Below are 72089 nucleotides of genomic sequence, written 5' to 3'. Positions count from 1 at the left end.
TCTTTCAAAACTTAGTAAGTTAACACCAGTTGAACATTTGCAAGGAAACTTAATTCAAAAAGTCTAGAACATATAAGATGTGAGAAATGCTACACCATTTAATGTCTACTCAACTCGAGAAAGCCTTAAATCTCCAATTACTTCAGGTAGTTCTCCTAATGAATGGTGTTTTTGGTGTTTTTCAATCTTGTGAGTTTTGATAATGCCCTTTGGTCGGTGGCTAATTGTCTTTAGTGGGACACTCTTGTAGAGCAGTGGACTGTTTCATTGTGCTTGTATTTTAACTAGAGGTGTTGTGTGCTTAATTTCCAACTTCTATCTTTGTAATTTGAATTTATTTGTGATATGCCTAGTGCATGTAGTAAAGCTTGTTTGATTTGAAAAGCTTTGAGTCTCTCCTGAAGTCTTAAAAAGGTTTTGGGGTTGGCCTGTCAAATTTTGTTGAATATTATTCCATGTCAGGTCCATGTTTTGGTGTTGGAAATGCCTTTTTGGGGATGATCTTGAAAATGCTATAATTTTGTTGTTAGCTTTTTAGATGGAAATCTGAAAGATCATTTTAAATTTTCGTTTTCATGTAATCTAAGCCATTTATGAAACTTGTTCTCCTATGATTAGAAAATCCATTTTATGATATTAGATTGCAACTCAACCATAGATTCATGTGCCTAAAATGTGATAATGATTTGATGTTTGATTATCTAAGGAATCATAGGTGAAAAAGTGCATTTTTTACTATCATTAATATGTGATATGTGATTGTAAATTGTTGATGACTTGATTATAAATCATTAAATTGTTGATGACTTTCATTCTCTAGATTGATGTGGGATTTTTGTTTCTAATTTGATAGGGAAATAAAAAATGACATCAAACTTGACTCCATCCTCTGGTCAAGATTCAACTACCCATTCTCAATCAAGTAGAAGTAAGACCGATCCTGCATGGGAGCATGTTTCTGAAGAAAGATATGGAAATGGAAGGAGAGCTCTTATTTGTTTGTATAGTAAAAGTATTACAAAAGGTGGAGGTATTCATAGAATGAAACTACATCTTGCTGGAGTGAAAGGAGATATTGGTCCATGTAAATCGGTTCCACCTGATGTCAGATTTCGCATGGAAAATTCTTTGCAAGAGTTTGTGAATGCTAAGAAAGCAACCAAAGAAGCAGATGAATATAGAAATCCTTATGGTCCTAATGTGTCATAATTTGAAGGGGATATGGCAGAAGGTGAAGAAGAGGTTCAAGAAATGCAAAGTCCTATGGCAGCTAGTAGTGGAAAAAGGAAAAAATCAACAATGGATAAGTATTTTGCACCAAGAAATACTGAAGGAGCTCAACCTTCCATGAGGAGTGTGCTAGCTGGGAAAGAAGCTACTTGGAGAGCGGATATGGCGATTGGGAGATTCTTTTATGATGCATGAATTCCTACTAATGCTATGAATTCCTTCTACTTCAAGCCAATGTTGGATGCTATATCTGCAATTGGTCCTTGATATAAGGGTCCAAATTACTATCAGTTGTGGATTAATCTTTTAAAGGATGCCAAGAAGGAAGTTCAGTTACTTGTGGACTCTTATCGTGTAATTTGGGCAAAAATTAGGTGTACAATAATGGGTGATAGTTGGACAGATAATAGACAAAGAACACTCATCAACTTCCTTGTGTATTGTCCTGAAGGAATATTGTTTGTGAAATCTGTTGATGCTTCGGACATTGTCAAGGATGCAACTAATTTGTTTCAGTTATTTGATGAGGTGATTGAATGGGTGGGTCCACTCAATGTAGTTCATGTAGTGACTGATAATGCAGCAAATTATGTGGCCCCGGGGAGATTGATTTCTCAAAAGCATAAACACATTAATTGGTCACCTTGTGCAGCTCATTGTCTTAATTTGATCTTTAAGGATATTGGTAAGATAGACCATGTTGCTGAACTTGTAAGACGTGCATCAAAGGTGACAATTTTTGTGTATAATCATGTTGCTTTGTTAAGTTGGTTGAGAAAAATGGAAGGATGGACAGAGATTCTGCGACCTGGTGCAACTCGCTTTGCTACTACTTTCATTGCACTCAAGAGTCTTCATGATCATAAACATGACTTGCAAGCTTTGGTGACTAGTAAGTTCTTTGTGGACTCTAGATATTCAAAGGATTATAAAAGCCAAGTTGCAGTTTCCATCATCTTGGATAATAGATTTTGGAATGATTGTTTGATTGTTGTGAATCTTATGTCTCCACTAATGCGTTTATTGCGTATTGTTGATTATGATGAGAGGCCTTCGATGGGATATGTGTATGAAGGCATGTATAGGGTTCGTTTGGGCATCAAGAAATTGTTTAACTACAGTGAAAAACTATACAAGCCTTATACAGAGATCATAAAGCAACGTTGGGATCAACAACTAAAGAAAAACATTCATTCAGCAGCTTATTGGTTGAATCCATGTTTCCAATATGATCAGGAAAACTTTTGTAATAAGCCAAATGTTATTGGAGGTGTCATGGATGTTATTGATCAAAAAGTTCTGAAAGGCAAGCTTGAAACAATGAATGAAATGAGGTTATTTCGTGATCGATTGGGAAGTTTTGGAAGAGACCTTGCTTATTTTTCACGTGAAGTACTTCAACCTAGTAAAATATTATTTTCATTTATTAGTGTGTTTGTTCTTTTTTATTAGTTACCTACTTACTATTTAATATTTTAAACTTGCTAAAGTGTTTTATTTTTTTCTTATTTTTAATGTGAAATGGTAACTAGATGAATGGTGGAGGCTACATGGATACAGTGCACCACATTTACAAAAGTTGGTCATTCAAATATTGAGCCAAACCGCATCGTCTTCTGGATGTGAGAGGAATTGGAGTGTCTTTGAACGTATACATACCAAAAGAAGGAATAGATTGGAACATCAAAGGCTTAATGATCTTGTATACGTTCATTACAATTTGCGGCTAAAAAATCGGTATAAATGTTTTCTTAGTTGTTTTGAATTTAAATTCTTCTATTCACAATTATGAATAATTATATGCTTTTCTTTTTAGGTTTTATAACAAGAAAAGAATCTATGATCCCATTGACTATGCATGCATTGATGAGACCGATTTTTGGGTAGTTGATGGCGATCAGCCAGCAGAGCTAGATGTTGAAGAATTGGAAAATCTTCTATATGAAGAAGGGTCAATTCCAATAAATGAAGTGGAAGGTTCAAGTTCTCACATTGGTTAGTAAAATATTTAAACTTATAAAAGTTCAATAATTATATTTTTTTCTTCAAAAATGATTTCTTATTGATATATATTCAATATTTTTGTAGATGATGAGGATGGTGGTGACATGGCTAGAGAAGGGCTTGATGTGGAGAATTTTGGTTTTCCAAATGCTCATTTTCAATCTCCATATTCCAATTTCCAAAATGAATGAAGACATGAATTTTATATTTATTAGTATGCAAAAATCGTCATGAATATTCAAACATTGACATGTTATGTTTTTATTTTGAGTAATTATTTAAGTGTTGTGGACCTATGGTTGACATTTGTATTATTTGTTATGGACAATGTGTTAAGTTAACAACTCTTTGATAATTTGGTTATTATAGGATAGTAATGGTTTGATTATTTGATAAATATTGAGTTTATTGACATTATGAATATATAACATCTTATATTGTGTTATAAATATCATATATGATAATTGATGACTTCTACAGGTAAAAAATTTTGTGACAAAACTCAAGTTACTCAATAAACAAAGTAGATGCTGTCAAAATTTACATAGAATTTATTAATTTTTTAATTTTTTATATTATATAAAATAATAAAATATATATTTATGACGTCACCGGTTCGATAGCGGTTCGACCGGCGGTCTAACCAGTGAACCGTGAACCGGTAACTTTTCCAGTTCAATGACCGGTCCGGTTTTTAAAACATTGTATATAATACTCAATCATGGATATGGTGTTTTGAATTTTTTTTTATTTAGTCTATAATTAATAATCAGTCTTTTAATTTCAAATTAATTTTTAAAAATTAGAAAACTTATTAAATAATTTAAAACATTAATTATGTCAATTATTTTTAAAGCTAGTATATATATATATAATTAGGAAAAATGAGATTTGATCCATTAAAATGAAAATATATGGAAAAAATAATCCCAAATTTTTTATATTAGTATTATCTTCCTCTATTTAAAAATAATTTGAAATACATGTATTTTTTTAATGAGTCTTCCAATTATTCCCAAAAATGTCATTTTACTTTTCATGTCATTCAAATTTATTGACAACTAGACTCCTCATGTTTCCTTCCTTTTAGATATCTTCCTTTTAGATACCTTATTATTATTATTTTATTATTAAGGATTTCTTTTTTCTTTGGAAACAAACACCTCGTACAATTCTTATTTTAGTTTCCTAAAAGTTTGGGAAATATTGTGCAAAAAAAAAAAAAAAATCCTATGTAAATAGGATTAATATTTCTTTTATTTCCTAAAATTTTAAGAGGAAATATTGTAAAAAAAAATCATATTTAATCATAATTACTAATTCATAAAGTAATAAGGTCTTTTATTAAATAATAAATAATAAATAATAAAATTAATAATATATAATTATTTTAATTATGATTAATTTATTTAATATAAAATAATTATTTATTAATTTATTTATTTATTTTATACTATATATCAAAGTCCAACCATATTATACATTTTATATTTTAAAAAATCTTACAACAAATTTTATTCTCTATTATATCAAACAATTATTAATATTATATAATAAATATAAATTTATTATTGGTTTATTTATTATCAAGAATATGAATTTATTTTTTAACTTATTAATACTATAATAAACTCTTCTTCTTTTTCTTTTTTTCAAATTCTTACTTTATGATGTTTCTAGAAAAAAATCTTATATAATAAAATAAAATAATAATAATAATAATAATAATATCTAAAATGAAGGGTAACATCTACGTAGAGAAGTCTAGTTGTCAATTAATTTGAATGAAATGACAAATAAAGGGGAATTTTTTAGAATAATTGGATGACTCGTTAAAAAGTGCATGTATTTCAAATTATTTTTTAATAGATGAAGATAATATTAATTTTAAAAAATTGAGGTTTTTTTTCCATATATTTTCATATTAGTAAATCAAATCTCAATTTTCCCTATAAAGTTGTTTCTCAAGAACAACAACCAAATAGTAGTATTATTTTTAAAAAATAAAGTTGTTTTTAAATCACATGTCAAATAGGTTTTTATTATTTAGCAAAAAAAAACTCTTAACGATGTTTCTTTTAAATGAAAATTTTAATATATATATATATATATATATATTAAACTATGTATAGTATGATAGTTTTTTTAAAATTGAAAATAAAAAATTATTATAAACTATATATACAAGATATTATTGTTGATTTATTTCTTCTCCTTTTTTCATTCTCATTCTTGTTGTTATTTAACATTGAAATGGAAATAAATAATTGAAACACAAAAATGGAATCGCAAAATTCATGGTTTTTCAAGGATAAATAAGAATAAAAAGAAAATATTCATTCTCATTCATCATTTTCATGTACCAAACTATGGCCAAGAGTGATATTGATCTATCATAAGTTTTCACCTCCATCAATCATCCCATCTAAAATTTATGAGTAGCATTTGGTTTTAAAACTTTTTCTAGCTTTAAGAAAAAAAATAGTTTTTATTTTCTAAAAAAGATGTTTAATTAAGCATCGTCTCTTGAGGGGTAAGCCTCATTAGGTCTCCCCCATTTTTATTTTTTTATGTTATTTTCATATTAAAATAGTCTAGTAAAATATTTTCATATACCTATCATTAATCAAATACATTATTTTAATATAAAAATATATTCACTTAATCTATAATTCAATAAATAAATAAAATATTTAGTTGGTATTTTTAAGATAATATTTTATTCATATTAATTTTTTTTTTCATATTTATAATAATTGTATTATTTTTATATCTTGAATCCACGATGTCTTTTATATGATTTCTTAACCAAATTTGGAAAACTTCAAGATGGTTATTTCCCTTTTTCCACTTTTTGAATTAATTTTTCTAGAAAATAAAAATAGAAAAACAATTTTAAAACATGTTTTCAACCCATTTCTAGTAGTGGTTTCTCACCATCTTGAATATGGTGTTCAACGCCTATTAGATAGTTGACAGTTAGTTAACTAATAGTTGGTTATTACCAAACTATTATACATGCTACTATTCAGTTGTAACCACTCATCCAACATGTCATTTTGTTATAGAATTGGTTATTACTCTTGTATAAATAGCTCCTCTATTCATAGCTTAAACAATTAATGAGAGATCACTTGCAGACTTTTTTTCTTGATTCAGTTGTTGTTGTTATCATGGTACCAAAGTCGAAACTTCTAATTGTTCACACCTTTCCACCATGGCTAATTAAGCTTCAAGCCTTAATCAAGTATTTCTAATTGTTTTTAATCATACACTTTCTATCAAATTAGATTTCTCAAACCATCTTATATGGTGACAACAAGTTCTAGCAACTGTACGAGGTCATTATTTGTAGTGTTTTCTTGATTCCTCTCTTTCACCTCCATTGATGTATAATTTTCAAGGAGATGCAGATAAAGGAATATTGAATCAAGAGTTTCTTGCTTGGGAATAGTAGGATCAACTATTGGTGTCTTTACTTCTTGGATCAATGACTAAAAGTTTGCTCACTCAAATGGTTGGAGTTAACTCTATATCATAAATCTAATCAAAGGTTCAAGTCTTTTTTGTATCACAAACCAAAGCTAAGATCTCTTAGTTCAAAACTAAATTACAAAACACTAAGAAAAATGATTTGTCTATGAATGATTATTTGCTAAAAATCAAGCAATCGGGTTAATAAGTTATTTTGTTAAGCCTGTTGATCATATAAAGGCAATCTTCAATGTCTTCCACCATATTATGAGTTAGTTCTACTAGTTGTAACTTCAAGACCGAAGGCTCACTATGTAGAATAGATGGAAGCTTTACTATTAGCTTAAGAAACTTGAATTGAAAAGCAAATTAAGGAAGGTGATCAAGTTTTTTCTACTAATTTGGCACACAAGAAGCAAGTTCGACATTGTGGCTATCATTTAAATTCTTCAAACTCCTTTTGTCAAGGTTCTAAAAGAGGTAATTCTTTCAGTCTTTATCGAGAAAGAGGTTATTTTGGTCATGGATTAGGTTGTAGCTCTTTTGGTACCCATGGTCAAGGACAAACAAGTAGGAGAAATGTCAATAAACCACAATGTCAACTATATGGTAAGTTTGGTCATGTTGTCTTTTACTACTGGTATGGATTTGATGAGAATTTCACCCCACAAATAAATCAATCCCAACCTTCATCTGGTTCTAATCAAGCTCATATGACTCATATGCTCTCATATTCTACTGCTTCATTTGATCAAACTTGGTATCCATATTCTAGTGCTACAAACCGTCTTACACCAGATCTCAATAACTTAACTGAACATACAACTTGTATCGATATAGATTGCGTGCAATGGTGCAATGGGCAATGGTCAAGGTATTACCATTCAAAACATCGGCGAGTCCTTTTTTTCTAGTCCTTTTCATTCAAAACTCTTAGCTCTCAAATATTTGCTTCATGTTCCCATGATAAAAAAGAATTTACTAAGTGTTTCCAAATTTGCAAAAGACAATAATGTTTACTTTGAATTCTTTCCTAACTCTTGCTATGTTAAAGATCAGGTCACTCAAGTCATTCTCATGAAATGAACTCTTAAAAATGGCTTATATGCTTTTGATCTAGCTTTCATTGATCTCAACTCCTCACAAAATTCACATCCTACTTCATGTATTGTACCAAGTGCCAATTTAGCTTTTGTTTCTTTAAGTGTGGCATGATAGGCATGGACATCCAATCTACAAATTGTAAAATTTGTACTCAATAAGTGTAATGTAATTGATATTAATAAAATCAGTCATTCCTTTTACTCATCTTGTTGCTTAGGAAATATTCATAATTTCCTATTTCCTTTTTCTAATACTTCATACATTGCACCCTTGTAACTTATCCACACTGATTTCTAGGGTCTTGCTTCCACCACATTTTCAAATGGTGACTCGTATTACATTCACTTCATAAATGCATATTCTCATTATACTTGCCTTTATTTGCTTAAATGAAAATCTAATGCCTTTACCACTTTTCTTCAATTCAAAAAGATGGTTGAACCCCAAATTAACAATTAAATTAAGTTTGTACAATCTAATGGGGGTAAGGAATATAGAACTTTTATCGACTTTCTTCATTCCAATGACATTATTCATTTTATTTCTTGTTCTAGTGCTCACCAATAGAATGGTATAGCTAAAAGGAAACATCAAACCATTGTTGAACATGGTCTTTCCCTATTAACCACAACTTCTCTTCTTTTAAAATTTTGCGATGAAGCTCTTCACACCAGTGTTTTTCTGTCTAATCGACTTCCTACATTAGTTTTAAAGGGTAAAACACCTTTGGAAATCCTGTTTCATCAAGAACCAAATTACTTATCTTTCAAGGTCTTTGGTTATAGATGTTTTCCTAATATTAGATACTTAAACACTCATAAATAGGCTTACAAATCAATGACAACCTTTTCTAGGATGTATTTTACAAATGTCTTTTACCAAACGGAAAGATTCTAATATCTTGGGATGTAATCATTGATGAAGATACTTTCCCTTTTGCAAAGTCATCATATGTTTCAAACTCCTCTTCTCTACCTATGTCTCAGTTTTCACCTTCTACATTATCTCATTTACTTCGTGACCATTCTTCATTATTTCCTTTAAGTTTATCGCCCATAGAATCTACCTCATCCCCATAATCACATCAATTTGTTCCTTTTTCCCATGATCCTACTTATGTTAACAATAGTCTCCAATTGCCTTCAATGTCTTCCACTTCTTGAGTTTATACTTGATCCATATCTAGTATTTACAAACCTAAAGTCTACATTGCTTAGAAATAACCTTCAACAGTTGAAGAAGCTCTTCAACATGAGCATTGGAAAACAACTGAGGAGTACATGACTCTCTTAAGGAATGCAACTTGGTCCTTAAAATCACTTCTAACTAACAAAAAGGCCATCCCTTAAAAAATAAAAGGCACGGTTAGTAACTAAAGGTTTCCATCAACTTGCTGACTTTGATTTTTCATAAACCTTCAACCCTATTGTGAAGCCTACCACCATCAAAGTTGTTCTCACTCTAACTTTGTCTAAGGGATGGAATGTCAAACAATTGGACATCAATAATGTCTTTCTTAATGGTACCTTGCAAAAAGAGGTTTACATGGTTCAACCCCTATAATTTGAAGATCCTAAGTGCCTAGAAAAGGTGTAAACTACACAAGGCCCTATATGGTTTGAAGCATGCTCCTAGAGCCTAGTTTGATAAACTTTAGTCTACATTGGTTCTCTTTTGCTTTCAATCTTCTAAAGTTGATCAATCTCTCTTCATTATAATTATAGTAGCTCACTCTACCTTTGTTTTAATCTATGTAGACACTATATTAGTTACTAGTAGTGACTCTCAATTCATCATTGATCTTGTTACAAAGTTGCACAAAGAGTTTGCCTTTAAAGATCTTAGTCTAATCAATTACTTCTTAGGTCTTCAAGTCACTAACACTTCAAATGGGTTACATTTGTCACAAATGAAATATATTAGAGATATGTTGGCTCGAGCTAAAATGCAATTTGTGGAAGGATTTTCCTCTCCAATGAATAGTGGTCAAACTTTGACAACTTTTGGAAGTGATGTTGTAGTCGATCCTCAACTTTATAGAAGTATTGTTGGAGCCTTACAATATGTGACCATTACTAGACCCAAAATTAGCTTCTCTATTAATTGAGTATGCCAATATATGCACACAAAAAAAAAAAAAAAACCCTTAGAAAGCTCATTGGAAGGTGGTTAAAAGAATTCTTCATTACTTGGCTAGTTCAGTTGACCATGTGCTTCATTTAAAGGAAATAAATTTTTAAATCTAGTGAGGTTTAGTGATGCAGATTGGGTAGTTGATCATAATGATCGAAGATCAACAACATGTTATTGTGTATATCTAGGCTAAAATCTCATATCCCAGCATTCAAAGAAACAATCAATAGTCTTAATGTCCACCAATGAAGTTGATTATTGCGTAATCTTGCTAATCTCACTACAAAAATCACATGCCTTCAATCCTTGCTCACTGAACTTCAAATTCCTCTACGCAAAATGCCAATACAACATGCTTAAACAAAGCATATTAAGTTAGATTTATATTTTTCAAAAGAGAAAGTCATTTGAAAGCTCGTAGAAGTAAAACATGTGCCTTTCATGGATCAAGTTGCTGACATATTCACCAAGGCCATTCCAAGTTCCAAGTTTGTTGATCTCAAAACCAAACTCAAAGTAGAATCATTAGCTACCTTGAGTTTGAGGGGGGTTGTAAGATAGTTAACAGATAGTTAACTAATAGTTGGTTGGTTCTACTCAATTGTAACCACTCAACCAACATGTCATCTTGTTATAGAATTGGTTATTACCCTTATATAAATAGTTCCTTTGTTCATAGCCTAAACAATTAATGAGAGATCACTTACAGACTTCTTTTCTTAATTCAATTGTTGTTATTATCAATGCCAAAGGAAATTATTCCAATTACAATGCCTATGATTGTGAAGATATTTAATGTAATAACAATGAATTATTTATTGTGGTAATCCAAATAATGTTACTAAGTATAGATATTTATACCTATTCAACTTTCCTTTGTTAGCTTCTATAGTTGCTATTTTTTATTGATTAATGTAAGCCTATAAACATTTATACTTATTCATCAATGAAAGATTAATACTTGCTCAAACAATTCTATATATTTTATTTTCATATAGTATGAAAGCATAAATCTACAACCTAGAAACCATATTTTCTTCTTCCTCAAACAAAGGAAGAACTTCAACTCAATATTCAATTAGTCTTCTAGTCTAATTTTAGTCAAGTTAAGCAATATAAGGTTTCTCTTACGATGATATCATATTCTTCCCTTAGTTCACATCCAAGCATGCTTCATCATCCCCTAATTGATAATAAATTGACTAAAGAAATTGAGGACAACAAAGGAAACAATGATGTCAACATGTTATACATGCCATGGATCAACAACAAAGCCTTTTTCTCTTCATGACTTCCATGGATCAACAACAACGCCTTTTTTTTCTTCCTGACTTCTTAGAACCGTGAAAGTAAAAGTTTTGAGTATGATTTTTAATGTAAAAACAACATTAGGTTTACAATCACAAATTTAGAGTATATTTGACTGAGATTTTAATGAATGTTTTTAGGTTTTTTGATATTTGAAAATTAGAAATGTTAGAAACACTTTCGAAAATAATTGTCAAATACAAGTACATCTGGTAATGATTTTACAAAATATTTTTAACCTTCAAAACACTTGAATAATAAAAAATTTTAAGTATTAGAAATATTAAAAACACCTCTTAAAATCATTGTCAAACGGACTCATATAATTGTTAATGAAATTGTTTTGTTGATAATAATGATAAATTTATTTAATAAAAATATAATATATTAATCTTAAATATTTATATTGATTAAGTTGTTAATTAGTTTTTATTTGAGATTGACCCGAACCCGAACTCATTTACCAAGCCCAATTTTGAAACGGGTCCCTCCATTTCTCTCAAAAAAACCCTACTAAAACCCTCGTCTCTGTCTCTGTCTCTGTCTCTGTCTCTCTGTGTGCAAATTGTAGGGTTTTAATCTGTGTAGAAACGAGAGCAAGCTCTAAGGGTTTCATATTTCAAAAAACCCTAGCTTGGTTCCGATTCTATGCTGGTTACAAGATATCCTTGGTCAGTTCCTCCCTTCTCTCTCCCTGTCTCGCTAGTCCTCTGCTTTTTTTTTTCTTTCTAATTTCTAGTTTATGATTTTTGATTCGCGCTTTCTGTTTCTGTGCGATTATCGAAATATTATATCTGTAAAATTTGTCGTTTTATATGTATTTGTTAACACTCAGACTGCTTCCCCTGTTTCTGGAGCCACTCATGAACCCAATGTCTGTACTAAATCTACAATAATTTTATGGGGTTTCTGATATTTTGTTTTTTGTTGTGTAATTAAATTGGTTTTGATGCAAACGCTACAACATGGTCGGAGTAATTGATGTGATTTTCAATTGTTAATTTTTTTTTTGTGAATGATAGATTGAATTTATGCATTATTTGAGTTTTTTTTTTTTTTTTTGGTTCAAACTAAGGTATGGATTATTGGGCTTGATTTATTTATTTATTTATTTACTTATTTTTGTTGTCATTGTTTCTAGCCTGAGAAGTAATTTGTAGAAATTAATAAAACTGAAAGTATAATAAAATGTCAGATCAATTTTTTTCTACAAAATTTATCAAATAAAAGGGAAAGGAAATTTAGAAGATACGGCAACAAAGTATAATCCTTGGATACAAGAATGTTATTACACGCCCATTCAACACTGGAAACAAGCTTCCAATACCACACTAATAGCTATCCATGCTTTACTAAAAACAAGCATATGGATGCTAATTTCTCTATTTATTTCACTCCAAAAAGCAGCCGAAAACTGCCAACAAGCGTATGCGTATGGCGATAGTGTTCCTTTCAATGGGGATGCTGGTGTCCACCGCCATGACCCCCGTGACCTTGATGGTTGAAACCGCCACCACCGGCGCCACCATGAGCTCCTCCACCAAGTCCATGATGTCCCCCGCTATGATAGATGCCGTGCCCATGATGGCCGTGATGTCCTCCTCCCTGATGGCCGTGATGCCCTCCTCCATGATGGCCGTGGTGCCCTCCTCCGTGATGGCCATGATGTGCTCCACCTCCATGGCAGCCAAGAGCATGTGGAGGAGGAGCATGGTGAGGGCCTGGGTGAGGTATCATGGCGAGGACGCTCTGACCTCTATGAATATTTGCTTGGAGCGACTGTACCAGTGCATGGAGGTGGTGTCCCCCTTGTGACCACCTCGACCACCATGTGGATGGTGTCCTCCGCCAAGACCATGGTGTCCTCCGCCAAGACCATAAGGAGACGGATGATGATGAGTCATTTTCTGGACAAAACCTGAGTATGGAGAAGTCTTGATGTTGTGGTAGCAAGCTTAGAAAGATGAAGGTTAATGAAAGTAGGTGGATTCTATACCCATCACTTCTTTCTATATATACACATTGCGTTGAAGACTGTAGCTGCCACACGTCGTCCACTTGGAGTACGCGTTTCTCTCTGAGCCGACCTTCAAAACTCGTTTGCTTGCTTCCCACTTTACTTGCCTCCCCAAGTAAGATAATTAATATAATGTCACACAATAAACTAGTGGATATACACGCAATGAGATGCATAAGATATGCAAAATAAATAAAAACTATCTTTTCTTTATATTATAAAAGCGGGAATACGACTTTGTTGTAATTTTTGTTACTTTTTTATTTTTATTTTTTAAAAATATCTACGAAAGCACCATTACTTTTCTTCCATAGGATGGGATAATATGGTAATTATCACTAAAATGTGTGTTGAAAGATATAGTAAGGCGGCAACGTGTACTGTTGCCATTATGCCACCTATCATGACTGCGGCTAAAAAGCTCATCTTTCACAATTTCATTCAACCTCTTTTTTTCCTTTACTTCGTTATGTTCAATAGGTTATAATTTCAATGCAATAGAGATAGTTAAAACACTTTAAGATACTTTTTTTTTAAACATTTCTAGGTTAAAGATTTTCAAATAATTTTCTTTAAAGTGTTTTTAGGAGAATGACTATCAAGTATTTATCCAAAAAAAAATATTACTAGTGAAACACTACAATCCGTTTTTTAAATTTATTTTAAAAAGTATTTACTAAATTTTGTCAAATATTTAATTTTTTTTTCAAAACACTGCTAAACAAACTCATAGGATTTTTCTTTTAAGTGTTTTTAGTATAACCATTTGTGGACCCTGTATTTTTACGTGCGTTCTCACACAACGGCGAAACTCACTTTTTATTTATTTAAAAATGATTTTGTTTGTTAGAAAATTACTTTGAGTCGCCATTTATTTTTTGTTTTATTTTTAAAAGGTAAACAAAATAAGAAAGAAAACCTAAGCGTGACTCCTTATTTTGGAAAAGGTGATCTGTGAAAAATTTTGATCGGGTACGGGGTCAGGTTACTTATCGGGAAGGTACGGTAAAGACCGTAGCACCCCTCTAAGTCCCTAAAGTCGAGTCTCTACTAATGAAATGAAGTCGACGTGACAATCGATAATAAAATTAATGGATACTCAGAATGGTCATGCATATATGAGAATCAGTACATGCATAGAAAATGACCAGAGTTGATGTGGATGCGTACCTGGGCAATGATCCACAATGCACTATCAAGAAATGAGGTTAGTGCACAAATAATGGACATAAAATATATCTCACATGCCACTAAATCGAGTACGGAATTATCACGTGTCACAATTCAATCAAACAGATTTTCAAAGGAAACATCCAATGATGTAAGGTCCCCACCAAAGCCCAATTTATCTTTTATGGATTTGTCTCACAAGTTTTATTATTTCGGAATTGTGAAAATTCATTATTACTTATACGAAATTAAGATAATCAGAAGATTATTTGAAAACCAGAGTGGAATTAAAATTGTTTGAGAGAAACTAGATTTTTGAAATTTATTTGAAAATTGGAGTCTCGAAGATTTTTTGAAAATTGGAGATTCGCAAATTAAATTTAAGAATTGGGATTTCGAAAATTAAATTTGAAAGAAATTGGAACTTTGAAAATTATTTGAGAATTTGGAATTTTAAAAAATTAAATTATGAAAATTGGGACTTTGGAAATTAAATTTGAAAGAAATTAGAATCGAAAATTATTTGAGAAGTAGAAACTATGAAAATTAAATTACATAAATTAGGATCTTGCAAATCATTCGAAGGTAGAATTGTTAAGAATAAATAAATAAAATGATAATAATAGTCATAATAATAATAATAATAATAATAATAATAATAATAATAATAATGATAATGATAATGATGATAATAAATAAATATGAAAATTAGAATTTTGGAAATTAGAAATTAAGTTCGGAAATTAAAAAATTGGAGTTTCAGAAAGGGATTTTGAAAAATTATTTAAAGATGGAATTTTAAAAATAAACAAATAAATAAAATAATAATAATAAATAAATTATTAAATAAATAAATGTGAAAATTGGAATTTTGGAAATTAGACATTAAATTTGGAAATCATAATTTTAAAAAAATGTTTAAGGACGAAGTTTTAATAAATAAACGGAATAATAAGAATAACAAAAATAATAATTAAATAAATGAATGTGAATATTGGAAAATTTTAAATTGGAAATTAAATTCGAAAATTAGAATTTTGAAAAATTGTTTAACGATGGAATTTAAAAAAATAAAAAAATAAATAAGATAATAATAATAATAATAATAAAAAATAATAGTGATTAAATAAATAAATATGAAAATTGGAATTCCGGAAATTAGAAATTGAATTTGGAAATCGGGATTTTGAAGAATTACTTAAACATGGAATTTTAAAAAATAAATTTGAAAATAATCAAAGTCTGGAAAGTCAAGGTTATAAAAAAATTTTAAAAAAAAATTCTTTTTTTTTTTCATCAAAAGTTGAAGAAAACTAAGAAAATAATAAAGTAGAAAAAAAAAAACAAACAAAGACATGGTGGCATCATCATATGTACATGTACAATAGCTTTACAAACCCATTTTTATATTACAATAATGTCACACTATCCCATTTTCCAATGCACATTTCTCACAAATTCACTCCACAAACCCATGCATGTGCCTGCCATAACCACACCAAACCCATTTTTCAAAATTATAACACATATTTCACTTTTTCACCCACTTCAAACACCACCACCACCACAGACGCTCAAAAGCAGCAAAACCTGGATTACTATATAAAAAAAAAAAAAAAATTCTTCCCCCTCACTCCGCCTTCTGCTATAAACCCCATAACAAGAAAAAAAAAAAAAAAAAAACAGCCATGCATACTTTGAGCCTTTGCAGGGAGGACCTTAAAGAGCCCAAACTGTTCCGAAAAACATAGACTTGAACTTTGCATGATATTTGATACCCGAAGCAATGCATTTAAAACCTATGGTGGAGGAGATAGGAGCTTGATGGTCCATGGAAGGGTGATGAGTTTGAAGGTTAGGATATGGTGATTTGTAGGATGAGGACTCGTGGTGGAATGAAAACTGGAGGTATGGATATGGAAATGAGCGTGATGGATGAGAGTGGGTATGAAGGGTATTGGTCATGTATGCATGGTTCCATGCATGCGTCTAGCAGGGGGATAGGGAAGGGAGTATACCAGGGAATGTATGGAACCTGAGCGAGGGGGATGTCGAGGGAAAATGGGTTTGAAGGTAAGTTTAATGGAATGGACACTGGGAATATGACAAGAGAATGGGTTTAGTGGAAGCTTTAGGAGCAGTACTAAGGAGTCACATGCATGAACTGCATGCACGTGGGATGGATAGAGGATGGATGAGTGAAAACCAGAAACAGAGGATACAGTGCAGGAAAACAGAGCATGCGCAAAAGGAAGTGGGGCTATTAAGTCTGTAGCCGTTTTACGCGCCCTGCCACACGTCGTCCACTTGGAGTACGCGTTTTTCTCTGAGCCGACCTTCAAAACTCGTTTGCTTGCTTCCCACTTTACTTGCCTCCCAAGTAAGATAATTAATATAATATCACACAACGTTGACATTTTAAAAACATTTATGGGTTAAAAATTTTCAAATAATTTTCTTTAAAGTGTTTTTAGGAGAATGACAATCAAGTATTTATCCAAAAAAAAAAATATTATAAGTGAATTTTTAACCCTACAAGTGTTTTTTTTTTAATTTATTTTAAAAAATATTTACTAAATTTTATCAAATATTTAATTTTTTTTTTTCAAAAACTAAGCTAAACAAACTCATAGAAATTTTCTTTTAAGTGTTTTTAGTATAACCATTGTCTTTGAAAATGTTTTTAGAAAAATTACATATTAAAAGTAATTAATTAATTTTTATTAAATTAATTAATTAGAACTAATATAATATACCTATTAATTTTTTTAAATTATCTAATAAACAATCACAAATTATTATTTGTCATGGTGGTGAGTATGACCTAATTAAATAAGATCTATTTGATAAGATTTTTTCTAAAAATTTCAAGAAATAAAGAAAAATAAACTATTAATTCTATTGAAATACAATTCCTTAAGTATAATATTTCCTAAACTTTTAAAAGACTAAAATAATAATCTTATTTAGATGAGATTTTGAACCTCCATAATTAAAAAAAATAACTAAATGTTAAATGTTAAAAAATCTTTTTCATCTAATAAATATACACTGTACATCCAACTCAGGTAAACAAACGAGACCTTCTATGTTATTCTTTAATTTCATAAATTAGAATTTATGTATACAAATTTTATTATGCCACATGTATTTTTTTTCTTTTAAAATGAAAATAAAATTTAGACTATAAAAAGTTTATATATAAATCCAATATATTTAGTAAATATAAATATTTATAATACACAAAACAAAACCTTCTCTAATTTCTTAATACACAAAATACAATCATATCAGGGGCAAATATTTTTGGTTCACTGTTATAAAAAGAAAACAATAGGAAGATGGACCAATATTTTGGAAATTTTTTTTCTATCTACACTTCACGTCATATAAATATCTTGGAAAAAAAAGCCTTTATAAAAAAAAGAATAAATACAACCAAAAAAATATAAATAAAAAGGTAAGAAAGAAGATAAATATTAGAAGTTGTGGTAGAAAAGTGGTTTATTTATGTATTTTTAAATAATTTACATAATAATTTTTAAAAATAATAAATTATTTAATCTTTTATTAAATAAACAGTCTATTATTTGACTTGATTTTTGAAAATTGAAAAAAAACACTATTTTTTTTAATTATTTTCCTTGTTTTAAAATAAAAAAAAAACTACTTTTAAAAATCAAAACAAAAGTTGAATCTTCTTTTCAAAAAAAAAAAAATCATACAAAACTAAGATATATATATATATATATATATATATATATATATATATATATATATATACATATTATATAATATCCTAATTTTAATTTGAACTATAATTGTAATGTGAAAATGGGTAAATATATATTGTTATAAAATAATATATATATATTCAAACACAACCATAAAGTATATAAAAATAATTTTCTTACAATTTTTATCAAATCAATAAAAACATTATTTGTTAGCGTTCACGTGCCTTGCATATGGACCAAGCCTAGTATACTATAAAAACCAAAATGAAAATTTTGTTATAACTTTTTTACCTTCTTTATCCTCATTTTGTTTAAATATTTACCAAATTACCATTGATCTCCCACTACACCAAACCAACAAGGATGACATATATGTAATTTAATTGAAAACCAAGTACAACATTTTTCTCTACTACCTGAAAAAGAGATGTACCACATAACAACGTGTAAATCTCATTTACCCATTTTTCACTATACAAGGGTCATGCACAATACTACGTGTACAAACCCATGTCCAATTGCACTAGTATATAACCTTCTTATTTAAGTTTATTGAAATGTCATTTAAGAGTAATTTGGAGCAACATTTGAACCACTCCAACCATTACTAAGTGATCATTTCTTTTATATCTTCCATTTCTCCCTTCCATTTCTCCATATATGAGATTTGCTTCATCTGATTCTTTATTTGAATGGTTTGGATTGTAGAGTTTTTTTTTTTAAAACAAAGATTTAATTGTTTTTTCTTATTGTTGTATAATTTTTTTCTTATTTTTATTGAATATAGTCCATATTCTATGTAGTAGATTTTATGGAGAAAAAAAAAACATAAATATTTGCTTGGCAATACAAAAAAGATTAGAAATCATTTTTTTTTCTTCCTTTCTTCTTTCTTATTTATTTGGTGAAGAATATGATTTTTAGAAAAGACTTGGAGTCGCCACTTATTTTTATTTTCTTTTTAAGGGAAAACAAAATAAGAAAGAAAACTTTAAGACTCATTATTTGGAAAATACAGTACGTGAAAAAGCCAAAGTTGGGTCTAGAGGTCAAGTTACCTATTGGGAAGGTACAGTGGTGTGTCGTAGCACCCATTTAAATCTGTATACATACAGTCTTTACTAAACAAATTAAGATAATTATGACAATTAATTAATTAATTATGAATACCAAGAAAATAATCACGCAAATGAGTATGTATAAGTCATGGTGAAAATCAATCTATACAAAAATAGTGATGAAACTTAATTACAAGAATACACGAAATAAGTGACAAGAGGATTATGCAAATTGATTTATTGAACCAATTAAAAAATATATATTTTTTCAAGAAATTTCAAAGGAGTATATTAAAAACAATTTCAAATTAATTATTTCAATTTATTTATTTACAAAATAAAGTTTCAATTTATTTTCAATTAATGATTTGATTCAATTTCACTTGTATTCAATTTTCAAGTTATTTACACTTAATATTGGTAAAAGAATTTATTAAAAATAATAGATATATATATATATATATATATATATATATATATATATATATATATATATATATAAAACAACAACTATTCCTCAAGACTATGTTTGGTATACATGGATGAGAAGTTGGAATAGACATCTCATTCATTTTCTCACATATTCTTATATTTGGATAACTCAAGTGTTGATGAAAATGAAAAATAAAAAATGATTTCACAAGAAATGAAATCTTATTCATAAGTAAAATTTCATTTCACCTCTAGTACGAGGTATTTTCCCTAATACTAGTTATGTTTAAAAATATTTTTCAAAAAATCAAAAATCAAAAACTTTTTTAGATAAGTTGTTTTTAAAAATAATTTATTTTATTTTGTAAAAAATAGAATGTAAATTCAATTTATATAATATAAACTAAATTAATTCAAGTCTTATTAAACTTAAAATAATTTTGTAGTATGAAGAAATTAAAAATAAATAAATGGTTTTTAATAAAATATAAATAGTAATATTATAATAAAGTCATAAATTATAATTTTTTTTATAAACATTATAAAAGCATAATTGATTTATTTTGTTAAAATTAAATAATAATAATTTAAAATTATTAATGGTTAATGCTATTCTATTTTAAATGAATTTAAAAACAAATAAAGTTTAATTTATTAAGGTATAAATGAGCCAAAATTTTCATTACGTACATACATTTAATACTCAATCATGGATATGGTGTTTTGAATTTTTTTTATTTAGTCTATAATTAATAATCAATTTTTAAATTTCAAATTATTCTTAAAAATTAGAAAATTTATTAAAAAAATTAAAACATTAATTATGCCGATTGTTTTTTTATAGCCATTATATATATATATATATAAATACTCAATCATGGATATGGTGTTTTGCAATTTTTTTATTTAGTCTATAATTAATAATCAGTCTTTTAATTTCAAATTAATTTTTAAAAATTAGAAAACTTATTAAAGAATTTGAAACATTAATTATGTCAATTATTTTTAAAGCCAGTATATATAATATGAAAATATATGGAAAAAATAATCCCAAATTTTTTAAATTAGTATTATCTTCCTTCCTCTATTTAAAAAAAATGAAATACATATATTTTTTAATGAGTCATCCAATTATTCCCAAAAATGTCATTTTACTTTTCATGTCATTCAAATTAATTGACAACTAGACTCCTCGTATTTCCCTTCTTTTTAGATATCTTCCTTTCAGATACTTTATTATTTATTATTTATTATTATTATTTTATTTAGGATTTCTTTTTTCTTTGGAAACAAACACCTCGTACAATTCTTATTCTAGTTTCCTAAAAGTTTAGGAAATATTGTGCAAAAAAAAATCCTATTTAAATAGGATTAATATTTCTTTTATTTCCTAAAATTTTAAGAGGAAATATTGTCAAACAAATCCTATTTAATCATAATTACTAATTCATAAAGTAATAATGTCTTTTATTAAATAATAAATAATAAATAATAAATTTAATAATATATAATTATTTTAATTATGCTTAATTTATTTAATATAAAATAATTATTTATTAATTTATTTTTATACGATATATCAAAGTACAACCATATTATACAGTTTATATTTAAAAAACTCTTACAACAAATTTTATTCTCTATTATATCAAACAATTATTAATATTATATACTAAATACAAATTTATTATTGGTTTATTTATTATCAAGAATATGAATTTATTTTTAACTTATTAATACTAGAATAAACTCTTTTTTTTTTTTTCTTTCAAATTCTTACTTTATGATGTTTCTAGAAAAAGAAATCTTAAATAATAAAATAATAATAACAATAATAATATCTAAAATGAAGGGAAATATCTACATAGAGGAGTCTAGTTGTCAATTAATTTGAATGACATGACAAATAAAGGGGAATTTTTTATAATAATTGGATGACTCATTAAAAAGTGCATATATTTCAAATTATTTTTAAATAGATGAAGATAATACTAATTTAAAAAATTTGAGGTTTTTTTACATATATTTTCATATTAGTAAATCAAATCTCACTTTTCCCTATAAAATTTGCTTCTCAAGAACAACAACCAAACAATAGTATTATTTTTAAAAAATAAAGTTGTTTTTAAATCATATGTCAAATAGGTTTTTATTATTTAGCAAAAAAAAAACTCTTAAAGATGTTTCTTTTAAATGAACATTTTAAATATATATATATTAAACTATGTATAGTATGATAGTTTTTTTTTTAAATAAAAAATTATTATAAACTATATATACAAGATATTATTGTTGAGTTATTTCTTCTCTTTTTTTCATTCTCATTATTGTTGTTATTTAACATTGAAATGGAAATAAATAATTGAAACACAAAAATGGAATCACAAAATTCATGGTTTTTTAAGGATAAATAAGAATAAAAAGAAAATATTCATTATCATTCATCATTTTCATGTACCAAAATATGGCCAAGAGTGATCTAGATCTATCATAAGTTTTCACCTCCATCAATCATCCCATCTAAAATTTAGGAATAGTATTTGGCTTTAAAACTTTTTCTAGCTTTAAGAAAAAAAATAGTTTTTATTTTCTAAAAAAGATGTTTAATTAAGCATTGTCTCTTGAGGGGTAAGCCTCATTAGGTCTCCCCCATTTTTATTTTTTATGTTATTTTCATATTAAAATAGTCTAGTAAAATATTTTCATATATATCTATCATTAATCAAATAAATTATTTTAATATAAAAATATATTCACTTAATCTATAATTCAATAAATAAATAAAATATTTAGATGGTATTTTTAAGATAATATTTGATATAATATTTTATTCATATTAACTTTTTTTTCATATTTATAATAATTGTATTATTTTTAAATCGTGAATCATGATGTCTTTTATATGATTTCTTAACCAAATTTGGAAAACTTCAAGATGGTTATTTCACTTTTTCCACTTTTTGAATTAATTTTTCTAGAAAATAAAAATAGAAAAACAATTTTCAAACATGTTTTCAACCCATTTCTAGTAGTGGTTTCTCACCATTTTGAATATGGTGTCCAACGCCTATTAGATAGTTGACAGTTAGTTAACTAATAGTCGGTTATTACCAAATTGTTATACATGCTACTATTCAGTTGTAACCACTTATCCAACATCTCATCTTGTTATAGAATTGGTTATTACTCTTGTATAAATAGCTCCTCTGTTCATAGCTTAAACAATTAATGAGAGATCACTTACAGACTGCTTTTCTTGACTCAGTTGTTGTTGTTATCATGGTACCAAAACCGGAACTTCTAATTGTTCACACCTTTTCGCCATGGCTAATTAAGTTTCAAGCCCTAACCAAGTATTTCCAATTGTTTTTAATCATACACTTTCTATCAAATTAGATTTCTCAAACCATGTTTTATGATGACAACAAGTTCTAGCAACTGTACGAGGTCATTATTTGTAGTGCTTTCTTGATTCCTCTCTTTCACCTCCATTGATGTATAATTTTCAAGGAGATGCAAATAAAGGAATATTGAATCCAGAGTTTCTTGCTTGGGAATAGTAGGATCGACTATTGGTGTCCTTGCTTTTTGGATCAATGACTAAAAGCTTGCTCACTCAAATGGTTGGAATTGACTTTATATCAGAAATCTGATCAAAGGTTCAAGTCTTTTTTGCATCACAAACCAAAGCTAAGATCTCTTAGTTCAAAACTAAATTACAAAATACTAGGAAAAATGATTTGTCTATGAATGATTATTTGCTAAAAATCAAGCAACTGGGTTAATATGTTATTTTGTTAAGCCTGTTGATCATATAGAGGCAATCTTCGATGGTCTTCCACCATATTATGAGTTAGTTCTACTAGTTGTAACGTCAAGACATGAGGCTCAATCTATAGAACAGATGGAAGTTTTACTATTAGCTCAAGAAATTTGAATTGAAAAGCGAATTAAGGAAGGTGATCAAGCTTTTTCTACTAATTTGGCACACAAGAAGCAAGTTCGACATTGTGGCTATCATTTAAATTCTTCAAACTCCTTTTGTCAAGGTTCTAAAAGAGGTAATTCTTTCAGTCTTTATCGATGAAGAGGTTATTTTGGTCATGGCTTAGGTTGTAGCTCTTTTGGTACCCATGGTCAAGGACAAACAAGTAGGAGAAATGTCAATAAACCACAATGTCAACTATATGGTAAGTTTGGTCATATTGTCTTTTACTATTGGTATGGATTTGATGAGAATTTCACCCCACAAATAAATCAATCTCAACCTTCATTTGGTTCTAATCAAGCTCATATGACTCATATGCTCTCATATTCTACTTCTTCATTTGATCAAAGTTGGTATCCAGATTCTAGTGCTACAAACCGTCTTACACCAGATCTCAATATCTTAACTGAACATACCACTTGTATCGATATAGATTGCGTGCAATGGGCAATGGTCAAGGTATTACCATTCAAAACATCGATGAGTCCTTTTTTTCTAGTCCTTTTCATTCAAAACTCTTAGCTCTCAAATCTTTGCTTCATGTTCCCATGATAAAAAAAAATTTACTAAATGTTTCCAAATTTGAAAAAGACAATAATGTCTATTTTGAATTCTTTCCTAACTCTTGCTTTGTTAAAGATCAGGTCACTCAAGTCATTCTCATGAAAGGAACTCTTAAAAATGACTTATATGCTTTTGATCTAGCTTTCATTGATCTCAACTCCTCACAAAATTCACATCTTACTTCATGTATTGTACCAAGTGCCAATTTAGCTTTTGTTTCTTTATGTGTGGCATGATAGGCTTGGACATCCAATCTACAAATTGTAAAATTTGTACTCAATAAGTGTAATGTAATTTATATTAATAAAATCAGTCCTTCCTTTTACTCATCTTGTTGCTTAGGAAAGATTCATAATTTCCTATTTCCTTTTTCTAATACTTCATACACTGCACCCTTATAGCTTATCCACACTGATTTCTAGGGTCTTGCTTCCTCCACATTTTCAAATGGCGACTCGTATTACATTCACTTTATAAATGCATATTCTCATTATACTTGTCTTTATTTGCTTAAATGAAAATCTAATGCCTTTACCACTTTTCTTCAATTCAAAAGGATGGTTGAACCCCAACTTAACAATTAAATTAAGTTTGTACAATCTAACGGGGGTAAGGAATATAGAACTTTTATCGACTTTCTTCAATCCAATGGCATTATTCATTGTATTTCTTGTTCTAGTGCTCACCAATAGAATGGTTTAGCTAAAAGGAAACATCAAACCATTGTTGAACATGGTCTTTCCTTATTAACCACAACTTCTCTTCCTTTAAAATTTTGGGATGAAGCTCTTCACACCAATGTTTTTCTATCTAATCGACTTCCTACATCAGTTTTAAAGGGTAAAACACCTTTGGAAATCTTGTTTCATCAAGAACCAAATTACTTATCTTTCAAGGTCTTTGGTCGTAGATGTTTTCCTAATATTAGATACTTAAACACTCATAAATAGGCTTACAAATCAATGACAACCTTTTCTAGGATGTCTTTTACAAAAGTCTTTTACCAAACAGAAAGATTCTAATATCTTGGGATGTAATCTTTGATGAAGATACTTTCCCTTTTGCAAAGTCATCATATGTTTCAAACTCCTCTTCTCTACCTATGTCTCAGTTTTCACTTTCTACATTATCTCATTTACTTCATGACCATTCTTCATTATTTCCTTTAAGTTTATCACCTATAGAATCTACCCCATCCCCATAATCACATCAATTTATTCCTTTTTCCCATGATCCTACGTATGTTAATAATAGTCTCCAATTGCCTTCAATGTCTTCCACTTCTTGAGTTTATACTTGATCCATATCTAGTATTTACAAACCTAAAGTCTACATTGCTTAGAAAGAACCTTCAACAGTTGAAGAAACTCTTCAACATGAGCATTGGAAAGCAGCTGAGGAGTACATGACTCTCTTAAGGAATGCAACTTGGTCCTTAAAATCACTTCTAGCTAACAAAAAGGCTATTCCTTCAAAAATACAAAGCATAGTTAGTAACTAAAGGTTTCCATCAACTTGCTGACTTTGATTTTTCATAAACCTTCAACCCTGTTGTGAAGCCTACCACCATCAAAGTTGTTCTCACTCTAACTTTGTCTAAGGGATGGAATGTCAAACAATTGGACATCAATAATGTCTTTCTTAATGGTAACTTGCAAAAAGAGGTTTACATGGTTCAACCCCTATGATTTGAAGATCCTAAGTGCCTAGAAAATGTGTAAACTACACAAGGCCCTATATGGTTTGAAGCAGGCTCCTAGAGCCTAGTTTGATAAACTTTAGTCTACATTGGTTTTCTTTGGCTTTCAATCTTCTAAAGTTGATCAATCTCCCTTCATTAGAATTATAGTAGCTCACTCTACCTTTGTTTTAATCTATGTAGACACTATATTAGTCACTAGTAGTGACTCTCAATTCATCATTGATCTTGTTACAAAGTTGCACAAAGAGTTTGCCTTTAATTACTTCTTAGGTCTTCAAGTCACTCACACTTCAAATGGGTTACATTTGTCACAAATGAAATATATTAGAGATATGTTGGCTCGAGCTAAAATGCAATTTGTTGAAGGATTTTCCTCTCCAATGAATAGTGGTCAAACTTTGACAACTTTTGGAAGTAATGTTGTAGTCGATCGTCAACTTTATAGAAGTATTGTTGGAGCCTTACAATATGTGACCATTGCTAGACCCAAAATTAGCTTCTCTATTAATTGAGTATGCCAATATATGCAAAAAAAAAAAAAAAAAACCCTGAGAAAGCTCATTGGAAGGTGGTTAAAAGAATTCTTCATTACTTGGCTAGTTCAGTTGACCATGTGCTTCATTTAAAGGAAATAAATTTTTAAATCTAGTGAGGTTTAGTGATGCAGATTGGGCAATTGATCATAATGATCGAAGATCAACAACATGTTATTGTGTATATCTAGGCTAAAATCTCATATCCCGATATTCAAAGAAACAATCAATAGTCTCAATGTCCACCAATGAAGTTGATTATTGCGTAATCTTGCTAATCTTAGTACAAAAATCACTTACCTTCAATCCTTGCTCACTGAACTTCAAATTCCTCTACGCAAAATGCCAATACTATGGTGTGACAATTTGAGTACTATGATGTTGTTTGCAAATCCAATACAACATGCTTAAACAAAACATATTAAGTTAGATTTATATTTTGTTAGAAGAGAAAGTCATTTGAAAGCTCATCGAAGTAAAACATGTGCCTTTCATGGATCAAGTTGCTGACATATTCACCAAGGCCATTCCAAGTTCCAAGTTTGTTGATCCCAAAACCAAACTCAAAGTAGAATCATTAGCTACCTTGAGTTTGAGGGGGGTTGTAAGATAGTTAACTAATAGTTGGTCGTTTCTAAATTATTATACAAGTTGCTACTCAATTGTAACCACTCAACCAACATGTCATCTTGTTATAGAATTGGCTATTACCCTTATATAAATAGTTCCTCTATTCATAGCCTAAACAATTAATGAGAAATCACTTATAGACTTCTTTTCTTAATTCAATTGTTGTTATTATCAATGCCAAAGGAAATTATTCCAATAACAATGAATTATTTCTTGTAGTAATCGAAATAATGTTACTAAGTATAGATATTTATACCTGTTCAACTTTCCTTTGTTAGCTTCTATAGTTGCTATTTTTTATTGATTAATGTAAGCCTATAGACATTTATACTTATTCATCAATGAAAGATTAATACTTCCTCAAACAATTCTATATATTTTATTTTCATATAGTATGAAAGCATAAATCTGCAACCTAGAAACCATATTTTCTTCTTCCTCAAATAAAGGAAGAACTTCAACTCAATATTCAATTAGTCTTCTAGTCTAATTTTAGTCAAGTTAAGCAGTATAAGGTTTCTCTTATGATGATATCATATTCTTCCCTTAGTTCACATGTGGGCATGCTTCATCATCCCCTAATTGATAATAAATTGACTAAAGAAATTGAGGACAACAAAGGAAACAATGATGTCAACATATTATACATGCCATGGATCAACAACAAAGCCTTTTTCTCTTCATGACTTCCATGGATCAACAACAACGCCTTTTTTTTCTTCCTGACTTCTTAGAACCATGAAAGTAAAAGTTTTGAGTATGATTTTTAACAACATTAGGTTTACAATCACAATAAATAAATAAAAAGGAAGACATCTGAAAGCACATGCTTGTGTCTATAAAAAAAAAATTAAAATTACAAATTACAAATTATTTAAAAAATAAAAAAGGAAAAAAAGTCATTGGCCCTCGGTGGTGTTTGAAAGATTTCAAATTGGTTCATCTTAATCTTATTGTCATCAAGAAGCTTTGAAAAGTTAACAAGGTTGATTGCTTTTGCAATCAATGAATGGATTTTTGTTATATTTGTTTTTAAGTGTTAATCAAAATCCTTTAAGCTAGTGTTTGTTTTTTTAACTTAATTTTAAATAGAACTTAAAACTAAATAATGTTTAATAGTGTTAAGTATTAGGTTATTTATTTTTAATAATATTTTATTTATATTAAACATTAAAAAGTAAAGAAAAATCAACATGTTATTTTTTTCATCTAAAAAAAGTCAAATATTTTTATTTTTTCTATTCAACAAAAAATTTATAATAAGTCATGAAAAAAAAAATAAACAAATTAAAATCTGGAAGTAAATTACTTTCAACAAAAAGTTAAAACAATTTTAAAAAAAGAATATATTTTCACAAGATTTTTCAAAAAAAAAAAAAAAACGAACTTAGGGAATGATGGAGGCATAAAATTTGATTTGAATAATATCATAGATTAGTCAAAACTAACATATGATTGAAGGAAGATTAGTAAAAAATTTGTAATTTAATTATATGATGGAAACAAATTTAGAGTATATTTGACTGAGATTTTAATAAATGTTTTTAGGTTTTTTTATATTTGAAAATTAGAAATGTTAGAAACACTTTCGAAAATAACTGTCAAACACAGGTACATCTGGTAGTGATTTTACAAAACGTTTCTACTCTTCCAAACAGTTGAATAATAAAAATTTTAAGTGTTAGAAATATTAAAAATACTTTTTAAAATCACTGTCAAACGGGTTCATATAATTGTTAATGAAATTGTTTTGTTCATAATAATGATAAATTTATTTAATAAAAATATAATATATTAATCTTAAAATTTTATATTGATTAAGTTGTTAATTAGTTTTTATTTGAGACTGACCCGAACCCGAACTCATTTACCAAGCCCAATTTTGAAACGGGTCCCTCCATTTCTCTCAAAAAAAACCCTACTAAAACCCTCGTCTCTGTCTCTGTCTCTGTCTCTCTCTGTGCAAATTGTAGGGTTTTAATCTGTGTAGAAACGAGAGCATGCTCTAAGGGTTTTAATTTTTCAAAAAACCCTAGCTTGGTTCCGATTCTATGCTGGTTACAAGATTTCCTTGGTCAGTTCCTCCCTTCTCTTTCCCTGTCTCGCTATTCCTCTGCTTTTTTTTTTTCTTCTTCTTTTTTCTTTTTTTCTTTCTAATTTCTAGTTTATGATTTTTGATTCGCGCTTTCTGTTTCTGTGCGATTATCGAAATATTATATCTGTAAAATTTGTCGTTTTATATGTATTTGTTAACACTCAAGACTGCTTCCTCTGTTTCTGGAGCCACTCATGAACCCAATGTCTGTACTAAATCTACAATAATTTTGGGGTTTCTGATATTTTGTTTTTCTTGTGTAATTAAATTGGTTTTGATGCAAACACTGCAGCATGGTCTGAGTAATTGAAGTGATTTTCAATTGTTAATTTTTTTTTTTGAATGATAGATTGAATTTATGCATTATTTGAGTTTTTTTTTTGTTCAACCTAAGATATGGATCATTGGGCTTGATTTGTTTATTTACTTATTTTTGTTGTGAATGGGGGAGATGAGTAATGGTTTTTGTTTTTTTTTTTTTATAATTAACATCCATGTCATTGTTTCTAGCCTGAGAAGTAATTTGTAGAAATCCTTGCAGAGGTATAGCATTCTTCTAGGAAATTTTGACATAGAGATGTTAGCAGAGATAGATTTGAATTGGCTAATTGGGCTTTTTAATAAAGAAAAGTTGATCTCTGCTGGATGCGGTTGAATGTGGGTGGACTACCTTATGGGACCATTACTGTGTTTGGTTCATGGCCTCTGTCTTCTTGTCACTTGTATTAAGTATTGAAATGGTTTGGCTAAATGTTGTATGTCATGATGTAAACTCATGGATCTGATATGCCATTCTGGATCCTCTCAATCCTCACGACAATTATGTTGTTTTAATCCATGTTTAAAATTGAAAGAGAAAGAAAAAGGAATGAGAAGAACAATTTGATGGGTCATATTTATTAGATTTAATCACCGTATGCATCTAATTCTAATTGAAAACAAAAGCTTTCAAGAATGTGTGAGTAGGAAGAAAGAACATGAAACTATATCATTGAAGTAGTCTTTGCCTTCTTAAAATAAGACTTAGAAGTAGTCTTAAACAAATAAAAAATAGTACTTATAATGGTGAATTCGAATTAATGCTTTGATGATTTCAGAGGAAATTTAGAAGATAAGGCAACAAAGTATAATCCTTGGAATACAAGAATGTTATTACACGCCCATTCAACACTGGAAACAAGCTTCCAATACCACACTAATAGCTATCCATGCTTTACTAAAAACATGGATAGCTATGGTGGTGTCCACCGCCATGACCCCCGTGACCTTGATGGCTGAAACCGCCACCACCGGCGCCACCATGAGCTCCTCCACCAAGTCCATGATGTCCCCCGCTATGACAGATGCCGTGCCCATGATGGCCGTGATGTCCTCCTCCCTGATGGCCGTGATGCCCTCCTCCATGATGGCCGTGGTGCCCTCCTCCGTGATGGCCATGATGTGCTCCACCTCCATGGCAGCCAAGAGCATGTGGAGGAGGAGCATGGTGAGGGCTTGGGTGAGGTATCATGGCGAGGACGCTCTGACCTCTATGAATATTTGATTGGAGCGACTGTACCAGTGCATGGAGGTGGTGTCCCCCTTCGTGACCACCTCGACCACCATGTGGATGGTGTCCTCCGCCAAGACCATGCTGTCCATGGTGTCCATGATAGCCATGAGCATAAGGAGACGGCTGATGATGAATCATTCTCTGGACAAAACCTGAGTATGGAGAAGTCTTGATGTTGTGGTAGCAAGCTTAGGAAGATGAAGATTAACGAAAGTTGGTGGATTCTATACCCATCACTTCTTTCTATATATACACATTGCGTTTACACAGCGTTGAAGACTGTAGCCGTTTTACGCGCCCTGCCACACGTCGTCCACTCGGAGTACGCGTTTCTCTCCGAGCCGACCTTCAAAACTCGCATCATTGCAATTGGAACTTTCTTGGGCTCCTTCTATCGTGATTTGAACACCAATAAACTAGTGGATATACACGCAATGAGATGCATAAGATATGCAAAATAAATAAAAACTATCTTTTCTTTATATTATAAAAGCGGGAATACGACTTTGTTGTAATTTTTGTTATTTTTTATTTTTATTTTTTAAAAATATCTACGAAAGTACCATTACTTTTCTTCCATATGATGGGATAATATGGTAATTATCAATAAAATGTGGGTTAAAAGATGTAGTAAGGCGGCAACGTGTATTGTTGCCATTATGCCACCTATCATGACTGCGGCTAAAAAGCTCATCTTCCACAATTTCATTCAACCTCTCTTTTTCCTTTACTTCGTTATGTTCAATTGGTTATAATTTCAATGCAATAGAGATAGTTAAAACACTTTAAGATACTTTTTTTTTTTAAACATTTCTGGGTTAAAAAATTTCAAATAATTTTCTTTAAAGTGTTTTTAGGAGAATGACTATCAAGTATTTATCCAAAAAAGTATATATATATATATTAAAAAGTGAATTTTTAACACTACAAGCGGTTTTTAAAATTTATTTTAAAAAGTATTTACTAAATTTTGTCAAATATTTAATTTTTTTTTTCAAAAACACTACTAAACAAACTCATAGGATTTTTCTTTTAAGTGTTTTTAGTATAACCATTTGTGGGTCCCGTATTTTTACATGTGTTCCCACTCAATGGCGAAACTCACTTTTTATTTATTTAAAAATGATTTTGTTTGTTAGAAAATAAATTGGAGTCGCCACTTATTTTTTGTTTTATTTTTAAAGGGTAAACAAAATAAGAAAGAAAACCCTAAGCGTGACTCCTTAGTTTGAAAAAGGTAGTCTATGAAAAACCGGATCGGGCACGAGGTCAAGTTACTTATCGAGAAGGTACGGTAAAGACCGTAGCACCCTTCAAGTCCCTAAAGTCAAGTCTCTACTAATGAAATGAAGCTGACGTGACAATCGATAAGAAAATCAATGGATACTCAGAACGGTCATGCTCATATGGGAATCAGTACATGCATAGAAAATGACCAGAGTAGATGTGGATGTGTACCTGAGCAATGATCCATAATGCACTATCAAGAAATGAGGTTAGTGCACAAATAAGGACATAAAATATATCTCACATGCTACTAAATCGAATACGGAGTCATCACGTGTCACAATTCAATCAAACAGATTTTCAAAGGAAACATCCAATGATGTAGGGTCCCCATCAAAGCCCAATTTATCTTTTATGGATTGGTCTCACAAGTTTTATTATTTCGGAATTATGAAAATTCATTATTACTTATATGAAATTAAGAGAACTAAAATATTATTTGAAAACCAGAGTGGAATTAAAATTGTCTGAGAAAAAACTTGATTTTTGAAATTTATTTGAAAATTGGAGTCTCGAATATTATTTGAAAATTGGAGATTCGCAAATTACAATTAAGAATTGGGATTTCAAAAATTAAATTTGAAATAAATTGGAACTTTGAAAATTATTTGAGAATTTGGAATTTAAAAAAAATTAAATTATGAAAATTGGGACTTTGGAAATTAAATTTGAAAGAAATTAGAATTGAAAATTATTTGAGAAGTAGAAACTATGAAAATTAAATTATATAAATTGGAATCTTGGAAATCATTCAAAGGTGGAATTGTTAAGAATAAATAAATAAAATGATAATAATAATAATAATGATAATGACGATGATGATAATAAATAAATAAATATGAAAATTAAAATTTTGGAAATTAGAAATTAAGTTCGGAAATTAGAAAATTGGAGTTTCAGAAATTAATAACTTAGTTCGGAAATTGGGATTTTGAAAAATTATTTAAATATGGAATTTAAAAAATAAAAAATAAATAAAATAATAATGATTAAATAAATAAATGTGAAAATTGGAATTCCGAAAATTAGAAATTAAATTTAGAAATCGGGATTTTGAAGAATTACTTAAACATGGATTTTGAAGAATTACTTAAACATGGAATTTAAAAAAATTAAGTATTTATCCAAAAAAAAAAAATAGTACTAGTGAATTTTTAACACTACAAGCGGTTTTTGTCAAATATTTAATTTTTTTTTTTTCAAAAACACTGCTAAACAAACTCATAGGATTTTTCTTTAAATGTTTTTAGTATAACCATTTGTGGATCCCGCATTTTTACGTGCGTTCCCACTCAACGACGAAACTCCCTTTTTATTTATTTAAAAATGATTTTGTTTGTTAGAAAATGACTTGGAGTCACCACTTATTTTTTTTATTATTATTTTTTAAAGGGTAAACAAAATAAAAAAGAAAACTCTAAGCGTGACTCCTTATTTTGGAAAAGGTGGTCTGTGAAAAATCGAATCGGACACAAGGGTCAGGTTACTTATCGGGAAGGTACGGTAAAGACCGTAGCACCCCTCTAAGTCCCTAAAATTGGGTCTCTACTAATGAAATGAAACTAACGTGGCAATCAATAAGAAAATCAATAGATTCTCAGAACGGTCATACACATATGAGAATCAGTGCATATATAGAAAATGACCAGAGTGGATGCGGATGCGGATGCGTACCTGGGTAATGATCCATAATGCACTATCAAGAAATGAGGTTAGTGCACAAATAATGGACATAAAATATATCTCACATGCCACTAAATCGAGTACGGAGTCATCACGTGTCACAATTCAATCAAACGGATTTTTAAATGAAACATCCAATGATGTAGGGTGCCCACCCAAGACAATTTATCTTTTATGGATTGGTCTCACAAGCTTTATTATTTCGGAATTGTGAAAATTCATTATTACTTATATGAAATTAAGAGAACCAGAAGGTTATTTGAAAACCAAAGTGGAATTAAAATTGTCTGAGAGAAAACTAGATTTTTGAAATTTATTTGAAAATTGGAGTCTCGAAGATTATTTGAAAATTGGAGATTCGCAAATTAAATTTAAGAATTGGGATTTCAAAAATTAAATTTGAAAGAAATTGGAACTTTGAAAATTATTTGAGAATTTGGAATTTTAAAAAATTAAATTATGAAAATTGGGACTTTGGAAATTAAATTTGAAAGAAATTAGAATCGAAAATTATTTGAGAAGTAGAAACTATGAAAATTAAATTATATAAATTAAAATCTTGGAAATCATTAAAAGGTGGAATTGTTAAGAATAATAATAATAATAATAATAATAATAATAATAATAATAATAATAATAATAATAATAATAATGATAATGATAATGACGATGATGATAATAAATAAATAAATATGAAAATTATAATTTTGGAAATTAGAAATTAAGTTCGGAAATTAGAAAATTGGAGTTTCAGAAATTAATAACTAAGTTCGGAAATCGGGATTTTGAAAAATTATTTAAAGATGATATTTTAAAAATAAAATAATAATAATAATAATAATAATAATAACGAAAATAATAATGATTAAATAAATAAATGTGAAAATTAGAATTTTGGAAATTGGAAATTAAATTTGGAAATCATAATTTAAAAAAAAATGTTTAAGCACGAAGTTTTAATAAATAAATAAACGGAATAATAAGAATAACAAAAATAATAATAAAATAAATGAACATGAATATTGGAAATTTTTAAATTGGAAATTAAATTCAGAAATCAGAATTTTAAAAAATTGTTTAAGAATGAAATTTAAAAAAAAAAAAATAAGATAATAATAATAATAATAATAATAATAACAAAAATAATAGTGATTAAATAAATAAATATGGAAATTAGAATTCCGGAAATTAGAAATTGAATTTGGAAATTGGGATTTTGAAGAATTACTTAAATATGGAATTTTAAAAAAAAAAATTGAAAATAATCAAAGTTTGGAAAGTCAAGGTTATAAAAATTTTAAAAAAAAATCTTTTTTTTTTTTTTTTTTTTGCATCAAAAGTTGAAGAAAACTAAGAAAATAGTAAAGAAAAAAAAAACAAAGACACGGTGGCATCATCACGTATACAATAGCTTTACAAACCCATTTTAACCCATTTTTATATTACAATAATGCCACACTATCCCATTTTCCAATGCACATTTCTCACAAATTCACACTACAAACCCATGCATCTACCTGCCATAACCACACCAAACCCATTTTTCAATATTATAACACATATTTCACTTTTTCACCCACTTCAAACACCACCACGACCACGAACGCTCAAAGCAACAAAACCTAGATTACTATATAAAAATAAAATTGGGAATGCTCAAAGCATATGATTCTCCCATATATATATATATATATATATATATATATATATATATATATATATATATATATATATATATATATATATATATTTCCAAATCATGCTTTAAATTGGGAATGCTCTAAAGATGAGCAATCTTTTATTTGGAAAACTATTCTCAAATGGAAAATGGGGAGATTCATTTTCATGAGAAATCATATCATGCTTATTGATTATTTTTTAAACTTTTGATAACATGTGATTCCCCTTTTTAAACTTTATTGAAACTTTTTGTTGATGACAAAAAGGGGGAGAAGAAATGGTAGGTTGCTAACTTGGGAAGAAGTGGCAATCATTTTAGCAATCCTATTCATATTGATGCTATGTGTTTTATTAGTTATATCTGTATGCATCATATTTAATAATAATGTCTTGCCAAATTGCTAAATTGCTCTTTATGCTATTTATGTTTGATTATATCTTTTTTAGCATCCTTAATATACTCCTTGAAGTTTCTAAACTTGAATATTTTCTAAATTCAAAGGAGCGTATATTGAGGGGGAGCTTTTTTAGCAAGCTTGGTTTTTGTCATCATCAAAAAGGGGGAGATTGTGAAACCAAGGTTTGGTTAATCTTGATTTTGATGATAACAAAATAAGGTTTAGAACTAATGATCATATTTCAAGTATGATTAGGCAAGACGATTTCTAAAGTGGCAATCACAAAGACAAATCAAGTCAATGAGAAATCATGAAGAAGAAGACCACCTCAAAGAGAAGAGTTTTTCAAGACCAAAGTTTCATAAGATCTTTTTGTAAGGTTATTGGTGCACTAGGACTTTCATGCATTTCATTTTTTATTTATGCACCAAAATCATCCAAGAGTAATATTGTTCTAAATATCTTAAGAATTGGATGATTTCATGTTTTCAATTAAAACCTTGTGTTAAATGATTTTCAAACTTGTGTTAAAAGGTTTTAAGTTGAAAAATGTTGGGTGTTGAGCCAAAAAAATGGCTCAACCGGTTCATCCGATCGACCGGTTGTGCTCGTCCGGTTGAGGGAGGCCAAAAAGTTTCTCTCTCTCCCAGTGGCCTTCTCTTCCCAGTCAAGGTTGAACCTCAACCGGTTGAGGTCCAGTCAAGGTCCGGTTAAGGTTCGATTGAGGCCCAACGGTCGCCTGCCAAGCATTTAATGCTAACGGCTAGTTAACCGGTCGACCCCTAACTCGACCGGTCGAACCCTAAACGGCTAGTTTGGCTTTTCTCTTCTATAAAAAGGCTACAAACTTCATTGTTTAAAGACCTTAACCTTCCCAAATCTTTCTTGATTATATTTAAGCCTTGGAAGAGTATTTTTTAGTGCACCATTATTTCAAAACTTGCATATCTTTAGTGCACCATCCAATCCTAGCTTTTCTTGTATCATTTGAACTTAAAGTTCTTGTGTTAGGATTTTTGAGATATCATTTTATTTGTAAACCTTTGAAATGAAGTTTCTCAAGTGTGGGGTATCACTTAAGGGGTTGTTCAAGAGAGGGATATCTCTTGAGAAGTGTAAAGGGTGCTTGGAGCCAAAAATCCAAGAGGGTGAATTGGAACCATAATCCAATTATATTGCTTGAAGGCTTGGTTTGGAAGCCTTGGATTAGTGGAACCTCAAGCTCAGGATTGAAACTAGAGGAGAGTGGATGTAGGCCAGGTTGCGTCGTACCACTATAAACTCTTGTGTTTGTTTTCTCTCTTCCCTACTTTTTAATTTATATGCAATTGTCTTTATATTGTTTATTATATACTTGCATATAATTGTCTCTTCATTCACATAGTTTAAATATGAGAAAATAGACCATCACCCTATTCACTCCCCCCCCCCCCCCCCCCTCTAAGGTGATTACCATAGGTTGGATTAGTCTCATATTCCTAACAAGTACATACATAGAAAATGACCAGAGTGGATGTGGATACGTACCTGGGCAATGATCCATAATGCACTATCAAGAAATGAGGTTAGTGCACAAATAATGGACATAAAATATATCTCACATGCCACTAAATCGAGTACGGAGTCATCACGTGTCACAATTCAATCAAACGGATTTTCAAAGGAAACATCCAATGATGTAGGGTCCCCATCAAAGCCCAATTTATCTTTTATGGATTGGTCTCACAAGTTTTATTATTTCGGAATTGTGAAAATTCATTATTACTTATATGAAATTAAGAGAACCAGAAGATTATTTGAAAACCAAAGTGGAATTAAAATTGTCTGAGAGAAAACTAGATTTTTGAAATTTATTTGAAAATTGGAGTCTCAAAGATTATTTGAAAATTGGAGATTCGCAAATTAAATTTAAGAATTGGGATTTCGGAAATTAAATTTGAAAGAAATTGGAACTTTGAAAATTATTTGAGAATTTGGAATTTTAAAAAATTAAATTATGAAAATTGAGACTTTGGAAATTAAATTTGAAAGAAATTATAATCGGAAATTATTTGAGAAGTAGAAATTATGAAAGTTAAATTATATAAATTGGGATCTTGGAAATCATTCAAGGTGGAATTGTTAAGAATAAATAAATAAAATGATGATGATGATAATAATAATAATAATAATAATAATAATAATAATAATAATAATAATGACGATGATGATAATAAATAAATAAATATGGAAATTAGAATTTTGGAAATTAGAAATTAAGTTCGGAAATGAGAAAATTGGAGTTTCAGAAATTAATAACTAAGTTTGGAAATCGGGATTTTGAAAAATTATTTAAAGATGGAATTTTAAAAATAAACAAATAAATAAAATAATAAAAATAACGAAAATAATAATGATTAAATAAATAAATGTGAAAATTGGAATTTTGGAAATTAGAAATTAAATTTGGAAATCATAATTTAAAAAAAATGTTCAAGGACGGAAGTTTTAATAAATAAATAAATAAATAAACGGAATAATAAGAATAACAAAAATAATAATTAAATAAATGAACGTGAATATTGGAAAATTTTAAATTGGAAATTAAATTCGAAAATCAGAATTTTGAAAAATTGTTTAAGGATGGAATTTTTTAAAAATAAATAAATAAATAAGATAATAATAATAATAATAATAATAATAATAATAATAATAATAATAATAATAATAATAATAATAATAATAGTGATTAAATAAATAAATATGGAAATTGGAATTCCGGAAATTAGAATTGAATTTGGAAATCGGAATTTTGAAGAATTACTTAAACATGGAATTTAAAAAAAAAATTAAATTTGAAAATAATCAAAGTTTGGAAAGTCAAGGTTATAAAAAAAAAAATCTTTTTTTTTTTTCATCAAAAGTTGAAGAAAACTAAGAAAATAATAAAGTTAAAAAAAAAAAAAAAAACAAAGACATGGTGGCATCATCCCGTGTACATGTACAATAGCTTTACAAACTCATTTTTATATTACAATAATGCCACACTATCCCATTTTCCAATGCACATTTCTCACAAATTCACACCACAAACCCATGCATGTGCCTACCATAGCCACACCAAACCCATTTTTCAATATTATAACACATATTTCACTTTTTCACCTACTTCAAACACCACCACCACCACGGACGCTCAGAAGCAGCAAAACTTGGATTACTATATAAAAATAAAATAAAATAAAAAATCTTCCCTCTCACTCCGCCTTCTACTTTAAACCCCATAACAAGACAAAAAAAAAAACATTCATACATACTTTGAGCCTTTGTAGGGAGGACCTTAAAGAGCCCGAACTGTTCCCGAAAACATAGACTTGAACTTTGCATGATACTTGATACCCGAAGCAATACATTTAAAACCTATGGTGGAGGAGATAGGAGCTTGATGGTTCGTGGAAGGGTGATGAGTTTGAAGGTTAGGATATGATGATTTGCAGGATGAGGACTTGTGGTGGAATGAAAACTGGAGGTATGGATATGGAAATGGGTGTGATGGATGAGAGTGGGTATGAAGGGTATTGGTCATGTATGCATGGTTCCATGCATGCGTCTAGGAGAGGGATAGGAAATGGAGTATACCAGGGAATGTATGGAAACCTGAGCAAGGGGGATGTTGAGGGAAAATGGGTTTGAAGGTAAGGTTAATGGAATGGACATTGGGAATATGACAAGAGAATGGGTTTAGTGGAAGCTTTAGGAGGAGTACTAAGGAGTCACATGCATGAACTGCATGCACGTGGGATGGATAAGGGATGGATGAGTGAAAACCAGAAACAGAGGATACAATGCAGAAAAACAGAGCATGCACAAAAGGAAGTGAGACTATTAAGTCTAGCTCTCTTCCGTGAAGAACAACGAGATTTGGAAGCTGGTGGGAAGTTTTGAATGGTTTTAACACATGAACAATGGCATGACCATCAAGCATCTCATTACAAATGAAATAGGGGCCAAGCAAACATAAATGAATAATAGGCTCAACACATCCAGACATCAATATAAACAAAATAAGCATTCCAATATCAACAAGGTGCATGACATGACCGTGAAAAATGGAGAGCTTAAAGTGTGAGTTAGTTAAACCTGAACGATCTCCTTTGAGCAAATGTCACTAGGTCTTCAGCGAGCTACAAACTCTTTCCTCTTAAAAAATATCCCCCCAAAAACCTTTTTATTTTTATTTTTATAATAAGTCATGAAAAAATTTAAAAAAAATAAACAAATTAAAATCTGAAAGTAAATTACTTTCAACAAAAAGTTAAAACAATTTTAAAAAAGAATATATTTTCGCAAGATTTTTCAAAAAAAAAAAAAAAAAAAAAAGCAAACGTAGGGAATGATGGAAGCATAAAATTTGATTTGAATAATATCATAGATTAATCAAAACTAACATATGATTGAAGGAAGATTAGTAAAAAACTTGTAATTTAATCATATGATGGAAACAAATTTAGAGTATATTTAACAGAGATTTTAATAAATGTTTTTAGCCTTTTTGATATTTGAAAATTAGAAATGTTAGAAAGCACATTTGGCAGTGATTTTACAAAACGTTTCTAACAGTCCAAACACTTGAAAAATAAAAAATTTTAAGTGTTAGAAATATTAAAAATGCTTCTAAAAATCATTGTCAAACGGGCTCATAAAATTGTTAATGAAATTGTTTTGTTCATAATAATGATAAATTTATTTAATAAAAATATAATATATTAATCTTAAATTTTTATATTGATTAAGTTGTTAATTAGTTTTTATTTTAGACTGACCCGAACCCGAACTCATTTACCAAGCCCAATTTTGAAACGGGTCCCTCCATTTCTCTCAAAAAAACCCTACTAAAACCCTCGTCTCTGTCTCTGTCTCTGTCTCTGTCTCTGTCTCTCTCTGTGCAAATTGTAGGGTTTTAATCTGTGTAGAAACGAGAGCACGCTCTAAGGGTTTTCATATTTCAAAAAACCCTAGCTTGGTTCCGATTCTATGCTGGTTACAAGATTTCCTTGGTCAGTTCCTCCCTTCTCTCTCCCTGTCTCGCTATTCCTCTGCTTTTTTTTTTTTTCCTTCTTTTTTCTTTTTTTCTTTCTAATTTCTAGTTTATGATTTTTGATTCGTGCTATCTGTTTTTGTGCGATTATCGAAATATTATATCTGTAAAATTTGTCGTTTTATATGTATTTATTAACACACAGACTGCTTCCCCTGTTTCTGAAGCCACTCATGAACCCAATGTCTCTGCTAAATCTACAATAATTTTATGGGGTTTCTGATATTTTGTTTTTTCTTGTGTAATTAAATTGGTTTTGATGCAAACGCTACAGCATGGTCGGAGTAATTGATGTGATTTTCAACTGTTAATTTTTTTTGTGAATGATAGATTGAATTTATGCATTATTTGAGTTTTTTTTTTTTTGGTTCAAACTAAGGTATGGATTATTGGGCTTGATTTATTTATTTACTTATTTTTGTTGTGAATGGGGGAGATGAGTAATGGTTTTTTTTTTTATAATTAACATCCATGTCAGTGTTTCTAGCCTGAGAAGTAATTTGTAGAAATTCTTGCAGAGGTATAGCATTCTTCTAGGAAAGTTTGACATAGAGATGTTAGCAGAGATAGATTTGAATTGGCTAATTGGGCTTTTTAATGAAAAGTTGATCTGCTGGATGCGGTTGAATGTGGGTGGACTACCTTATGGGACCATTACTGTGTTTGGTTCATGGCCTCTGTCTTCTTGTCACTTGTATTAAGTATTGAAATGGTTTGGCTAAATGTTGTATGTCATGATGTAATCTCATGGATCTGATATGCCATTCTGGATCCTCTCAATCCTCACGACAATTATGTTGTTTTAATCCATGTTTAAAATTGAAAGAGAAAGAAAAAGGAATGAGAAGAACAATTTGATGGGTCATATTTATTAGATTTAAATAGTTAGTTAGCATGATTTAATCACCGTATGCATCTAATTCTAATTGAAAACAAAAGCTTTCAAGAATGTGAGTAGGAAGAAAGAACATGAAACTACATTATTGAAGTAGTCTTTGCCTACTAAAAAGAAGACTTAGAAGTAGTCTTAAATAAATAAAAAATAGTACTTATAATGGTGAATTCAAATGAATGCTTTGATGATTTCAGAGGAACGTTATCTTTTATTTTTTAAATATCTTCTGACATTAATATATTTTTTTTGTTTTTCTAAATAATAAAAAACCCAATTATTCTTTTCTGTTACAACAGCCAACTTGGAACTGTTTTCTTCATGACAGGATCCCAGTTGGATGAAGCAAGACTGAGTAGGTGACCTTTATGAATTTCATCTTTACCCAAAATTCTTCTTTTTTTGGTTAGCACATCAGATTTTGTCATCTCATCTTCATAAGGTTGTTGTGGCTTAGGAAGAATTTGTATGGAATCAAATTAAGATTAGATCAGTCAGGACGTAATGTAAAGTTTGTATGATGTTATGACTTGGTGTCCAGGCCTTGTTGAGCAACGGGTTATGGATGCAAGATATTCCATTTATGCATTGTTCATGGAACTTCCAAATTTTATTACTCATGAAGAGAATTTCTCCTTGTGTGAAGTTCTAGATATTTATATTCAATTCTGTTCAGTTTTAATTGTTTATCAAGATTCTCTCCCAGTTTTTCTTTTTCTTTTTTTAATTTTTTACTGATATATGTTTTCCCTGGACAGTGACAAATTTGCATCTTGCTCCTTCATTGTCCATTTTTCATACCAGATAAGCAGGAGCCACCATAATATAGGTTTAATTATGACATGATGTGTGAAGCGTGTCACGGCCGGTGCCATGCCTCGTGCCACGGCCCATGCTATGATGCATGATGCATGCCACTGCCGGACACGTGCCTCTGGGGGGCAGAGGTCCCTATTGAGGGTCAGCAACCAGGTAACAGACAAAGAAAGAAACTTATGTACATGGAATTTTTCAGAACTGAGAAACTATCACAGCCAGAATTTTTTAGAGCCAAGAAATAAAGAGCTTACTTCCAATAGTCAATTTTGTAGTCATTCCTATAGGAAAGTTCCAGTCTGTTTCGATCATTCTCCCAATTTGTTATCTGGTGAGACTTATTCTGTTCTTCAATCAAGTGGTTTTCAGCACTGGTTCAAGAACTGGCAAGAACAGAGAAGGCATAAACTGACTGCAAGCACTTTTGGTGGGGCTGTTGGTTTTTGGCCTCGCCGAAGAGTCCAGCTCTGGTTAGAAAAGTTGGGGGCAACTAAGCCATTCAGAGGCAACCTAGCTACTTGTTGGAGTAACATTAAAGAAGAGGAAGCACTTGAAAGGTACAAGCTGATAACAGGAAATACTGTCCTGTTTCCTGAATTTCAGATCTATGGTAAGAAAGATCCAGAGGACAATTGGCTTGCAGCTTCACCAGATGGGATAGTTGACAGTCTTGTCTATGGATTACATTCCAGAGGAGTGCTGGAGATAAAGTGCCCTTTTTTTAATGGAGATAAGAGCATAGCTTCACCTTGGTCTCGAGTTCCCCTTTATTATATTCCCCAAGCTCAAGGTTTAATGGAGATAATGGATAGGGATTGGATGGATTTCTATGTTTGGACCCTTAAAGGAAGCAGTTTATTCCGGTTATACCGGGATGCAGAATATTGGGATGTTCTCAAAATAGCTTTATCCGACTTCTGGTTTAAGCATGTGCTGCCAGCCAGAGAGTTGTGCAGTAAACATGCGATCAATAATCCTCTCACTGAATTGCGATCACTCAAGCCAGAACCGAGACATGAATTATGTAGATACATTGTTTATGAAAGTAAACGCATTGTTGATGACTCCAAATTATTGATGCGAGAAATTCATGGGAAATTGCAAAATTGATGCATAAATGATATTTCATTGGGTTTGGTTTTGATTAAAAGGGGATATCCAGAATTCAGATTGGAGGAGACTGTAGAGGAGAAATCCAGTGGACCAATTTTGGGCTTTTAATTGGTGCAGTCTGAAGCTTGGAATTGGTCCCGAGTAATTGAGTATCATTGTTGTGTAAGTAAAAATAAATCATTGGAACTGTTGTTTGACTGAGTTATAAAGATGATATATCGCCAGAAACAAAATCCTGATGCTGCTGGAAAGAGTGGAGAAATACTCTCCATATGGGTTAAAAGAGGATGAATTGACTTCACTCTCTATAGTTTCTCCGATTTATGCAACAGCTTCTCCTTCCCAATAGAAGTGATAACACACAAGGAAGCCTTAAATCTATGATCTTCATCATTGGCAAGACTCCAGGAGCTGAGTTTTTGATAAATGTCTGGAGTACTACAGTGGATTTAAGTGGGAAATTTTAACTGTAAGCCTCTCTTTCTTTTGCCTTTTTTGTAGTAGCTTGTCTCAAGAGTAATCATATATCGCCATTATGAGATATTGACCAAAATGATGCATAGTTGGCTTAGAACCCACTGTTGACGAATTTTGCTGATGAGCATGAAAATTAGTTGCAACTCTTCACTCTAGCTTTTGAACATGTATGATGTATAGACAAAAAGAGAGTATTAAAAATTTTATGGATGCCAAATATAATGAAAAGTTCATGTAATGGATTATGTGCTAGTCGTACATGGTGAGTGAAGATTTGTTTAATAGAAACTATAAAATTAAGATCAGAAATGACAGTGGATATGAAGAATGAAAGAAAATTTGGAAGCTTGTGACAAGCAAGTGACCAACTACCAAGATTGTAGGATTAAGAGTTTGTTCTTCTGATCCTTCATTTCCATGGCAGCAAAATAGATCTTTCAACTACTATTTCAAACCTATATAGTTGTACCCCTCCAAAACTTCGGTTTCCATCTGACGTCTCAACAAGCAAGCAGAGGATAGGGTGGTTTGGAAGAATTATTAAGATGACATGAGTATCTGTTTAAGGCAATCAAGTCCATGATATATATCTCTCTTATACTGTTACACACTCATACACACTCAACTTCAATTCCTATTTTGTTTCTTGGAAATGAGGATCTCAGCTGAACTAAGCTAAGCCAAATGATCATTTTGTTGGATCCTAGACAATGCTAGATTAGAACAGCATCTAGAGAAACCAAGTTTCTTGCTTTCCTTTTTCCCTTTTTACATTAAGTATCTGCAAATAAGAAACATTGAGGGTTGTGACTGTTTGGAAATATTCCATTGTTGGAGCAAAATATAGATTCAATCTTGAGAGAAACATACAGATTCAATCTTGGTACATGCTAGCAATATCTTGAATCCAAGATGTACTAGTGCATTCCTACTTGAGATATCTATGTTTTTACCAACCTGTTAATCTTCAACTAAAGTTTATGTCCTCAGACTGCCAGTTTATTTTTGAATTTGTATCTTAGGTTCAAACATGGAAAATGGTTTTGGAGGTGTACAATGAAGACTTGACACAACAATTATGGAGGATCAACTGCTATATGGCCCATTTAGAAGATTCTATGTGCCACAGCTGAATGATTCTGAATATCTGATTTGATGCTTTTGTTGGATATTTCACAGCAATTGTCATGTTAGAGGTTTCTTAGGTTTCTGATTATCCTACTTATTTATAATGTAGATTGCTTGGGTTGGAGTTTTAGATCCTCTAGTCCCAAGGACTCAGGTCTTCTACTTGATAGCTTGGGTGGTGTATGATACAATGACATGTTTAAAAAAAAATTGAGTACTTATCCAATATTTCCTGATGTCTATCCTCTCATTGTTTTGAAAAGCAACATTGAGTCTAAATGTTGTGGAATTGGGTTTAACAACTAAGTTTATAAGTTATGGTCCAAATTATTTAGGTCAATTTGTTGTATGACTAGATTCTGGACATGGGAAGTTTCTAAATGCACCCATCTGTTTTCCAAGAGTGTGAAATGAAATATGAGATACTTGTAGGATAGATTGAGTGGTGTGTTTTTATCAAACAGGGGTTATCTCACAATTCATCTTCATATGTTTTAAGGATCATTTGGAATGAAACTTTTAAATGTTATAGAAGACAAACGGTTCAGTGTTTCATTTCCAATGTTGCAAAAGAAAGAATGAATTCATCTTTATCAATCTCGATTAATTTTAGATGCGCAATCATCCTACATATAATTCATAAATCATTTTATTATGCTTGATTTAACAAGAATGTGTTTTGATTAGTAGATTTTGAGCCTCACTTGAGTTGGTGATTTTGTTTGGATTATTATAACGTTATTATGTAACAAATTATGCACAGCTATTTTCTACTTGGAATGAATTTTTTTATGGTTGTTTGATTCCTTCAAGTTCCCATTTGTGCACTTTTAGATTTTCACTTCTGTTGTGTTTCTGAAACTCTTGTTAATTCTGCTGACTCAGGGATGTGGGAACACACTTGGAACAATCTGTGGATGCCCTTATTATCAAATGTACTGTCATATCATTTATTTTCAGTTGAGCTAAGTTTGAACCTTTGGGATGCTTGTGCAATGTGATGCAGTATGAGCTCAAATTTCTCCATCAAGCCTTGACCTTGCAGTTACTCAAACACTGGACTCAGATGAAACTGGAAGGACATGTTGTATGTTCAAAGTCTACCTAGAAACTCTTGTTAATTCTTCCGACTCCAGGGAAGTGGGATCGCACTTGGAACAATCTGTGGATGCCCTTATTATCAAATGTACTGTCATTTTGTTTATTTTCAGTTGAGGTAAGTTGGAACCTTTGGGATGCCTGTGCAATGTGATGCCATATGAGCTCAAATTTCTCCATCAAGCCCTGACCTTGCGGTTACTTGAATGCTGGACTCAGATGAAACTGGGAGGACAGGTTGTATGTACAAAGTCTACCTAGAGTCACATCCATTGGGCTGATAATTTCTTATTTATCTTCACCAGATCAGTTGATTCAGAGGGGGTGGAGTCATGACAAGTTAGTGTTGCTTGGCAAAGTGATGAAGAGACAGAAAATCAGCTACTATTACATTGTGAGGTAGGCTGTGGGATTTGTTGGTTTCTGATTCTTGCTTTGGAGTTGTTGGGTGAGGCCTAGCTCAGCAAGTGAACTACTCTCATAGCATAGTCTGGTATTTACAAAGAGGTGGAGTGGACCTTTGAGGGGGCAAACCCTTTGGGGCCTTTTTTTGTTCCAAATTTGTTTTTTTTTTTTTTTTGAGAAAAATCAAATTCAATTTTTGTTTTTGTTTTTGTAATTATTTTCACTTTATTTCAGTATGAAAATATTTTTCAGATTTTATGAATTTCCAAACCATAAGGAACATGCTCCACTCAAGTTCAAAAAAATCCCATTCGGATTGAACCATTCATCTTCTTCCACGTGGATACCACTTCCTTTTCCACCATACCTTAATGCTAAAATATATATATATATATATATATATATATATATAAATAAAATAAAGATAAATAAAATAATAATAACAAATTGAAAGATGCCCAGTGGGCACACAAGAAATCTGTGCTCCTACTCGTCTTCAGAACAGAGAATGTGTAGGAACTGAGAACGAAGGGAACTTTGTGTTTGGCAAGAGAGAAACTGAGGAAAGTGAGAGAAAGAAAGTAGTGAGCTGTGTAATTAGAAGATGGTTTATACTGGTCGAATTTTGGCGGTTTCGTACTCTCCAACGACGTCGTTTCATCGCAATTATCGGTACTCAAACTCCAGATTTCATCAAGGAAAGCTCAAATCGGATCTGAAATGGCGAGCCATGGTGTCTGGGCCGGAGGCTTCTGCTTTTGCACCTTCGGTTGATTCCGAATCTGCTGATAAAAACGACACTGGGTATTTCCAACTTGAATTTTTTTTCCTCTCCATCTCTTTCTATATATATGTTCTGTCCTCTATTGGAAGAAAAAGAAGAATTGGGAAGTGAAAGAGGAGATAATTTGGTTCCAAGAACATTGGCTTTGGCAGAAGAACAATTCAGGACTTGTTTGGCGGTGTTCCTTTGAGAAGATGAAAACCACTGAATATGTTTATTTTTAGATTGCTTTCAATTGTTTAAGTGCTTGAATTTTTTAGGATGTGAAAAACTATGAAAACAAACCATTTATCAAATAAGTTTTCTATGTTATTTCAATTGGATTATAAATCGAAAGGAATCACAAATACAGTATAAAAACGTCAAACAACTTTCAGAAATGGAAATTACTCTGTGGATGCTGAACCTAGCTTGAACAGGCTAGCTAAGCTCGTGTTAAGCTCGATTTTTTACCTGGGCTCTACTTATGTTCAACCAAGTTGAGCTTCAATAGCCCAGCACGCAATTCTACTGGGCTTGTTTGCACAATACTTCGTGGGGAAAATGACAGAAGTTTCTCAAGAAAAAGCAACACGAACCACATAAACTCTATTTCCCCAAGCCAAAGTATTTTGCTTAAAAGAGCATGTCTTTATCTTATAAAAAAAAAAGCATGTTTGGTCCATTATATGACATAAAAATGGAAATAACATGAATGACCAGTTTTATGTGAATTAAAATTAGGCAAATTAAATTACCGCTCACAACCTGCACTTTGGGCTAACTAACCCTCACAGCTTTAAAACACGTCTGCACTTAGTAAAAGAATCATTCCTTATAATTGCCAAAAACTTTTACTAGGTGATTTGAGACATCACAATCACTCTCCCATATAACCATGATTGGCTTGTCATGTCTCATAGGTTTACAAGGTGCCAAATTTCATACATTTTCGCATAAATATTGTCTGCTTTAGGTCCACTAGCCCTCACAACTTTAAAATGTGTCTACAAATACTGGATGAGTCATCCCTTATAATAGTGTGAAAGAAAGCTCTTGACATTTATAAGGACAACTCTTCTAGTATGCATGTAGTTAGATGTGTTTTAACGGCGTGAAGGCTAATGGGTTCAAAGTAGACAATATTTATACGAGTAATAACAATTTCGGCCAATGGGTTCCAAGTAAGCAATATCTATTTGAATTATGAGTCCTATAATCCTATTTTGTTTGGTTCATTTTTTTTTTCACACAGTTATGCTCTTAGTTTAATTTATCAAATGGTTGCCTTCAATTATCATATGAGCATGTCATGTAGAATTATAGGTCAAAAGTGAGCAAATTATGCCCTTCAAATTAGGGAGACTTTTTCTTGGATAAAAGATTTTCTCTTATGGGTCTTTCTGGAGGTACAAGTATTTGAATCGTTTTTTCTAGATGATGAAGTTTTGTTAGATATAATTTGGCAGTTTTCATCCTGCAACAATGCACTGTTTCCTTGGCATATAACTTCATTGCATTGCAACTCCTTTTCTTGGCCCTGCCTAATCACATTATCTACTGAAACTATCCATATAATTTTTTGTTTTTTTGTTTTTTAATTTTTTTTTAGATTAAAAAATGAATATATCAAACAAAATAACAAAAAAGAGATGTGCAAGCCATAGAAGAACAATATATCCTTCTAGGAAAAGGTGTAATTTCCAATCTTGCTTTTACAGTCTTCTCACTCACTTAGATTTGTGTAATTATCTTTTCTGCAATTCACTGTGAAAAATAAAACATTTTGTTCATTCATTGCCCATTAATATGCTGGATAATTGGGTTGTCTGCAGTGGATGAGCTTAAATGTAGTTCAGCTGTGACAGACAAAATGTTTTATATATGATTGATTTGTCCATTTGTTATGCTTTGAGTGCAGCTTTTGTATTATTGAAGGACCTGAAACAGTTCAGGATTTTGCCAAAATGGAACTGCAAGAAATTCAGGATAATATTCGAAGTCGGAGAAACAAAATTTTCTTGCATATGGAGGAGGTGAGTTTTCGAGGTATGATATTCCCTCAAAAAGGCTTGCATGTGAAAAAAATTTTGCATTAAAAACGCACAAAAAAAAAAATAAAAAACAAACAAACAAACAAAAAGAGATTTCTTTCATTATGTTGTCATCAAAAGCATACGTGTGGCATTATAGGCTGAAGGGGGTGTTAGCTAAGGTGATCTCCAAGGCCCAAAACGCTTTTGTGGATGGCAGACAAATATTGGATGCAATGCTCATTGCAAATGAAGTAATAGACTTGATCTTGAAAAGCAATGAAGGGGTGATTCTTTGTAAGTTGGACATTGAGAAAGCCTATAATCATGTGGAGTGGTCGTTTTTGCTTACGGTTATGGAGAAAATGGGGTTTGGGGAGAAATGGTTAAAGTGGATCAAGTGGTGTTTATCCACAACCAGTTTTTCTGTTTTGGTCAACGGAACACCTTCGGGTTTTTTCAAAGCTCTAGGGGTCTAAGGCAAGGAGACCCACTCTCACCTTACCTTTTTGTGATAGCAATGGAGGCCCTCAGCTGTCTCTTGAAGAGAGCAGTCTGTGGTGGTCTTTTATTGGCTTATCAAGTTTGAGGGAGAGATAGGGAAGGGGTTGAGGTCTCTCACCTGCTGTTTGTTGTTGACACTCTGATTTTTTGTGAGGCATAGGAGGAGCAAATGACCTTTTTGTGCTGGTTTTTGATGTGGCTTGAGGCAATCTTTGGTTTGAAGGTTAATTTGAATAAAAATGAGCTGATCCCGGTGGGAAGGGTAGAGAACGTGGATGATTTGGCTTGTAAGCTGGGCTGTAAGGTGGTTGTTTGCTGTATACTTACTTGGGGATGCCATTGGGTGCTTCTTTTAACTCCGTGGCAGCTTGGGATGGCATTGAGGAAAGATTCCGCAAAAGGTTGGCCATGTGGAAGCGGCAATCTATCTCTAAGGATGGGAGAATTACATTGATTCGTAGTTCCTTATCTAGCCTGCCTATTTATTTTATGTCCATCCTCCATCTACCAAGAATGGTTAGAATGAGATTGGAGAAGATTTAGAGGGACTTTTTGTGGGGAGGTGTGGATCTTGAGCGAAAACCTCATTTAGTGAGGTAGTTGACAGTGTGTTTAAATACATGTGAAGGGGGGCTTGGGGTTAAGAGCTTTGCTACACTCAACAAGGCTCTCCTTGGAAAATGGATGAGCAATTAGGAAACTTAGCCACCTTGGTAGCTCTAGAATTTCTTTTGTGGTGGGTAATGGCCAAAGGGTGAGCTTTTGGAAGGACAAGTGGTGTGGAACCTCACCGTTGTGCGTTTCTTTCACTTCCTTATTTGCTTTAGCTGTGGCTAAAGAGGCATGGGTGAGTGATTTATGGACTGTTTCAGCAAGTGGGGAAAGGAGGGGGAGTTGGAACCCTCGTTTCAATAGGCATTTCAATGATTGGGAGCTGGATGACGTGGAGAACCTGCTGGGGAGTTTGTGTGGGGAAAAAGTGATGTTGGATGAGAAGGATAGGGTGAGGTGGCTGCTGTCCAAAGATGGCAACTTTTGGGTGCAGCCAAAAATTAGTTTATTTGTGTGGGAAGCTTCATGGGGAAAGGCTCTAACTTTAGACCAAATTCAAAAGAAGGGATGGGCTTTAGGAAATATATGCTTTTTGTGCCAAGTTTGTGAGGAGACTATTGACCATCTTCTCCTCCATTGCGAAAAGACGAGGGAGGTGTGGAAACTGTTTTTTACCCTGTTCGGTGTGTGTTGGGTGTTCCCTTCCTCGGTAAGGGAGATCCTTTTGGGCTGGGATGGAGCTTGGGTGGGCAAAAAGCGCAGAACAGTGTGAAAAGTTGGTTTTCTTTTTTGTTTACAGCTGTAAGGGGGTGAGTTTCTTGTTCTTGTACATCTTCGGCCGCTATTTTAGCACCTCTTATTAATACGATACCTTTGCTTACTTATCAAAAAAGCATACGTGTGGCATTATAATTTTCTTTGGGCACCGTTTTCTAGTGTTGAGATAAAGATGGGCTAGTTCAGCAGTTAATATCCTATCCAAAATGTATTTGTTAAGTAGCATTGTCAGTGCAAACTTACAGTGCCACATTCATGGGGATGTCCAAATATCGAAGAGCTGTTCCTAGTTTCAGAAGATTTTGTAGCAGCTAAAATCAGATCCAATGATGGAAATGCAAGGAAAAAAGGAAATGGTTACGAAATTGAACTAAAACACAGGAAATTCTTGCAAAACTAAACTGCTATTATGTTGCAGTTAGCACACCTGCCCCATTAGCAGTTGATGTCAGTGAAAAACTACTGCTGATTGGCAGAAGTTTATTCTCATTATTTGATATTTAACTTTAAAGAGCTTGGACTTCTATCATATTTTTACTTAATTCTCCCTATCTCTTGTGTCTTGCCTCAATGTTACTTTAGATACCTTCTTTTCCAAACATTCAGTGCATAAATTTTGTGTTAGTACCAGTTGAATCTCTTATAGTTTTGTTGCATATTAGAAGCAAAAGAAGTAAAGAGAATTCTGCCTCTGAAATCTCCAATTTCTAGTCTTCAAAACAACATGTTTTCTTAATTTAATTCATCAAAGCATTCTGAATTTCTTTAGGCGAAGGTCTATTCCCTTAAAATTATTCTAGGAACTATCACTATTCTTTAAAGATAATCATACATCTCATTTCATAGACGATCGGAATCTTGCAAGTTTTTCCCTTATCCTATCATTATGCTTAAAAATGTTTTTTTTTTTTTTTTTTTTTATTCCTTAGGAATTACTGCACCTAATTTTAACATGCTTCCTTCCCTTTTCCTCTTCTTGCACTTGATATATGCATCTAGTATCACTGGCATAAGACATGTGGTCAAATACAATCCTAATGTAACTTTATAATCCTTACACTTTCACTGCAACCTCTTCTTATGAGATTGTCAAACTGATTTTTGTTTGATCTTCTTTTGCTTTATCATTAAAGCACAGAAAGCTGTCAATCTATGCTTATTGGGGTTTGTGGCATCATAATTCTTATACTGGTTTTTCTTAATTTTTGTAGGTTCGCAGGCTGAGGATACAACAAAGAATTAAAAATGCTGAACTTGGAATTCTAAAAGAACAGGAAAATGAACTCCAAAATTTTCCATCATTCATTCCATTTTTGCCTCCTTTGGTGAGCTTTCTGATGAACTACCACTTCCCTCTAAATTTTCATTTGAACCAAGAAATGTGTATCAAGCTATAAGCCATCCTCATGTAGGGACCCTTCCTTCTTGTGGAGAACCATACTGATACATAGAAATAGGACTATGATAATTGCTTTTCTAGAGGTCTAAATCAAGACTTCTTAGAAACAATGATACCATGTTAATTTACAATTACTTGCAAGACTTGAACAGTAAGGAATGGGCCAACACTGTATACCTAGCCAACACCTATTATTTGACAAAGTTTTCTTGGCTACTCTGTTCTCAATGAGAGTTCTTATTTTCTTCACTAAGTTTTCCCTTTGTGTTCCATTCCTTTAAATTATATAGCATTAGAATTCAATATTTTTCTTCTCACTCAAGGTTCTTACTAATAAAATATATTCCATGCAGAGTTCAGCAAATCTGAAACTGTACTATGCTGCTTGTTTCTCTCTTCTTGCTGGGATCATCATTTTTGGTGGCTTACTTGCACCTACTGTAAGTAATCTTCCAATTTGGATTATCATAATCAGCGAAATAAATCAACCAATGAATTCAGAATGTTAATGTTTAGACGAACCAATATTTTGACATACATCTCTCTTTCTATGTGTGCACACACATGTTTGTACATGTGGATGCAAATGCATATTTTTCTTTCTTTTTTTATTCCTTTTTCTATAATTTTTTTAAGATATCTTTCTTGCTTTTCTGTGTAATTTTACTTCATTGTTCCATTCTTAGTTACTAGAATGGCAGTAGAAGTTGGACATGTGACCTAGAAGATATTGAGAAACAGGAAGCATTTCAATGCTTCTTACTTTTTTCCATGTTGGATGTCTTCAGATACTGGGCAATGGAATCTGGACAAAATTTCTGTGAAATAAGTTTTGGTTCTTGTTGAGACATGAACCATAGTTTGTAATGCTTTTTTCTTTCTTGTCTCAGCTGGAGCTTAAGTTGGGATTAGGTGGCACATCATATGAAGATTTTATCCGTAGTGTGCATCTTCCAATGCAGTTGAGGTATTACCTATGCTCTAGTCTGTAATCACTATTCATTACATGTCTATCTATTCTAATGTACAGTTGTATGGTGTAGATAGTTTAAATTTTGCTGATACAAGAAGATATAGGTGTCTTATTAGAAAACTTATATATTTAGTTGCTATTGGTGTTGTTTGTCAATCCATGGAGAGTCCTAAGCAAGTGCACTGGGATGTTGTTTGCTGTATTCTTAGATATCTGAAATGAACAGTTGGAATGAATATTTTGTATAAGAAATCCCTAAACTTGACATTGTCTCTAATTTAGATGTTGATTAGGCTGGTTTTTGATGTGATAGACGATCTGTGAGTGACTATTACACTTTTATGGGAGCTTATTTGGTAATCTGGAAACATAAGAAACAAAATTCTAGTGCTAAGGTAAAGTGTTGCGCTATTATTTATGCTACTTGTGAGCTCATGTGAATACAAAATCTTTTGAAAGGACTAGGTGGTGAAACTAAGAAGCTTATAGTTATGTTTTGTGATAATCAAGCTACTACATGTTACAAGTAATCTTATGCTTCACCGGAGCACCAAGCATCTCAAGGGGAATTGTTATTTCATTCAGGAGGTAGTGATGCGATAATGCTAACGGTGTATCAAAGAACCCTGTGGTAATACATTTGCATAGTCCTGAGGTAGTACATCCATTATAAAAAAAATAGTCCTGAGGTAATACCAGCTATCCTGGAACATTGTCTATCATCATCTTGTCCTTGAAGATTCCTAGCATTTCTCTCTAGTTTGATAACTCGCAATGTAGCAAGGATGCTATATGTGATGCTTTTCCCCCATGACTCCTCCCAAACCCTAGGAAAGATGATTACATATTTGTAATGCCTCTAGGGACAATCCATGCAATTCCAAAGGAGAACAACCTCTACCATAATCCCAGTGCAAATGGGCAACTGAGGAAGCAAAGGTCAATCAATTTCCCACTCCTTTTTCTATGCTGTTCACCTTGTATTCTTTGTTTTGATGCACGATGTACTGTCCCAGAATATAAGTAAATGAGTAAAAAGCTGGAGAATAAAACCATTCTCCAATCCGGCCTTTTTTTATGTTTTCTTTTTTTTCATTTTCCTTCCATTCAATTCAATCACAAGTCATTTTGTGAAAATCTGAACACAAGTTCAAATCTGGACTTGCTCAACTTTGGGGAACTAGACAAGTGCTAAAGATTTCTTGAGCAGTCAAAGCCTTAGGTTGACAGGAGGGAGTTAAAATCTTTCTGAAAATTCCATAATTAAAAAAATCATTAAATCAATAAGAAAATATATGGAGCACTAATGGGAGACGGGGCTTCCAAGCAACATGACATGATTTTTTTTCTTGGAAGAAGCTTCTTAGTTCTTTCTTTTTCAGAATTGCAGTAGATTGTTTATTTTTAACATGATTAGTGCGCATGTAATTCTAAAAGAATGACTTAGTTAACCATCTTCTAGTCCATTCTCTGATCACTTCCAAGAAGGAACAGGGGGAAGTTGTGGAATAAAGTACCTCTTTGTTGACATCCCTTCAAGTGTCATGGAAGTTGTGTTTTCACTTCGATGTGGCTTCCAATCATCCTTGACACTCTGATGGGGAAGGAAACAATGTTGTTGACAGGTTTAATTGGTTAAAACTTGAAATGAAGGACTTTTACTTGTCCTTTTTCTTCTGGAAACCTTATTGAGCAAAAGGGTTTTGAAAATGCATGCCACCGGACAAAAATTAATCTTATATCCCAATTTTTATTTAATTCACTGTAGCATATCCTTCCTCAATGTCATAATATCAAAACTTATTTTGTTAAGAAACCTAAACAGAATGCAGAATTTTCCCCTGGGGTGTGGGCTGGTGTTTCATGTTAGTATTTTTTGCAAGAACGTAAATCAAAGCTCTGAAATAGGGGTTTCACACACTGGCTTATTATTCTCTTTCACTGTGGTAGTTAACATCATTTTCTAGGCCTAATTATAAATTCAAAGGGGTGTTTCAATAATTATGCAAGTATTGATAGAGATATGCAAGTGGAAATCACATTGGTTTAATGTATTCTGGAATTTCCATACTAGTGAAGGGCTGTATGTGACTTCTCTAGGGGGAAAATCATTGATATCAAATATACTGCTGTTTGTAGCTTCCTGTAGTTAATAGTTTGTCAGTTGCCAAAATGCAGTCAGGTAGATCCTATAGTGGCATCTTTCTCTGGAGGGGCAGTTGGAGTGATCTCATCCTTGATGATTGTTGAAATAAACAACGTAAAACAGCAGGAGAAAAAAAGATGCAAATACTGTCTTGGAACTGGTACATATTTTGGGATCTCTCATTTCAAGATGGCAAAGTTTTAGGTTTTTACCATTGCTTTTAATGTCTTGTTTTGAAGTGGTTGTTTTTGTGTATGTGCTAAGCTTTCTGTATGCATTTTTGCTAAATCTGCTTAACAGGGTCCAAAATCCCTATGGTTGATTAAGGACTTATTAGGACTGCAACAGTAACCTTAATACTTTGTTTGATTCTTTAGATAGATAAGAGAAATTTTGAAAGAATTATTCAGGGCCCGGAATAGGTTGATGACTCTAATTTTACTTTCTTTTCCCTCTTCTTCCTGACAACCAAACAGAATCCTCTCCTTAAGAAGATGGAAAACATTCTAGTTTTCCCACTTGTACCTTTCTGTCCTGGAGAGCGTTCTCCCCCCACATTTTCTTCCAGTACACAACCCTATACCGCCTTGTAGTCTGTCATGTCTGTTTTATCATTTGGATGATAGCAGAAATTAAATCTAATAGTTTTCAGTTAAAATTGTTGAATTTGATAATGAAGAAGACAGGAGTCCACTCATTGTATTTACCTACATAGTTAATCTGTTGATTGATACAGGATACCTTGCATGTGCCCGCTGTTCAAGCTCGGGAGCACTTGTTCTTAGTGAACCTGTCTCAACAGTCAATGGTGGAAGGCAGCCTCTATCGCCTCCTAAAACCGAAAGATGTTCAAACTGTTCAGGAGCAGGAAAGGTTCGACAGTTGATGACATGATTTCAATGTTTATTTCTAGCTGAATTCTATTATGGGAAAAATCACGGGGAAAATTAATAGAAATGGATGAGAAAATAGCTGTTTTTTTTATCACCTCCTTCTAGTGGGGGGTATGATACAACCCAAGTTCAACACTGAAACTTCAGAAATTTCCAGTTTGTGAACTAGGGATAAATTTATCGAGTCCCTTTCTATTTTGCAGGTCATGTGCCCCACATGCCTCTGTACTGGGATGGAGATGGCGAGCGAGCATGATCCACGAATAGATCCCTTTGACTAGAGTTGCATCATTTCCTTCATACCTCTCACATCAGAAGCAAGGAATTTCCACGTGCATTTCTGTATATATCCAAACAACTCACAGGTACATGGAACACCGCTAGTGTCTATAAATTGTACCTGTTGTATCATATCTCCTTATTTACTATGCACCTGGCTCTTCAACTTCCTGAAATTGTATGCATCCTGCCATCTTAATTTTTGAGATGATCCTAGAGGAAGAGCTTTTATGCTTGCACCACCACATCTTAAGGTCCTTGATTCTTGAAATATTTTAGTAGCCATTGCAATAAGTTTTAGAGTATTTTGGCTAATTCATAACTTTTCACCTAGGTTCTTCCTCTGTGTTCTCATGTTTCGAAAACGTAGAATCTTGAACTGAGAGTCCTCACAGAGCAGCCTTCTGCTCGGTATCAAGATCAAAGGACAAAAAGATGAGCTATAGATTATTTGTCGAGATTATAGGACACGAAGGGGTTTGTCATTTGGGTATTGAAACCCTACTTAACCCTATGATTGGTTCTTAAAGTACTAAGAAAGACCAAAAAAAAAAAAAAAATGTTCAAAGAAAATTAAATAAAATAAAAATTAGTAAGAAATTTTTAAAACTTTAAATTATTTCATCTTCGTATAAAATAGTTAAATAAATAGAATGAGTTTAAAATATGAGATAAAAATAATTTATTGATTTTAAATATATTTTTTTTATTTTTTATTTTAAAAATAAAATATTAGATATAAAATTTTTAAAAAATATTAAAACTGATTAAAAATATTTTATGTTTTCGAGAGAGATTTTTATTTTACAGTATATCATAAAATAAATTTAAAAAAAAACTGTTTTTAGGCAAAATCAGAAACAAACAAGCCCTTAACGTCTTGCCACTAAATTATTCCTGCGGTCTGGATGCTCCATATCAGTTCTTGGATGTGGATTTAGGTGTAGATGAATCCTCACCTTCTGGGAATGTTCTTAGTAGGAAAAAAAACTGTGCAAAAGTAGGAGAAATAAAATAAAATAAATTTAAAATCAATGATTTATTTTTATATGTTAGTTTAAATTCATTTTACTTATATTAAAAATCTATTTGACGAAATCAATCTACTAAATATATTTATTATTTTAAATTTCAAAAATATTAAAGTAGCTTTCAAAATTTCTAAAAATAATTTTAAAGAATATTAGGTATGAATTTCTATCCTATTATTACGTACTATTATTTTTTACTTTTAAATTTTTAATTTACTTTTTTATATCAAAATTTTTATATTTTACATAAAATGTACTATTATTTTTTACTTTAAAAATAAAAAATTGGAAATATATAAAACATATTTATTATTTTTAAATTTTAAAAGTAAAAATAGAAAATATAACTCAATATAAGAAAAAATGGGTTTTTATTCATTAATATGCAAATACATAGAAAAATGAATCTTAAATTTTTTTAAATCCATATTATCATTTATTTTAAAATAATTTGAAATATATGCATTTCTTAATGAGTCAGATAATTATTATCTAAAATATTTTTTTTACTTGTCATATTATCAACATATAACTAAACTCTTCACATAAATATTTTCATTCTTTTTAGATCTTGGAGACAGCATCGTTTTAACAAACCGCGGCCTCCTTCTCAGGTTTGGGTTCCTTTTACTCTTTCTCAGATTAGGGTTTTTCAGTCCCTTCCTATATTTATTTTAATGAAGATCGCGATGATGACCCATTGAAATTCAAGCTCAACAGACCGGAATGCGGAGTTTCTCTCCTTTGAGAGCCTCACGTGTCGACCACCCCGCTGAACTGAGCGATCTCCTCTACTGAAAATATTCTCAGAAATCGCATTCCGTTTGTTTGCCTTCTGAGAAAGATCAGGAAAAGAGGATAACGTTTCATAAATTCTGAAATTTCTTTCCTGCTTTTTTTTTTTAAATTCATTAGTTTATCCGTCTATTGCATCAAAATTTTATGTTGATACTCTCTGTTAGTTTCAGGAAATAGAAATAAACAGAAAATAATTATGATTTTTTTTTAATTTACAAAAAAATGAGGTCTGAATAGAATGGAGATTTTTGTTGTCATTTACAAAATAATTATATAAAAAAAAGGACTTTCCTTCCATCCATTAAGAGTTTCCGTCGGTTTTTTCTTGACTGAGCTTTCTCATTTTCCAAACATGTATGCTGGGTCCTAACCTTCTTCTACTATTATTATCATTATTGTAAGCTGGGTGTTTTCAATTTTGTTTTCTGTCATACAGAAAATTCTTACTTTTTTAAAAAAAAATTTGATGCATGGTTGCATTGTCTATGTTGGAAAAGTTTTGTCTTCAAATGCAGTTGTACAATACATATGGTGGTAGTTATATCAAGATTAAATTATAAAAATGCTTTTCATGTTGAGGAAGTTTGCCAAAATGCTTGTCGGCACACTCAATGGCATGCCCTAAAATATTTGAAATATTAGGGGTATTTGTGCTATGATTACCTCGGTGAAGCAATTTCTGCAAACTTTGTTGGCAAGAGTAGCATTATTCTTAGACTATAACTTTAATCATCAAATGTGGCGATATAATGGCATTTGAATTTAAAATTTTGTGGATAAAATCTGAATCACATGCTGTAATGTGTGACTAAAATGTACTGGAAAACATGGAATGATGGATTGAAAAACTTCCTGGTGCATGAGTACCTTCTTTGGACCTACTTGTCTTTGTGTTGAGTTGCAATTGGATGGTGGGACATGGTTTTCTTATTTCATTTTTGATGCCCTTCAGTGTTATCTGATTAGTTCCAAAACTAGGAATGTGATGGATATTGTGTACTCTAGGTTATCATTTAAAATTTGAATGGTGCAGGAAGTAGGTAAGGTTGGAGGTTGGAGGTCGGGAGGGAGGATATGCAATTCTTCCTCTGATTATTTTTTCATAAATTTGGAATTTTTGAATGTGTGTTTTGAGTCTTATTTAAATTGGGGGAACAGAGGCTGCAATGAGGATTATAAGTTCCCTCTACTGAAATCAAGTTGAGGAAGATTGCTAGCAGAATCGAACCACAAACTAAATTGCCATCACTGAGTAGTCTCCTTTTCTTCATGTTCTTGGTTATTTTTTCTATGACATATTTTCGAGATCACCTAGTGATGGAATTTTTATACTTGTTAGAACACCTTGCAACACAAATTTTGGTTGTTCTGCATAAGAATGCAATTTCCCTTCTGATAATGATGAGGGCTGGTTATCCTGCATTGTCTTCTTAATAGCGGGATGGTGATGAAGTTGTTTGACTTGGTTATTTGTATACAATTGTTATAAAAAGCACTCATTCTTTATTGATGATTAAACAAAATGAAAATGGTAATCACTTTTTAGAAAAGTAATTCTTTCATTATGTTTTAAAAGATCATTGATGCGTATTTTTATTGACCAACAATTCATTCTGATGAATAGTACCATTAATCCAAAATTGATTTGGGTCTAGGGTGGACTTTGCATAGCCCATTCCATGGAATGAGCCTTAAGGTTGAATCTTGAATGGCCTGTATGCAACAGTTTGTGATTGTGTTGACAGTAAATTAAATAAAAGCTGGTTCACACAAAGTTTTCATTCATTTTCAAAAAGTATAACTTGAACATATGCTTATAACTTAGAAGCATGTAACACTTTGTGGTTACTGCACACAGGGCTTAAAGCGTTCTTTGGTAGTTGATATGGTCATACTATGTGATACTACATGCCCAAGTAAGGAGTAAACTTGGTGTGATATCTGACATGAAAGATGGTAGCATTAGGGCGATGGTACTCCTTTTTTGTAGCTTTCCCTTTTTTAATAATTGTAAGATTATTCTAACTTTGACTTTTAATCACAATTATTAACTTGTAAAACCTACTGTGCATTGTTTTTATATTTTTATATATTGTGTAGTATATCATATTGAGGATACTAAGTTTTTTATGTAATAAAAAAATAAATTAATCAAATGTGCATGCATAATCCATATATATTTGAAATATGGAGTATAAATTAACTTATAACCAATTTCATGAAATTGGTTATATTTCCTTTTTTACCTAACAAGTGAAGTAATGTATATTTGAAATATGAAGTATAAAGTAGTATCCTACCATCTTGCATGACATTGGTTGTATGACCTATCAAAAATAAATACAACCAATTTCATGCAAGATGGTAGAATTTAAAAAAGTTAAATTATGTCATACCATAGAAAAACATTAAAACTAGAGTCTTGAACAGTTAAATTTAACAAAATATGAGTTTAACGCATATATTGTTCAAGCTTTTCATATTTGTCATCATTTCTTCTTCATAAAAGAAAAAAAGCAGAATGTCAAGTCAAAAGTTTTATTCACTAATCACCATCAATTTCATTGGCAATATTCAAAGGGAAAGTTGTGTTTATAGGCTGTTATATGAGAAATATATGGTTTTGGAAACCCATATAACTAAAATATGGGTTTTGTTTGGTAATGAGAAAAATATTATATGTTTCATGCATTATTTGCTGTTCATATTTACATTTTCGAAATTACCCTTTATTTCCGAAATTTCCGAAATATTATATGCTTTTTTTTTGCTCCTTGTGTTTTCTGGATCTGCTCGAGCCATCGCCGCCCCATTCAATTTTCGGGAAAATTCATCCTCGTTTGATTTCAGAGAAAATCCATGCAAAACCCTTGAGGAAAACCAAAAAAATTGCTTTTTTTTACTCCTTGTGTTTTTTGGATCTGTTCTAGGGGTCTCCATCCCCCATTCAATTTCCGGGAAAATTCATCCTCGTTTGATTTATGAGAAAATCCATGCAAAACCCCCAAGGAAAACCAAAAAAATTGCTTTTTTTTTTTTGCTCCCTGTGTTTTCCAGATGACATGGACACGGGTGATGCTGATAGGAAGACTTAAAGGGTAATTTCGGAAATGTAAATATGAATGGTAAATAGTGCATGAAACATATAATATTTTTATCATTATTAGGCAGATCTCATATTTCACTTATATGGGTTTCCAAAACCATATATTTCCCATATAACAGCATTCAAATCATTGAAATGAAGATTCCCTAATATTCATTATCAAAATAAATTTAATCAACTTCCAACATTTCATGTGTGGCTTTGACATCAATACTGTAGTTTTTCATATAGGATTATTTTACCTTTCTCCTTTTTATGATCAATTTTTAACCTTATGATACATTTTAAACAATTAATAAAACAACAACACTCTTCTAAGAAAAAAAATTTCAATTTAATTTTTTTTAACAAATATGAAAACTTGTTAAAAGTGTATATATTGTTATATTATATGTGTATCATATATTTATCTTAAGATACAATTATGATACACAAAATAAAATACGAATTGCAATACAAATTAATTAAGTATTTAAACAAATATGATTATTAATGTGAACATGTGTTATCACATAGGATGGTCATATCAATAGCTATATTGGGTTCATGAAAATTTAATATATGGAGTTGTAGAGATTTCTTCTTTGATGAACTTAACATGGTCAATACTAGTAATTAGATCATTGTCATTTCCACCACAATACAATGGCAACAAGTGACTAAAAGTTGTTATGTGTCCTTAGTTGCCACAATTGTTATATAGATAATTGATTGTGTATTGATCCTTCTTATGATACCTCACCACCATTCTGTTGTGCATAGCATAAGTCTGTACTTAACTTGCTGGTATATAAAAGCAAGAAAGAACTTCCCCCTTTTGGCAAGTTCAATCATATTAGTGGGGTCTATGACTATGCATAATGTAGTTTGGTGGTGGTGGTGTTTGAAAGGGAAAAGGTTAGGGAAGGGGGAGTTTGGTTGTGTTGTTTGTTTGGTGTGGGGTTGGTGTTTGGTGTTTGGTGTTGATATTATTGGTAGCATTGGTGGTGAGATTCAGTGTCTATAAAATAAATTAGTTTATTTGTCGAATAGACTCTTCGGTTTGCTTCTTTGATAGATTCAATGATATGTCATGTAATTTTGTTCAAAATTAAGGACATTTATTTACTGTGTCTGTCGGAGAAGCAAGTCGGAGAGTCTCTTCAGATGAATTGCTTAACTCACTTAAAATGCGGTAACAATTTTTTGTTAGTGGATGGGGCTGAGTTTCCTAAAGTTGGCTTCTAATATTTCCTTTTCCCCATTATATGTTGTTATTGAGCATGGTTTGATTCTTATAATAAGGCTTGGTGCAGGATAAAGTGTTGGTTGTATGTTTAACTTCTTGTAAGAGACTATGGATTTCCTAAACAATAATAGTGGATGTTGGACTTGGTTATTGTGACTCTTTTATTGTTCCTTGCTCTCTGTTCTGAAGATTGCATTGGTGCTTCATAATGTTCAAGCATAACACAAGAAATTTGAAATGCTTTTCTTTGAGAAATGTATATGTTTGAGTACCCCAGCCCACTGAACTGAGTGTGCTTTGCACAACACAACAACTTCTCTCTTTCTTTTGCTTGCCTTTTTCTTTTGGCAACAATCTATATATTGTGTGTACTTTGTTGAGCCTTATATATATATATATATAAAATCGCTTCTTGCCTATCAAAAAAAAATAAAGAAAGAAAAAAAAGAGAGGTGTTAACTTGATTGAATTTATCGGGTCTATTGATTCATTGCTAAATTGAATGTATGGTGATTCTGTGACTAACTGACTGAACTGTATGTAATCCTCTATTCGCTTGCTCTTCATCTTCTGTTTAAATTTGTAGACTTGAGGGGGGTTTGAGTAGTGTATGATCTGATTTCTGTTTGCTGGTTTTATCTTGCTATTTCAAATGTGTTGTGGGATTGGAGTTTGCAATGTCCCTTCTTCTAGATTCTTAAGTTTTAAAATGATTGTTAGGATCAACTAATAATTCAACATGATTATCAATTAACTTTGAAAACAATTAACTCATCACAAAAAGCTTATCTTATTTATTGTTGAAGATGAGGACAAATGGATAATAAATTAATCCAAAACATTGAGGCCTTAAGCCTCTTCATTCTTTTCATGTGCTACGATATCCTAACAAAAGGAAAATTCTATATTTCCTTGGAGGTATTATACCTTCAAAATCTCAACTGTCGAATGTTTGAAAATCAATCTCAATCATTGAATATCATTAATGACGAGATTGATTTTCAATCATTTTATGGTTTAGAAAATGGAGGGTATAATATCTCTAAGTTAATGCATAGAGTTGTAGAAATTTCCTTTTCAATGAGCTTAGATTCCATTTGTTATTGTTTTTGAAAAAACACTTCTAACCTACAAAGTGTTTTTGAAGAAAAAAGTAGGCATTTGGTAAAATTTAGAATACACTTCTAAAAAATTGAAAAATCACTTTTAGTGTTTTTTGGAGAACGCTTGATTAGTGATTCACCTAAAAATACTTCTAGAGAAAACATTTCCACCAAAAGTTCTTCAAAGACACTCCTAAACGCACTCTTACTATAAACTGCATCATTGATATACTTCCATTATTTCTATCATATTGCTACCACTTGGCTACTAATTATGTGGCCACGGAACAGAACTGCCACCACAACCACATCAATGGTTAGTTAGCATCCATCCTTTATCCTTTTGATTATCCAATACAACATGCATAACAATGTGTGAACTCAGTTGGCCAGTATGTATTTATATAAAACACGAAAAAACCCGCTTCCCCTTTTATTGAGTGTTTTAGTATTAAACAATAATTGCACTACAACATGTAGGTGGTGTAGTTACTGTATGCAGAATGTAGCATGAACTTGGGTGGCTTTGGAGAATAGAGGGGTTTGATGTTGCTATTGTTTATGGGGCATTTAGAGTGCGTTTGGTAGTGATTATAGGAAGTGTTTCTAGTATTTTTAATACTTGAAGAATGGAAATTTCCAAAAGTGTTAAAAAGACTATAAACACTTTCTAGAATCACTATCAAACACACTCTTATCGTGAGTATCGACAACGGTAAAAGGATGATATGAGTTGGTCCTAGAACATATTCTTTGGTTGCTTGAAGCAACATGTCATATACTTTGATGCGACTGTACAGTCTCCTGAAAATTAACACCATGTAGCAGTTTGCTGAGTTAAGAAAGGTAGCTTTTAATCTTTCTTCTTCCCCATCCTGTGTTGTTATTGAGCAGGAAGGATTGGGTTGTTATTTAATGTGATGACCAATTTTATTTGTCACTCCCTAAGTATGTTGATTGATAAGTTAACTTCTCTTTGTGAGACTAGGGATTTCATGTAATGATAATCTTGGCTATTGAACGTTGTCATTGCTATTGTGCTTCCCTTATTGTCCCTTCATTTGTTTGGCTCAGGTCATTCTAAGCACAGCAGATTGAGCAACTTTCATGTTTCGCGAACCTCAGGCTTAACAGAGTGCGATCTCTTTCTCTTGCTTTTTGGTTGAAATTCGCTTCTTTGATCGTCAAAATATATGTTTTGGGTCTCTTGCAGAAGAATTGTTCAAGATAACCCTTTTTTTTATTATCAGGTAAGCATTAGTTTGAAGCTGCAGCATGAGGCTATAGTTGTAGTATACATTCAGAAACTATATTTTCAAACTGCAGCTTTAATGCAAATAAAAAAAAATTAATTATATGATAATTTTGAACAATTGTTTCGAAAAAGTCCAGCCTAGAAGGATCGATTGGACTCAAAATTCCTTTCTCCTGCCCTCCTTTTTTTGGCATGGACTTTTATGTACGTATTATTCTCAGAAAATACTAGAAGGGAAAAAAAAAAAAATTAAGAGGATGATTTTTTTATATTTGTTTTTTTTTAATGAAAAATACAAAGAAAAATAAAATATAATTAGAAATTTATGTATTTTAAAATTATTTGATCTTTAAATAATAAAGGAAAATAAATGAAATGATTTTGAAGGAGTATATGAAAATAATTTATTGATTTAATTTTTTTTTTTATATATTCCTTTTATTTTATTTTTTATTTTCTTTCATTTTTTCTTTTTATTTTTTTCTCTTAATTTTTTTTTCTCAATTTTTTTGACACCCAAACATAGCTTAAGGATTTTTAACTGCTCTATTTGTAATTATTTAAAATTCCATTAACAATTTTGAATCAATTTTTTTAAAACAAAATATATATTCTACTTAAAATTCCAAGATTATACATTTCTCTTAATAAAATATAAATCTCATAAAAATCTATAATTTTTTTAAAGGAATTGAAAATTAAAAAAAAAAAAAAATCTATCTATCAAATCTTTGAAGTTCTTTCCTTCCTTCCAAACACCAAATTTGAAGATTTTAAATTGATTCTTTTTTCTTCTTTTATACCAAAATTTTAACAAGTCTAAAAACTTGCAAGCCACATAAGAGACGAAGGAAATTCTCCACTGCATGAAGCCCTACTTCCTCCATGCCTGCACATCCCAAAAAGGCCAATCTTCTAAAAGATGGAAGAACAAGCCAGAAGGAAAAAGAAAAAAGAGAAAAAAAATTTCAGATCAAGAAAATTCAGATTGAAGTAAAACCACTTTGACAAATTCTTATTTTTATTTTGATTGAAAAAATTTATTGTAAAGTTAACATATTTCCTCAAGCCTATGAATAACAACAGGATAAGTTTTGGGCTAATCACCCTCATCTCAATCTAGTCTAGTTATTTATATCTATTAGTTATTTATATCTATTTTCATTCTCAATCAAAAAGAAAAAAATTAATGGAACAGGTAGGAAAAAATTTTCACGCATGTCTCCCTTCATTTAAATTTTTTCAATATTTTTCAAATTTTTTATTTTTAAACTTATAAATTTTATTAAAAGAAATATAATTATAATTTATAAATAAAAATATTATAAATGTTTATAATTTATTTTTATGAAAAGTAATATTTTAGTTTTGTTTAAAACTTGAAAAATAAAATAAAAAATCAATTAAAATACTCTTTTATTTAAAATTATATATCATCAAGATTGGAGACACAAGATAAAGTCATATCGCTTGGACTCTCTCTTATTGGGTTTTGAAAAACTTTCCAACCCTTTTATCTTTATCCCAAATTCTTTTTTACTAGAGATGGATATTCGAAAAAGCCTATTTTATTGTCATCCCTATTTATAATATAACGAAAACAATTAGAACTTCAATTATGAATTACTATGACATGATAGAGTACAAAAATGATTAGAATTCTAATCTAGATACAAAGTGCTTGTGAGGGAAAAATCACCCTCCACGGGCTAATTTCGTTTAATATGTTGTTCAAATCTTGTTGGAAAAACTTTCATGTTATTTTCCAATAGTTTATAGCTTTTGCTTAGGTTGTGTGTCATTAATTTTATATTTAAGATAAAGTGGTTTTATTAATAACTAGGATACTTGGTGTTTGTTTGTTTTTTAATAGAACTTAAAATTAAATGATGCTTAATATTATTAAGTATTAGGTTGTTTGTTTTTATAATATTTTATTGTTATTAAGTGTTAAAAAGTAAAGAAAAATCAATATGTTATTTTTTTAATTAGAAAAAATCAAATATTTTAATTTTTTTTATTTAGTAAAAAATTTATAATAATAAGTCATGAAAAAAACTAAAAAAACTAAAATCTGAAAGTATGTTCGAAACTTGATCCGAACCAAATTCAAATTGAGTTTGGGTTGAAAAAACATAACTCAAACTTAACTTATTATTGAAAATAATTACCAAAATCTCACTCAAACATTTGGTTATATTAGGCCAACTCGCACAAGCTGTGCCCCGACTTTGGGCTCTGCTGGCTCAGGCCCATATCCATCGAGGTTCCGCAACCAAACCCGACCCACTAAATCTACGCCAGTAAGGGCCCAAGATCTTGGGCTCAGGCTGGTCCAGCCAACAAAGGTTCCAAAACCCTAACCCTAACCCTAAAATTTCTGTATAAATTCAGAGCACTCATCAGCAGTTTTACAATCACAGCCACCATCATTTGGTTCCTATTCTCGTTACTCTCCCTATCTAGCATCAGACTTTCTGGTTTACGGTTTTTCTAGGGTTTTGCAGTCTCTTTCTGTTTACATATTGTTGAAGATCGCTATGATGACTCCATAAAATTCAAGCTCAACAGACCGGAATGCACGGTTTCTCTTCTCTGAGAACTTTGCGTGTCGACCACCCCGCTGAACTGAGCGATCTCTCTTTCTTTCTTCCATTTCGCTTTTTTCGTTTATTGAAATTTTCTCGTGGTTTATTGGATCCGTTTAGTCACTGGGAAAGTTCGGGAACAAAGAAAAAACCAAAATATTTCTTTTTTTTTTTTCAATATTGTTCTTGATTTTAGAAAATGCGGATTCAACCCTTGTTTCTTATAACAGTCAATCAAACAAAACATCGATGCATTTTAAATTTCTATCATTATTTTTATTTTTTATAATTTGATTTTGAATTAAATTTTTTATTTGTTACTTTTGCAGCATTTAAGCCACTGGTTTATGATCAATAGATGTAGATTGGGATGAAGCAACAGTACATTAATCCAACACTTGATCTGAGATATTTATATCCAAGTGATGTTAAATTCTATGCTTCTGAATCTATTTCTGTTCATCATTCCTGCGACTGATGTTGTGCCCATGTTTTGCTTCTTTTGAATTTTGGATAGACTAATAAACCAGTGAAGCAGAGTTGATTGGTGACAGAAAATTTTAGGAGTCATTCTTTTTAGTAGCATTCAAATTGTTGTCTATTCTTATTGATTATGTGTATATTGATATGGGTTTGATTAGTGGTTTTTTCTTAAGCTCAGGTTATCATCAAATGATCAGTTTAGTGAGTATTGATTGATGGGTTTAATGGTATTTTAAGTAGATGTAGTTATGTTGTTGAACTTCACGATAAGAATAAGAATGATGATATTATTTGCATATGGGTTCTGCAAATTGCTTCTTCAATGGGCTCAATGGCATTGTTGATAGGTTCATTCAAGATTCATGCTCTCCATTCCATGTGTCTGTTTGGAGAAGCAATTCGTGAAATTTATTTGCAACATATAGCATCCTAACACCAAAATTGAACACTATCATAATATAACAATGTCTGATTGAGCATATACTTGATGGGTGTTCAAAATTGGTGGTTTGATTTTGTCAATTGTTTGGTGCTAGTCAAACTAAGATTGTGGGTTTGTTTCATTCCCTTTTGTTGGGTAAAAGAAGGTTGAATGCTTGAGATTTATGGGCATTACAATGTGATTTAAAATGTGTTCTTGCTTTAATTAACTTAAAAGCCTAATTCTAGCTTGTTTTGGTTGGTTCAAATTGAACTTTGATATTGGAAATATCAGGAACCCTAAACTAATCAGTGTGTAGTTTAGTTGTAGCCCATGTTTTTGTCAATCATACCAATAGTATCTAATGGTTTTTGGATAGTGTTTTGTACAAGCATTTTATAACATGCATGGTTTCATGTATTTTTGTTTGGAAAATTTTAGCTCCAAATGCTATTGTGTTTAATTGTATTTGGAACTAAAATTTTGTAAATAGAAAGCTATGTGTTACTAGGGCACATGTTATGAATTAAAGAAACCTGTACTTGTGTTATTTCTTACATGAGAGTTCATAGTATTGAACTTCTGTTTATTTTTTTGTGATTTTTCTTGTATGTGTTGGGGAAAATAGAGGCCACAATGAGGATACCAAGCTCCCTCTTCTTAAACCAAGTTGAGGAAAATTGCTGGCAGAATCGAACCATATACAAAATTGCCACCACTGAGTAGTCTCTTGTTCCCCCTTGTTTATAAGGAATGTGGTTTATGTTTTGAATTGATAAACTTTGCTGTTAGGTTTGTTGATCATTGTTGCTAATGAAGATGAAGTAAGAATATATTCTAGTTGATTTTATTTACATTTATTTCTAAATTTGTTAGGGTTTTTGGTTGTTGATTGTGGGTAAGGAATCATCAAGTGATGAAATTAGTATAAATCTTAGGACACCTTCCTACACAACTTGCAATGGTTGTGGATGAGAATGCTATTACTTATTCTGATGATGATTACTTATCTACTGTATTTTTTTTTTAAATATGACAATTGAAAATTTATTTTCAAATCTAAAATGGAATTGGGTTAGAAGTTGTCTTTTTGAGAAGATAACTTCATATTATTGAAAGATAATTTCAATATTTAAATTGAGGTTATCTTTTTGAAAAATAACTTCTTATTAACATTTTCTTAGATTTGGAAATAGTTTTGAAATTGTTGTATTTTCTTATAAATATTTTTTTAATAAACAACATTTTTGTGCAATCCTTTGTCTTTGTACAGGATGTGGCAAAATTTGAAACAAAATTTGCTTATTGTGGATTTAAGGCTTTTATAAAATGCTTAAAATCACATTGATGCTAAATTTTCCAATGTTTTAAAAACTGGATCAGTCATTGAACTGAAAAAGTTACTGGTTCACGGTTCATTGGTCTGTTGGTCGAATCGCTATTGGATTGTCGATCGAATCGCTATCGAATCGGTGACGTCATAAATATATATTTTATTATTTTATATAATATAAAAAATTAAAACATTAATAAATTTTATATGAATTTTGATAGTATCTACTTTGTTTATTGAGTAATTTGAGTTTTGTCACAAAATTTTTTACCTGCAGAAGTCATCAATTATCATATATGATATTTATAACACAATATAAGATGTTATACATTCATAATGTCAATAAATTCAATATTTATCAAATAATCAAATCATTACTATCTTATAATAACCAAATTATGAGTTGTTAACTTAACACATTGTTCATAACAAATAATATAAATGTCAACCATAGGTTCACAACACTTAAATAATTACTCAAAATAAAAACATAACATGTTAATGTTTGAATATTCATGAAGATTTTTTGTATACTAATAAATATAAAATTCATGTCTTCATTCATTTTGGAAATTGGAATATGGAGATTGAAAATGAGCATTTGGAAAACCAAAAAAAAAAAATTAAAATCATTTGAATCGGTTTTTTCCCTCAGAATCGGTCGGTTCGTCTGGTTCACCGGTTGGACCGTCGGTTCAAGTGGTCCAATCCCGGTTTGGTCACCATTCGGTCTAATGATCGGACCGAATCGAAACGGTGATCGGCTGGCGGTCGGACCGGCCGGTTCGGTTCGGTTTTTAAATCCACTAATTTAAAGGTGTTTTGGTATTAAATCTAAATAAAAACTAAGGTTCACCCATTACAAATATTTTTAAAAAGTTACCAATATAATTTTGAATAAGCTTAACCATTGTAAAAGCTAATATTTATTTATGTACAATTGATGTTGAGTGGACAATCTTTCTAACCATGATTGGATAAAGGGTTATTTAATTAAAATGATTTTTGAAAACCAATTTTTTGAAATTTGACCTCTCATTTTATTTTGGCCTCATTTAGATAAAAATGCATTTATTATTATTATTATTATTATTATTATTAACCTTTTATGTCATTGTAAAAATGACCTCCTATTTTAAAATTTAAATGGTAAAAGGCATTTGTGTTAAAAATGGGATACTTCCAAGAAAAAACATGAGAAGGTTTATATTATTTCATCATTTTTAATAGTATAAAACTAGAAAGTAACAATTAATCAATCACTATTATCAAAATGTAAGACTCTAATTAAGATGCAGTCTAATTATTATAGTATACAAATTCTATATAAGAATAAAAGTAAAAATGCTTATTTAGATCCATAGAAAAAATTTAAATAAAAAAACCCTTTATTTGTAGGAAAATAAATAAATAATCAAGAAAGTCTATGTAATGTTAATATGGGCATTCTTGATTATTAATCATTGTGTGGCAAATATATGCCTTATTTAACATTAAATAAGGTGCACACAAAGAATGCATGATGGGTTTGAGTTGAAAGGCTTGTATTGAAGGGAATCTAAGAACTTTGGGTATGGTTGGTAATTGTTTTCGTAAATAGTTATAAAAGAACAATTTTTGAAAACTATTTTCTAATGTT

At 30.9% G+C, this 72089-nt stretch overlaps 2 protein-coding genes and 6 non-coding genes across 8 annotated transcripts; all 8 read left to right on the top strand.

Moving 5' to 3' along the window:
* The first annotated feature begins 39256 nt into the window (after positions 1–39256).
* Positions 39257–46522, top strand: LOC117933174. The gene is made up of 4 exons (XM_034854568.1): positions 39257–39445; positions 40732–40815; positions 42934–44146; positions 46168–46522. The coding sequence occupies exons 1-3, from the start codon at positions 39257–39259 to the stop codon at positions 43672–43674; spliced, it is 1014 nt and encodes a 337-aa protein (XP_034710459.1). The 3' UTR covers positions 43675–44146; positions 46168–46522.
* Positions 46523–47219: 697 nt separating this feature from the next.
* LOC117932872 (protein ORANGE-GREEN, chloroplastic-like) lies at positions 47220–57322 on the top strand. The gene is made up of 8 exons (XM_034854173.1): positions 47220–47589; positions 49470–49584; positions 52626–52739; positions 53167–53253; positions 53704–53780; positions 55965–56092; positions 56669–56805; positions 57029–57322. The coding sequence occupies exons 1-8, from the start codon at positions 47390–47392 to the stop codon at positions 57104–57106; spliced, it is 936 nt and encodes a 311-aa protein (XP_034710064.1). The 5' UTR covers positions 47220–47389; the 3' UTR covers positions 57107–57322.
* A 1495-nt stretch (positions 57323–58817) lies between these two features.
* Positions 58818–58922, top strand: LOC117934342. Its single transcript, XR_004654479.1, has one exon. It is a non-coding gene; the product is annotated as a small nucleolar RNA Z107/R87 (small nucleolar RNA).
* Positions 58923–60089: 1167 nt separating this feature from the next.
* On the top strand, positions 60090–60189 carry LOC117934349. Its single transcript, XR_004654484.1, has one exon. It is a non-coding gene; the product is annotated as a small nucleolar RNA R30/Z108 (small nucleolar RNA).
* A 7969-nt stretch (positions 60190–68158) lies between these two features.
* On the top strand, positions 68159–68263 carry LOC117934341. Its single transcript, XR_004654478.1, has one exon. It is a non-coding gene; the product is annotated as a small nucleolar RNA Z107/R87 (small nucleolar RNA).
* A 311-nt stretch (positions 68264–68574) lies between these two features.
* LOC117934347 lies at positions 68575–68666 on the top strand. The gene has a single exon (XR_004654482.1). It is a non-coding gene; the product is annotated as a small nucleolar RNA snoR31 (small nucleolar RNA).
* Positions 68667–69743: 1077 nt separating this feature from the next.
* Positions 69744–69843, top strand: LOC117934343. The gene has a single exon (XR_004654480.1). It is a non-coding gene; the product is annotated as a small nucleolar RNA R30/Z108 (small nucleolar RNA).
* A 179-nt stretch (positions 69844–70022) lies between these two features.
* On the top strand, positions 70023–70120 carry LOC117934338. The gene has a single exon (XR_004654475.1). It is a non-coding gene; the product is annotated as a small nucleolar RNA snoR31/Z110/Z27 (small nucleolar RNA).
* The last annotated feature ends 1969 nt before the right edge of the window (positions 70121–72089 follow it).

This window comes from Vitis riparia, chromosome 16, assembly GCF_004353265.1.
Source record: "Vitis riparia cultivar Riparia Gloire de Montpellier isolate 1030 chromosome 16, EGFV_Vit.rip_1.0, whole genome shotgun sequence".
Taxonomy (NCBI): Eukaryota; Viridiplantae; Streptophyta; class Magnoliopsida; order Vitales; family Vitaceae; genus Vitis; species Vitis riparia.
This window is presented reverse-complemented; position numbering and strand designations above follow the sequence as displayed.

Coding starts and splice junctions, on each gene's coding strand:
- LOC117932872 (XM_034854173.1), top strand. CDS start 47,390: ATGGTTTATACTGGTCGAATTTTGGCGGTTTCGTACTCTCCAACGACG. Junction 47,590..49,469: donor GCTGATAAAAACGACACTGG/GTATTTCCAACT, acceptor CTTTGAGTGCAG/CTTTTGTATTATTGAAGGAC. Junction 52,740..53,166: donor TTCCATTTTTGCCTCCTTTG/GTGAGCTTTCTG, acceptor TATTCCATGCAG/AGTTCAGCAAATCTGAAACT.
- LOC117933174 (XM_034854568.1), top strand. CDS start 39,257: ATGAGGACTTGTGGTGGAATGAAAACTGGAGGTATGGATATGGAAATG. Junction 39,446..40,731: donor GGGATGTTGAGGGAAAATGG/GTTTGAAGGTAA, acceptor TAATCTGTGTAG/AAACGAGAGCACGCTCTAAG. Junction 40,816..42,933: donor CTGGTTACAAGATTTCCTTG/GTCAGTTCCTCC, acceptor AGTGGTTTTCAG/CACTGGTTCAAGAACTGGCA.